General features: G+C 33.5%; 2 protein-coding genes across 3 annotated transcripts; one reads left to right on the top strand and one right to left on the bottom strand.

The window, feature by feature from the left end:
- Window positions 1-14,416: 14,416 nt before the first annotated feature.
- LOC110378425 (ecdysone oxidase) lies at window positions 14,417-18,382 on the top strand. 2 transcript variants are annotated; one of them, XM_064035641.1, is made up of 4 exons: window positions 14,417-14,507; window positions 15,836-15,953; window positions 16,357-16,490; window positions 16,799-18,382. In XM_064035641.1, the coding sequence occupies exons 2-4, from the start codon at window positions 15,842-15,844 to the stop codon at window positions 18,293-18,295; spliced, it is 1,743 nt and encodes a 580-aa protein (XP_063891711.1). In that variant the 5' UTR covers window positions 14,417-14,507; window positions 15,836-15,841; the 3' UTR covers window positions 18,296-18,382. The 2 variants fall into 2 exon arrangements, with proteins under 2 accessions (XP_063891711.1, XP_063891712.1); XM_064035642.1 differs by lacking the exon at window positions 14,417-14,507 and adding an exon at window positions 15,627-15,720.
- Window positions 18,383-22,578: 4,196 nt separating this feature from the next.
- Window positions 22,579-71,390, bottom strand: LOC110378428 (octopamine receptor). Its single transcript, XM_021337670.3, has 3 exons — window positions 71,082-71,390; window positions 24,896-24,965; window positions 22,579-24,791 (listed from the first exon to the last, which is right to left on the bottom strand). Exon 3 carries the CDS (start codon window positions 24,629-24,631, stop codon window positions 23,198-23,200), a length of 1,434 nt encoding a protein of 477 aa, XP_021193345.1. The 5' UTR covers window positions 24,632-24,791; window positions 24,896-24,965; window positions 71,082-71,390; the 3' UTR covers window positions 22,579-23,197.
- Between the last annotated feature and the right edge of the window lie 699 nt (window positions 71,391-72,089).

The raw sequence follows: 72,089 nt of genomic DNA, 5'->3' as shown, positions 1-72,089 counted from the left end.
TGAACCTGATAATTTTGGTACATCTCCAAATATACCAAAATTATAATCTCAAAGAAACAAAAAACAACCTTCATAATAAATTTAATTTAATTTTGCATTCCATCTATACCGTACTGATGAAAAAAGTTTCCACAGTCTAGCTCAGACGCTAACTATTAAAGTCTTCGTTTAACTAAAAGGTTTCTTGCAAAAATTCCACTGTTCTTCGTAACTGATCTAGCTCAATGGATTAAAGTCGTTAAAATTATCTGAAGAACAAACCAATTTCTTAGCAGCTTGATCAAGTAGAACTCTCCGTACATTGTTCACGCTCTGTTGGTTTTATGGTTTTGCTGTGAACATAAAAGTATTTCATGGGAGATACGTTGAATCTTTATCGCATAAAAATTCGATCGATTTGCAGGTATTTTACCTATTTTTGTTTTTTGTTGTATCCTTAGTTTAAAAATTCAAGTTTAATGATGTTAGAGAGTAAAAGAAGTCAGAAGTCACAACAATTAAAAATATTGCTAGTTCTCCGTTCTGCTCTATGATTATATTCTTTGTCCATGACCATAGTATTATCTAATCTTCTACCTCTGATTCGCTATATTCGAATACAATAAATGTTCGTTTTCACAGAATTATGTAGTTTTATTAAATGAGAAAGTGCATGTAGCCAATAATAGCCAGTAGTGCTTCTATTGTTATCAAAATCTTAAATATATGACCCAAGACGGTCCTTTTTATACGAAACCAAAAAGGGATCATTAAATAGGTAACTACTTGTAGATATTCAGTGTCGTTCATCATCCTCCTGCCCTTATATTCACTGTTGTACAAGGGTCAATAAAAAAACAGAAGAAAAGTATGTGAAAATATTTGTATTTACATTTCATTAAAAATATCAGTCGTCCTTATTTAGTCCATGTTCATTTCAAATTCATTATTTTCTTAATCTTATAATTTGAATACTTCACAATGTTCTTAAATACTAGATTATTCAGTACACAATTTTATACACAAGTTATACTTTATCAACAGTCAGAAATCAATCATAACAATTTTCAATTGTAAGTTCTTTCCATTACTTATGCAAATTATGCCAAGATTAAAAGAATGATAAGAGCCAAGAAATAAAATGCACATTATAAAGGTTTTTACCTAAAATGACTTCATCGACAATGATACCTCAAAAAACCTACAAAAACATTAATAAGCATTTTGAATTAGCAGATATACCTTTTAGGTACACCTCTGTACACAAAATTATATCATCAGAATAATATCCTAAGCCACATTAATTAATACTATCTAATATTTCGATCGTGCACCAATAGGTTTCGTCATTAGCACCACGTGTCACGCGATAAAGCACTTTAACATGATTATCTTAACTTCCATATTACGAGAGCACAAATTACCCTTAATAAGAAACGATTAGTTTGAACATTACATTAATTGATTTTGTATTATACTTTTTTATGTACATCAATATAAAACTGTGATAATCATATTGTTATTAACGGCAATTTGTGATATATAGGTAAAAATATGTGTCATTCCATGACAAAAGGTACCTTATCGACTTTGGTGCTTAAGCCCTTTAGAAATATAAATTGTACAAGTTTGCTTAGACTACAGAAACATAATGTCGTAAGTGCCAACACCCATAAGGTACGTTTTACTGTGGACTGTCACATAAAATACTTTTGTTTTCATTGGAACATGAACAATAATGTTCATTAATTACTTGGAATCTGTCAATTAATAAGGTATTACATTATTGCGTTTAAGATTTAAGACGTAAAAATAATAATATGAATTATCATAAAAAGACAAAGCCTCAATATTATTTATTATTCATATGTATCAGACTAAAGATTTAGCCTTTTTTTTCATTTGAAAATAACAAAAAGTTTTTTTTCCTTTATAACGAACAATTTACTTTAATTCAATTCAGCCAACTCGTTTGCAGCTTCACATTTTTACTAAAGGGCAATAACCCTTGAGTTTAAATATACATCAATATGTATATGTCCAAGCAACTGTGAGAATTTGATTTTAGCGACACTGTATTTTTTTAATTTAGGAGATATAATCCCGTTGCAAAACATACCTATGATACAAAAAAAAATACTTGAAGCATGCTTTGAAGAACTTTGTCTTAACTATATAGCAAAAATATACAGGTACCTAATACCTTCACATTGTTTTTAAACATCAAATGATGAAGCCTGATAACATCTTCAAATCACGACTAAAAACTCCAGTCATAATGAACATAATAATATTATGATTGTTCAAGAAACCCGTTCTAAACTGCTAAGTATTACAATACTTTAAGTGCAAACCCAAAACCAGTTTCGAACCTTGTTTGCGAGATCAATTTTAATGTTATTTCGCGGTAAAGTGTCAATGTCATTAACAGAACTCGGTATTTGGTGTTTAATACGTAACCATGGCAACGGTGATTTTTGTCCCAATTAATACAGGACAGTAAATGGTGTCCATACAGCATTGTACACAGATTTTTGTAAGCGTCCACATATTTTTAGTTATTTTGGTATCCAAACTCGACCTTTTTAAAACGACCACGCCACTCACGCGCATTTAAATTATGTACTAAACATTAAAGCCAATGTCTATGCTCACGGTCTTATCTCACTTTCGTATTTACATAATCAAGTAAATAGTTAAATCACTGATTTTCTATACGTCTTAATAAATAACTTACATTACTATTTATATAAATATTGAACCATCGTTTTATGGCACTCGCAAGAATCTTCAAGTCTTCATTTGTTTTCGAACACACACACTCGCACCTTCAATGTTTGTCATGATTATCTCACTGGTAACTTGTCAAATGTTTGAATCACTTTAAAAGTTATTTTCGTCATTTCAATCGTCCGGGAAGTAAAATCCCGAATCAACGTTTTCAGGAGGCTGCGTCGACGTCCCTTCGCCTTCACCAATTTCGCCGAATCTCACAAAGGTTGGGTCTAGAACATCTTCTTCAACTTCGTTTTCCGATGCCTTCCTTGTATCATAGTTTGTGGGACCCTCGAAGACGATTGCAGAAGGATCGTTAGGATTGGGGTAGTACAACTTCCTCGGCTGCACGAGATGTACTAGACACAGGAATACGAGCACAAACTTCGTTCGGCACATTGTCGATACGACCTTGCTTAGCGGCGCCGAGTAAACAAATGACTGACAACAGGTTGTAAGCGAATGCTTTAAACGCCGTCAGGTTTTGAGATTCGTACTTGAATGAAAATTGTGAGTTATTCTGCAATATATATAGTGGTTCATATCTTTGCGAACTTTCCTGTAGGTATACTACTACAGTAACTATTAGCTGATATAACGGGATTCTAAGCTAATTAAATTATGAAACAGGAAAATGAGTTTTCCTCCGGTAAGCAATAGTCATTTGCTCTTTATATTGATTAAAGATTTAAATAAAGTTACTAAACATGCATTGTTTGAAATTATTTTTTTAATCTCGGTATTGTAATTATCGTGAGCTAATTAATAACTAAATACAGTTACCTCTATGTTATTATTTTTATTATTCCAATCCTTTAAGTGCTCATGATACCATGAGGTAAGGTTATAAGTATTTCATTATTATAACCGTGTGTTTATAAAAATGATCTTGACTTGTTCTTGAATTAACAGATTGCAGAATACACGCGATCTCGGGAAAGTACCACGAACCGGTATCAAGTACCTACCTATCAGCCGTTGTAATACATTATACCATCATTCTATTTACATAAATACCATCGCAAAGAGTAACAGTTAGGTGCCTACTTTGACCTTACTTAAGTATATTTTAACCCACCCAAAACAATAATGTGAAAGACTGCCAAGTTCGATAATATGGGAATGCTTCGCCTATAAAATAAGTGAGATCTGAATAAGTACCAAGTTCCATAGTTACATATACCTCAGTTCAAAATAGTTACTTTTTAATGATGCTACTTGGCAAGTTTTCACACACCTTGTTATAAACCTACTAAACGCAATGAATCAAGTATTTAATTTTCTATTAAAACTTGCCAAGTAACATCATTAAAAAGTAACTATTTTGAACTGAGGTATATGTAACTATGGAACTTGGTACTTATTCAGATCTCACTTATTTTATAGGCGAAGCATTCCCATATTATCGAACTTGGCAGTCTTTCACATTATTGTTTTGGGTGGGATTTCATTTATTTTTGTAAGGTTGATTATTGTATTTTTTTCTTATGATTAAATTAGTTAAGGAAATGTCTAATTATACTATCTTTCAGATTTATGCTTCTTACAAAGAAATGAACTAGATTAACTAAATGGACTAGATTTACCAACTGACTGACATGACATGTTATCATATATTATGTTCGTGGATCAAAGTTACACATTCGTTATTTTCGAAACTGACGCACACTTGGTCGTTTTCAGATCAGATTTTTACTTTACTTTGACTTAATACAAACCTTTGTAACGAATTTCAGATCGGTACGACCATTCGAAGATATATTATATAAATATAGATAAATTTATTTCGTTTTAGTTCCTTAGGGGTATAAATTTACACCGGGTATAAAACACCTTCATTATTTTGAAACCGACTCACACTTGGCCATTTTCAGATTTTTCCCTTTACCTTGACATAAAGACCTACCTCCATGCCAAATTTTAAGTCAATACGACCACTGGAAGTGGTCTAGGTTTTTGATGAGTGAGTCAGTCAGTCAGTCAGTCAGTCAGTCAGTGAGTGTATAGTAAAAATAGCGATTTTCTGACGTCAATATCTCAAGACCTACAATAGGTATATTAATGAAATTTTGTATTTTAGATAAGTGAGGGGGTCTCAACAGATACTAGAAATTTGGTATGCGTAAATAAAATAGATTTTGAGTTACAGGGGGGTCGAATTTGGCCCGAAATGGTTCGTGTAATATAACCCACGGCCGGTGTGTCGCTTTTTTTGCTCGAACTTGGCGGACACGTTGCCGTGTGTCTAGATTTTCTATTTCATAATGGGATTATGAAATAGAAATACTATTATGATTTTTCGTCAATAATTGTTTTGAGAGTTTATTATAATTTGATGCAAAAACTGGTTATTACCTGCTATCGATCCTTATGCATGTTTTACGAGTAGGTACTTAGTCCTCAAAATATCTGTCCGGATCTAATCCTATTTTTTGTTAGTGCTTAGTTTTTGCGACAATATTTACGGATGTTATTACTGTACCTAGCATAAAAATTCATTTTTTACTGAGTTCCTAATAAGAAGGATGTTCTCAATTAGACAGGGAGATGACAGAGAAGCAAGGGAATTCCTGGTCCGTATGTAACAGCTACTATGTGTTTGAGCTTATTTCATTTTTATTGACGAGTCCTTTACATCGAATGTTATGACTGCCATATCAGGTGTAATAAGGAAGAAAAAAATATTTTTAAAATCCTTAACAGCGCTTTAACACCATATTATTCATTTTTATATCTTCAATGTCTTTTTTTTTACAACATTTACATTGGGGAGAAAGGGTAACACTAATGGTATGTCTGCGCCTTTCTCCTGACTGTTTATGTGTTGATGTGGGTTTTGATCCAAGCGAATGATATACTACAGCCATCAGACTCTAAGAGGTGATTGTGGACTTGTGTAGCAAAATGGTTCGAGCTAAAGGGATTTGCCAGTTCTGTAAGGGCGGACTTGCAGTCTGAGAGGACTGTGGCAGGAGATCTTCGGTCTATAAGCAGCTTAATCACGTGCCACGTTATCTCTAGAAGAGTCGTGAATATGAATTTATTCTGATTGCTCTCGTGTGTGACACAGTCTAGAACTTGCGACCTATTATTTACCTACCTACTCTGGCATGCAGTATTTCATGATTCTATAAAACATAGGTACATCGTTTTAGAAAATAATTAAATAGACGTGCACTTTTGCACACACCCGTCTCCTTTTCTTTCCAGTCGTATATATAGGTACCTTTACTAATAATATTTACCTACTTAGAGGTTTGCATTTTTAATAACCAATCACGTGAATCGAATTCAATAGGCGTGACTTTGCAAAGAATGACCATGATATTACTGTATTTTTATATTGGTAATCAAATCTGTATTTATAATAATAAGAAAAATATTTAAAACGTCTGAGAATGTTTATAGACTTCGAAAAATCAGGTTTTTGAAAAAAACATAAAGAATTTTTCCTGTTCACATTTTTAAAGTTCAATAACTAGTTGTATTCAAAAGAAAAATAATACCTTGATACCTTTCTCGAGGTCAACTTAGCTTTGGCTATATACGGCTACTATACGGTGTGATATTATAAAATACCGCGACATTATTTTGTGTAGTATTACTACTATTTAACAGTAAAACTGTGACTATTATGGTCGTGAACTTAAACTCTTATAATATTAAAATTTATTTATTAATCACGTAAGTTCTATTTTAATTTTGTGTGAAAATCTCACAGTAAATACGGTTTGTATTCTTTGTTTGTCGTTAGTAGTTTTTATATCTTATAAAATTTTACTCATTCATTTATTATTCAAAAAATTACTACCCACGAGAGACAAATTCATATACAGGATTAGGTACTGGTAATACGACGTACCTATATCCATGTCGGGTTAGGTGAATAGGTCGGGATAATTTTCGAATAACCAGTAACCCTTTATTCCAATAGAGCTACACTTTATTACGTCATACAACATAAGTGTGGCATCTGCAAATTACTCAAAGCTTTAAGTCCGACAGCTGGGTCTGCACTAAGTCTTAAACCGTCCACGTTGTATGCGTCCATGCATCTTAGTCCAGCGAGGAACAACACAAACACCCCCTAGAATGTCTTGCGCTAATCTTTTAAGAGTCTAAAGCGTCCAAATAACAGCTAAACGCTTAATAGTCTTGCGGTAGTCTGAGCTTAAACTTCGTTAACACAAAGTAAATTATAATGGTCTTACTACAAAAACTTGAACATGTGTCAAACACTTGTCTAAAAAAAGTGTGCCTGCAAAATGGACCTTACTTCAACGTCATAATTTGTCATTTTTTTAGACAAGTGTTAAACTGACATTTAAAAGTTTTTGCGGTACGAAGGTAATATTTAAAACCAACATGCAAAATATTGTGTAAGCTATTTTTTTATTAATTATGTTAAACTATAATTTGCGCGTAGTTTCACTAGGATTGTGTGGACTAAACAGACACACACTAAACAGTGGCGTATTGTTTTCCCCAATAAATGAGAAATTCCTGAAATCAGCGCGTTGAATTAAGCAAACTATCTACAGTTTTTCAATGCACGTGTAGATTTCAACGAAAAACTTATTTGAGCATGTAGGTAATGTATTTGTTTTGATTGTTATATTTATTTTAAATTAACAATATCAATGACACGCTTAAGCTTATTATAACCAATTCTTTTGTTTAATAGGTAAATTATTATGATGCAAAGTAATTAATCTACTACAGCTAAATTAAACAAATATATATAAAAGTAGGTAACCATTCCTATTTAACATGATGTTTTTCGTCGAATATTAGAGACGTCTACGAACTCTGCTGTAAGCCAATTTCAAAGAACTTCCATGCACTGCTATGAGCTTCTTCCTGGAAATTCGAGTTAAAAACATGCAAAGCTTGGGTGCATTTAGACGTATGTAATCTGTTTAGAGAAGCAAGATGTCTTGAATACGATTTCAGACCTGGATTTTGAAGCGTATTTTTCTTCCTTGGTAATCTATTATAGTATTTTTTGTGCAAAAATGTTTTAATTTTCCTATTTCCATTATTTTATATTTTTAGATTTAAACGTAAAGTATTTTTTTCCTAATACCCCATGATGTCAGAAATTATAAGTTTTCGTTTTGTTATAAAAAACACTCATTGAATAAGTCAATCAAATATTTTTCATCGTTACCTATTAGGACACGTTTTAGCTCCGTGACATCGTATATTATATCACCCAAGTAACAATGAATTTAACTGATCTTGTCTAATTCTAATTTATCATAAGTTGATTTCTAAACGGTCGTAAATCATTATTCAAATTCAAAATATGCTTTTGCAATTTTAATTAAATCGAAAGTATGCCAATGCCACATAATTATTCACTATTGGTGTCATTTCCATAATCATTTTTAATTCAATAACTAATATTATTATGTGCCTATTCTAAATGCAGCACTTAGGTATTTTTTGTCACTCAGATATGGAAATTGAATTAGGCCATTTTAAATACAATTTTCACACTGAGTGCATGCATTAGTTATTTAGTTACAAAATGAATAATCTAGATATAATATGGGACTAAAATATATCACTAAAATAACTAACGGTATCAGCTTAACGCTAAAACAAAAAACCGGCCAAGTGCGAGTCGGACTCGTACACAAAGGGTTCCGTACCATTATTTATAAAACGGACAAAAAAATCACGTTTGTTGTTTGGGAGCCTCCCAAAATATTTATTTAATTCTAGGGCCCCGTTTTACCTTTTGGGTGCGGAACCCTAAAAACTATTTCGTTATTGTGAATTATTGTAATTTAATATTTTTATTATATTTGCTATATATTTGCTTTGTGAATATAATTGTTATTTTATAGTAAAAAAATAGTTTTTTTTTTTTTAATTATGTGCAACTTGTGTGGACTGTGTCCGAAAGAAATGATTTATTATTCTTAACTTTTTTCTACAGCATGCGGCGGTTACACTCGACGGCGGCGATAACTCACGAAACACTGAGTGGACTGTATGGATTAGAGTTATACGCGAATGTATTGCCACAGGGACTTGTTTTAAATAATAAACGAATGCGACACTTTTACACGGCTTTTATTTATCACCACAATTGTTATCACTGGTTTACATTAAGTTTACTCTTTAGTTTACACGACTTTATTATATTACACACGATTGTAAACACTACGAGATTTATCACAGCAAAGTTATAACGATTTAAAACAATAGTTTGAACACAATAGAGTTTAAATAACACAATGAAGTTAGAGTTTTAAACACAAAGAAGTTAGGGTATAAGTTTTAACACTAAGTTAGGTCACAAGTTTAACACTATTAGGTCATAAGTTTACACAGTTTTATATTACAGTTTACACAGTTTTTATAGCACAATTTACACGATTTTATAGAACACAATTATTAGCACAGATTTAGAACAATTTTAAGGGTTTTAGGGCATAGGTTTTACCCTAGTACTTTCACTATTTTCACTGAGCACTGGTTATAACGAGCATTACTTGCTTACTGTGGGTCGACTACAATTTCTTTGAAAAATGACTCTATCTTTATACAATATTCTAAGGTCCCAAGTCGTAGGGGTACCGGACGGGTTGCAATTTACGTTGACCAATTAGCTATAATTTTACGACTTACGCCTGACCTTTTTTAGTCCCGCTACTCGACACGAGGGGGCTCTTTGATTAAACTAAGCATGCTCATTGGTGAAAGTTATGGAAAGTTACTGATGACCGTTATCCTTTTACGCACACATGTAAACTTTCTTATCTATTGCGCAATGATTAAAGCTATTGCATCAGCCAGATATTATTACTAAAAACCGTTACATTCAAAATCTTATTACGTAACAATCAAGTTAGTCACAATCATAAACACATATTAAACAAAGCTTATCTGGCTATCAACAGTATCAGTAATAGCATGTTTCAGCATGCATGTTATGCAGATTCATTTGGTTTAACAACAATCGATTACCTCATAACATTCCTAAATTAAGTACACATATTATATACATTTAGCCTATATCTACTGCAGGCTCGGCGTCCGCAACAAGCACGTGGACAGTATTTAATAAAGAAAAGAAGGAGGTTTTATGTTATCACGTTTTGAACGATAAGTAAAGGTTTAAACGGGTCGTAATAGTTTTATCGACATTACGTGAAAGTAAAACATAATGTTCGAAGCCGTTCAGTCGTCCAAGATTAAAAGCCTCTTCAAAATACTATTTGATTTTTCATTCGGAAAATTTTCTGATAGGTATGAAATATTTCTAGTTTAGTTCACGCGTATAAGATTACTAGGTACTCTAACTAAATGGATTTCCATAAAAATGGAAAGAAAGCTTTAATAATGTTTCACGAAGTTAAAGTAAAATCTAGAGAAGAGAAATCTTGTTTGCTTCAATGCGCCAATTTAAGGAACTACCGCATGATTTCAGGGTTAGATGGCCGATTTATCAAGGAAGAATAGGGTACTTTTTATCCAGCTTGGCGGAGTGGTTTCTATGTGACGTGGGTGAAACTGGTAGCGGACACTAGTTAAAAATTATAACATAAATCAGACTGCTAGGTATGGGATGTTGAAGGGGAGATACGTATTAATTATACCTATTATATTACACATAGTATACATGTGTTTCTTTACTTACTTTATTAACTAAGCCTAAAGCTTTCCAGCTACGATTATTTTCCTAAAATAAATAGTGACTGAGATTCCTATAAACGTGGTAATCTTAGACCCTTCGCGTAAACAGTGTTCAAAGCTTTTCTTAGCGAAACCATTAGATAGCGAGGAAAATCTAGGTCTGAAATAGTCTCTGCTAAGTGAGTAAGTGTACGATTTCACAGAGAATCTTATTTTGTAGAGAGAAAATATTCTGATTTTATGAGTTGTAAGCCTTTATAAAATGTGTTTAATGTATCGGGTGTGTCCTTCAATTTTAAATGCGTTAGTATACTGGATATAAGAGGAGTATATAAAAGTACTTTTGCTTTACTTGTTCCATGGTAATCAATATTACTTTTTCAGCTCTGTACTTGATGAAACTTTCCAACAGACAAGCATGTACACTGTCGTGCATAACCCCATTTCACTAGTCCAAATGCAACTTTTCTTATTAATACACCTTCCACTGATTATCAAGTAGTTATTATTACATTAAACACGTTCTAACTCCCTTAATACTAACAAATGACAGTAGCACTAATACAAGAAAATACTCAACATAAAAAATAAGCTTTCTATTGATGAGAGGAGAGGTAGCCCACAATTCTCATTCTCCTTTCATTCATAAAATTGGGTTACTTCTGAAATACTATACCTTACAATTACAAAAAAAAAAACAGCGCATATTAGCTATTTCCCGTCTACTGTAATTCCAATCGATTATTTACGTATTTAATGTCAACCTCCTGAAATATTGCACAGATGCAAATCAACAGCTTGTATAGGTGTGATCGACGTGTGAGTGATATTTACCTTAAGGTTCTGAATATAATCACAAAAAAAATACAGTTTACAGTTTGTTGTGTAACTATATTTACGCGAAAATAAGGTTGGATTATTACAGATACAAAAAATATATCGATACAAGTAGTGCCAGCTATCGGCCGATGTAATTATTAATTTGCAATTTTAATTTCCATCGGAAATTATAGATGGCGTTAGTTGTTGTGTTTGATACTTACCGAATCTCTTACCAACAAGTTATGGATATAATGACACATAATTATTGGTTTTAATTATAAAAAATCTAGTTTTCCGTTTAACCACCTAGAATAAAGAAAATACCATGTTTTAATCCAATTTGTCTTCTGCATAAATTACAGAATGGAACCCGTTTCAGTAGTGCATTCTCGGCCAGTTTTAATCCGCTTAGGCAATACCAAAGTATCATCATTTTACATAAAATGAAATGCGAGAACAAGTTCAAAAGTTTCAGTGAACTCTTTCAGTTCTCATTACTGCGAATGAAAACTGGATCACAACTTGAATCGGGACTCCTATTTCAGTTTTGGGATCAACTCAACTCAAATGTACGCGCAGTTGAATTTCTGGGGAACTTGATACCAATCCTGTTGTGGGTTTTCATTTCAATTTATGAGATAAGATTTTTTTTTGGATTTATTATATTGATTTAAAAGTGATATACATACTTAATGATAAAAACCGTTTTGCTTAGTTTTGTAAAACATGTATTTAACAAAATAAAACAATCTCTTCCTGATTAATATTATGGACATAAGTATTAAATATACTAGCCGTTTTCCAGCGATTTCACCCGTGTCCCGTGGGAGCTACTGCCCGCACCTGGATAAAATATAGCCTATGTTACTCGCAGATAATATAGCGGAATATAGCTGAAGAATATAGATTTTCACGTTGTATTCATCCCCCAAAAACTTCCTTATGACCTATTTTCTTAGCTGTTTCAGAGTCTTAAGCAAGAACTTACGCAGCTCAAAGTTTCTAAGTATATTTGAGAAACGAATTAGTGGTGGTTTTGCTCAGCTTGTTTTGTGAGAAAATTATTGTACTAAGACTAAAAGAAAACATAAGTCGCTGTTCTTCGCGGAAGTACCCGCGTCCCGGAGAAAATACTTCCCGTGTCTACCCGGCTAAAATCTAGTAGACCATGTGTTATTCAAATCAGTTCAGTGGTTTTAGCGTGAAACTACAAAAAGTATCTTTCGCATTTATAGTGGCGGCCAATGCCGATTTCGGCCACGGCAGCTCTTGTCTTACTAGAGTTGATCAGTTAGCTGCCCAGGACTTATTATATCTATAGTTCACGAGCACTTGTGCAGACACAGATGCACTCTCATAGCCAGATGGATCGGCAATCCTATACGACCGAGAAGGAAGGAAGAATAACCTTGAATGAGTTAACACACAAAACATACAGACTAAGGTGGGAACAAGTCTTGTGTGACTCACAATGTCACGGTATGATTTTATAATTTTACAGCTTATTTTCAGTAAGTACAAGTTCATATTTTATTGCGAAGGTCAGTTACATACCTAACCATTGTATGATAAATCTTTTTAACTGGAAAGGGAATATGGGCGAATTTGCTCTATATAAAACACTGGTACTCAGCTTCATACCGGTTTGCTTGGAATTGGAAGTTGTTTTCTCGGTAAAAACTAGGAGGATCGGGTGTCTCGTTTGGTATAGGGAACGACGGCTTTCTGGAATTGATTTAGCATTTTCTGCTTACTCCAGATTTTTTATTCTGTATCATAGAAGTTGCGTATTTTGTTGCTTATACCTACGAGCGAGTAAGATTGATTTTTAGGTTTGAATTCACACTGCCAAACAGATTTTTCCTATCATGCCGATAAATTGACAGCCTGCATTATTTAATAGGATTATATAAATCGCCAACATAATTCTCGTAGCCTTCATGTAGAACATTAAACCCATTTATACGCATTAAGTTTAATGGTACACACATTCTGGTTTTTAAACGCTAGGCCTTTGATTAACAACTGGCGTCATTTAAAAGCTTCATCTGATAAAACGTTTCATGTATTCCGTTTGGCCTATTTAAAGCAATTTTTCTTACATTAATCTAAGTTGGTTTTTAAACGTTTATAATATGCTCGCGGGTTACTTTTTTCTTCCAGTGCAAAATTCGTATATACACTTGAATACTTTGGCAGATATTCTTAACTGATAGTTATAACCAGCTTCTATCCATGGATGCAACAGCGTTCTGCGTAAACTCTTCAAGCACCCGAAGAGGCACTCATAAAGCAGTATTATATTATATGTTGGTACTTCCCGGTAAATGGCGACCATAGAAATATTCGAATAATTTTCGGTCCATATGAAATTAACGCATCCAAGCAATGAAACAAACTCTTCAGCTCGTAATATTTGTAAAAATATTTACCTTTTAGTAGGTACAAAAGAAAATTGCAATCTGTTTTCATCTAATGTTCTTAAAAATAGAATCCTAAACTGATCTGTTTAATCTTATTAAACATGTTTAGTATCATTTGAATAAAAATTAACATTTTTTGCAATAAATTAAGAATCCTGTAGAACTACTTCTGTTATGTTTTATATAAGTATCCTAATACTGATTATTTAAATAGGACATCTATATTGATTGAGTTTTAATATTCATAGTAATGGTGATATTATCTCGTTAACGATGTCTCTATTTGTAGTTGGTTAGTTATTTAAAAGAAATGAAAGGAACAAAGGACATTTTCAATTTTATACAAACTTATTCAAATTCCAATTCAATTATTTCCTTCCAATGCAATTTAAAAAAAAAACAATTCCAAGGAAAATTAAAAACAACGAAAGTAGAAAGGTGCAAATATGGTAGGCGTTCTTTTATTTAGGTACCACAGAATAAAGTAATTTATTCGAGTATTCGAGAATAAATTTTCCTAAGATTTTTTATGTAAATAGTGTGACTTTTATAATTAAAAAATATACATTACATATACTTATAAAGTCTTCTTGATGTGACATTATTAAATCAATTATTTTATTATAGTGGTAGTATACATTCTTAGAGAAGTTTTATGACTATACCTAATAACCCTACTCTCCTCTAAAAAAAGTTCAACTGGTACTCGTTTGATATTTTAAACATAATTAAATAATAATTCGCCAGTTTTTATTATTTCCCATAAGTATAAATTAAAAATGTTAATTTCCATTTGGTTATTATTGTATTTTAAGTGGTTGAAGTAAGACGTGGATACAAGTTCGTTGTGATTAAAATGTAAGTTAATAATATAGTTAAGTTATTATAGAATAATAGTTACGTTAAAATAGTTCAAAATGTAATAATTAAAAATAAATACAAAGAAGTAATAAGATGTTTAAACAGTATGTGTGTAGACAAAAACATGGTTATGTAAATTTCCAAAAAATTAAGCAAGCGTTATTAAACTTGCAATTAATTTTATCAGGATAACATATAGGTTATTTTAATCCTTCTGCTTTCTTCTAATAAGTTCTCTCGGGACGCAGGCAAATCACACACGGAAGATATTAGTGATTATGAATATTTATCCGCAACCTTTTCCAGATCGACACAACAACAAAACAGTGTATGCATAATATTAACATTTTCATAATTTATGCAGAGTTTTATCAGATTTGCAATGTTCGCAATTAAAACGTTTAGGTATTTTATATAAAAGACTTTTGTTTTTTTTTTGCTTCAATTAAACAAACAATTAAGATTTGCTGAAGCGTCCCGTTTCTTTTTTCGTTTGTTTGCTTGTAAACTAAACGACCGATTTGTACAATTCTTTCTCTGGGTAACTAGCCCATCCTTCAATAATATAGGCTATATTTTATTCTACCTCTACATCTAGTATGGGTAGTAGTACTTCCCACGGTAACCGGCGGGCGGCGTTTGCCACCGCGGGGAAACCGGCTCAAACACACTATTATATTCTCTACTAGTGTTTGTTTAGTAATTTTGGAGCGCTGGAAAGCATACATATACTATTAATGTATACAGCATAATTATATCGCTTCCAATCTAGTTTCTTAATAAGAATTAATGATTTTTTAATTGTTAGACGCATCAATACCTACGTGATGCAGTGTCTCATACATCAGCATATTACGTATTCTTCAAGGTCAAAATCAAAATAAATAATGCATATTATGTGTCAGTTTTATCACGTAATTATGTTTAGATAAATCAATTATTCTATCACGTACTGCCTACGTATATATCGCTTGAACAATTAAATAAGTATCCAGTTATATGTACATTGCTTGAGTCTTAAGTATTATGGAATTGTTCTCATACCAAACAGTGTTCAGTACCTATATAACGTCTCCTTCGCATAATATCACAATTAAAAGTAATTTAGTGTTTGTGCGGTTACAAACTCCCATGTGAAAATCTGTAAAAAATAACTAGTTTTGTCTCTCTGGTTTACTCGCGTCCTGGGAGAACCAATTGCCGAAACCAGGTAAAAAGAAGCCATCCTTTCTCATGCTCTCTAGGTTATCTTTGTCATTTAAATCAGTTCAGTAGTTTCGGATTTTTATTACTAAGTTTTAATTAACAGTTGTTTTTGTTTACAGAGAGCGATGGATGCTCTAGGGACATTTAAGACGGTGGAATTGCTGCAAGGAGCATTCAGGATTATTGCAGCGTTGCATCTCACACAATACTTGTGGCCACATCAAGCAAACGTGCATGGTAAGTGTTCAATTGTGCCAAGTAGATATTGTTCAGTAGTGTTCTTTTAAATAAATACCTCATCTACGATTTTATTCTGTGAAGGTCAGGTTTTCTGATGTTAGTTTTCGTTTTGGTTATAATAATGTTATTGAAATATAATTTATATGCTTATTTAAGTATACCTACAATACTGTAATTAATAAATAATTAATTAATAATTCTGTGCAGAAGGTAGGTAGGTATTGTTTGAGAATTGCACAATTGAGATTTTCTAAGAAATTTAAATGTCTACTATTTTTAAGTTGGTGTACTATTTATTTTGTTAGTTAATATAGTCAATAACTAGTAGCATTCAATTTCTCTATGTGGTAAATACTTACAATATTTTCTGTCAAGTGAGAAACTTACTATTTACTTACAGATGGACAAAGCTTCGACTTCATTGTGGTTGGTGCGGGAACAGCAGGCGCCTTGATCGCCAACAGATTGTCAGAGATCAAACATGTCAACGTGCTGCTAATCGAGGCTGGTGGCGATCCGCCGTTTGAGTCTGATGTAAGTAAAAAATATTTTGAGGCCCTTACCTTACTAAAACTTAAACAACTTTTTACATTATCTTAATAATAAAATTAAACGGCTATTATCTAACCTATTACCTATTATGTATACTTACTAAACTAATTACAATAGCGTCTTAATATTACCTGTGTATTTTTTCATCAAAACTACTTAAATCCGGAGTGAAGTCTCGTCTATCTTCAGACTTAATTGTGACACAAACATGATCATTAGATTTTAGCATTTATAATTTAGTTTCAAATTATATGCCATTAATTTTTTTTAAACACTTTTCATTTTTACAGCTTCCTGGTTTACCCCTCCTATTGAAGAGATCTCGCTACGATTGGAACTACACAGCAGAATATGATGGTTACAAAGACGTATGCCATCTCAAGTCTTACTATGAATTCACTCTTGGCAAAATGCTTGGAGGAACCAGCTCACTCAACTACATGATCTACCATAAAGGACAGCCTCGTGACTTTGATTCTTGGGCCGAAATAGTAAAAGATGAGTCATGGAAGTGGAAAAATGTCTTACCATACTTCCTCAAGTCTATAAAACTAGAAGACCCTGAAATACTTGCTTCAACTGATAGGCAATACTATGGAACTGATGGCAATATTGGAGTTACACGGGACAGTAGACCAGAAATTGGCAAATTCTTAGATGCATACCGGGAACTGGGAAATGATATTCTTTTAGATTTCAACGACCGTCACCCCTTAGGTTATGCAGCACAGACTGTTACTATATCTGGAAGATCACGACAGAGTTCAGCTTATGGATTCTTGTCTCAAGTTAAGGACCGCCATAACCTTCATGTTCTGAAGAAAACTTTGGTCACGAAAGTCATATTCAATGACAACAAAAGAGCTATAGGTGTAGAAGTTCTCACAGAAGACGGTAAAAAGCTGACTCTTAAGGCTAAGAAAGAAGTAGTTGTATCTGCTGGAACATTCAATACACCTAAACTGCTGATGTTATCTGGTGTGGGACCTAAAGAACATTTGAAGAGTAAAAATATTGAAGTAGTGTCCAATTTGCCTGTTGGAGAAAATCTGCAAGAGCACGTTTGTGTAGTCCTCATACATAATCTGGACAAGCTTAAAGAGCCTTTCCCTCAGCCAAGTCCCTATGAATTACCTGGATCCTCATTCACAGGTTTTGTGGCTCTTAACAAATCTTCTGACTATCCTGATTACCAAGTAATAACCTATCTAGGTTCAGCAGAAATCATGTTGTTTTACTGCACATTCGCTTTTAGATTTAGTGACGAAATCTGCAACAACATGTACAAACAAGGTGTGAACAGACTGCAAGCCTTCAACGAAATTCTAAACATAAATCCTAAGTCTCGAGGCAAGGTTTTACTAAGGAGTACCGATCCCGAAGATCCTCCTCTTGTTTTCAACGGCTTTTTCTCAAACAAGGAAGACGTTGAGAATCTCATCGATTACATTTTCGACTATCTTCCTATCATGAATACTACTTACTACAGAGAGGTTGATGCCATCATGTCTGATGCCTACCCTGCTTGCAGTGAATTTGGAAAAGACACCAGAGAATATTGGCGTTGTTATGTAATGTGTGTGTCTTCTGGTCTCAGTCACATGACCAGTACTTGTCCCATGGGTACTGTTCTTGATGGTCGGTTGCGAGTGCATGGTGTCAAAGCCCTCCGTGTAGCTGATGCCAGTGTGATGCCAACAATTACAAGAGGCAATCCTATAGGAACCATCTTTATGATTGGAGAAAAAGCTGCTGATATGATCAAGAAGGACCATAATTTGATTTAAGAGTTGAATATAGTGATTACATTATAAGTGATTTTTATAATAATGGTATTAGACTATTAGCTTTAAGATGCATCAGTGTTGTTTTTTTTTAAATAAAGATTGTCCTTGATAAAGACAGATAGAGGTTTTCATTTCACTGTCCCAATATTTATTGAAATAGTTATATTTGCCAATTCCAACGCTACCGCTGTTTGAATATACGACGTTGATTGCTTTATCGGATGCTAAAAGGATCAACATGAAACATTTCCTATTAAAGTCCGACAAACGAACAGAGCGCCAATTACAATAGTTCAAATGAGAATGCTATCGGGGATCAACAACTATTCTGCTCGGAGCAGGTTTTTGCGGATGGATTGATTGCCTAACCAATTAATTTTGAATTCCACTCCAAAACTATGGACATCGAATTTCTAGGTATTATTAATTGGATGATAAAAGCGACCAATTCCCAACCGTTATCACAGGGCACGGTTTGTCAATGTTATTTGATTGGTTGGTTTTGCACCTCTGACAAAAAATGTGTTGTAAGTTTCGCAATTGGAGGGCTGTGTCTATTTCAAGGCTCTCGTTAAGGTATGGATTATGGATTCTATTCACGGTGGCTGATCAGTTCTTGACAGTGATAAAATGGAGAGAGGTTTTCTTACTACTTTTTTTCTTTTTGGGTTTGTATTGCAGTATTGTCTTTTCATTCGCATTAATTAATTAATAATGTTACTATGTACCTTTTAATTCATTTGGAGGTATATTATATAGCCGCGTTTAATAAACTTTATAGCTACTATTCCACAATGCCTCAAGTGTAGCCGTTTAAACTTTTTCGGTTACAAGTTTGTAGTACAAGTAGTTTGAAGTAGGTACAAAATGGATCTCTGGTTTGTGAGACAACGAGGGAACATTTTAGCATTATGTAAAGTGCATTTTATTTGATATACTTTCTTTAAAATCTGATGAGAGCAAAATAAAATTATGCTGAACTGTTTATTATTTTACGTATATATTATAATGTTTAATCTTACGATAAGCATTATTTTACTTACACTGCAATAAACAAATGTTAAGCTAGTTCATATATTTCACGAATCGATCATATTAAAATGGCGCAACTATCTGATTTTATATCCTCCGAATAGTCATACAGGAATCCAAAAGCATTACCATACCACTACTTTAATAAAAAAATAAGCTTTGCTTTCACACCTTACTTAGCTAAAAACAGGATGCGTTACCCCCAAAAAGTTTTATACCATGGATCCTTTTCTTTTATTTTTTATCTTCCCAGCCACCCTTTATTGATGCCAGCCATTTCGCCATTACTGTTGTTGAGGTTTTGTGTTTCGCGACTTAATGGGATCTGTCGCTTGTTCTTTGTATTTTTTGCGAGTGATTCAACTATTTACTGGATAATGTTTCCATGTTTTTGTTGGTTTATTTCGTACTTAGCGGTGTGAAAGATGGATTTGTTAACGTAGTGGGGACTCAGTTCGTTTTTTGTGTATGGGATTTGGTGACGTCAGACAGGTACGTACCTACCTTATGGGATAATAGGAATACGTTTTTTTTATAAAAACATACAACTATTTTATGCCTTCCTGTATTTTCCGCATATCTATATCCTGCCAGTTTACTTTCAAATTGAAAATTGCTTATATGTGTGGAAAAGTTATCTTATTAAAATCTTCAATTCTATTTTTGAGACACACAACAAAAAGATGCAATCTCTCCAAAAATACAAACCTTTTTAAGTCTAGATTTATTTCTTACAAAACACATCTGCATACAAGTTTCTTCACGACGCTTTTAGCATAAAGTTTTCTGTTTCGCTTTGCGAAGCATTATCGTAACGCAGATATAAATTCCTGGAAGATATGGCTCTGTAGTCCGCGTGCATACTAACTAGGAAATAGACTATCTGATCTGAATGTATTCTGTAAGAAGCGGAATGGGGCGCACTTTGTTTGGTTAATGCGTTTCCATTTTGTTGTAGGTCTGTGTTGTTATTTCTGGTAGGATTATAATGTGAGTTATATGTAGAACTTTATGTTTACATAAGACTGTTTTTTTGAGTGAAAAAGATTTTTTATTTGGAAAGTAAATTGAATCGTCTTTATTTTGTTTCTGTTTAGTTATTTTAAGCTTTATAATATTCTTCCATTTCTTTTCCTTAACAACAAAACCTGGATAAAAACACATACCTTTTTTAAAATCCCTATAAAAGGTTAACATTTATTAGCCTTAATTAACATCCAACTCCTAATTTAATTTTCATTCAGACAAATTATTTTAATCATCTCAAATGAACTTCGATAAAAGCGACATCCTTTCCAAGAAATTGAAAATATTCGTTTTATTTCGTAACACTTAAAACAAATGAGTTTCAATTCTCACCTCGATTAGCATTCACTCCAAGCATTGTTTACTTCCCAGTTTTCGATTATAAAATACATCTCGTGAAAATCTGCGTTACGGAAGCTTGTCTTCCGGGTGACAAAAGGACGGGTATATTTTATACTATATTTATATTTCTGTATCCTAACGAGAGAATGAGATTATACAGTTGTTGGTCTCAGCTGCATTCAAAAAGAGAAAATTTCTTAATGAACAAGCGTGTTGGTTCATATCTTAGTAGAAGTTAACGGCTAGTTCCACAGACTATGTCAAGTTTTGCTTATCTATGCTTTGTAATCAACCCCAGATGTAAACTTTTATAAAATACTCTTTCTAGTTTTTTCTTGTTTTATCGTGGTATTTTCTCACTATTTTCCTTCGCTACTTTGTTGGAAGAAACTGTGTTTTTACTTGCAAACACTGTTTAGCACCGCAGGGCACGAATTCTTGGTTTTCCACACTTAATTAGTTGAAGTCTGAGTTAGTTTCTTTTTAGCTTTTCGTGCACGTAAGGTGGCAATCAGATAGTGTAACTTCGTGTAATTAACTGTTTGCAAGTTTTAAGTTAAACGTAATTTTGATGTTTGTAAAACTAAATACTTACGTAGTCTAATTAAAGTTCCATGGTCTATTAGAAATAGACTAGTGGTATGTATTATTATCTTAAGTGAACATACTTACATATAATGGGTGCATACAGTCAAAGTCAATGGACGAATGACAAGGCAGAATTCGTAGAGGTTTCAAGTATTTAACTTCAATTTTAACGATCAATTCCACAGCGAAACATACGCAAAAGCACATCACCATTCTCATAAAGTATTTCATTTGTCACTCAGCAAAAAACAGATATCAAACATTCGTTGTTCATTCATACATTATATTGCAGCATTATATAAAGTGCGAACAAAACAATAAAAAGCATTTTCTTCATCTCCCAGTAATCCACATACAAAATGTTCTTTATCAAAGGTACGGATAAACCGGTTACAATCGTAAACAAAAAGGGTGGAATTTAATAAAAACCGTATTAACGGTGCTGTAGCGAATCGTAAATAATTTTTGACAGATGTTGCCAGCATAAAGCAAAAGGTTGTTCTGTAGAAATGACGGTAATGTACTTTCGTATGTTGCGTTTCTTGTTTTTCTGTAGGTAATATGGTATGCTTTTATTTTATTGCCATTTTTATCCTATACGGCATGGCTACCAAGTACCTGATTCCGTTGCCATTTTTTCCTGCAGTATTCACTTATTTGTGATTGACTACCACCCACGGTTTGACTCGCGTCCCGAGGTAAGTATTTCTCGCTCCCGAATAAAAAGTATTCTTTGTTTTAACATGGACCTACTTCTAAATGTCCTCTGCTATTTTTTTTCATTCATTTGTGAATAGCTTTTTTCCGCGCTTTTACTTTCATCCTGAGGGAAGTATTTCTTGCACCGAATAAAAGATTTATAATATCCTACTATAGCTGGGACCTATTAATATTTCTCCTCAAATACCTATTGTAAAGCATTATTTTTCTACTTCTAACTTTGTGCCCCTGACGTAATATCACATATCAAGTTGGCGCAAAATGATCTCTCGGAATTGGTTTTCTCAATAAAATTCTGATACTTACGCTCGCGTACGTTCTGATTTCCCGATGTGAAGATAAAAAGAATAAAAATCACAGCTTCCGAAACATTCTCTGAAAGATTACTCTTATTTTTGTAAAAGTAAGGAAGTATTATAAGTACAAATTAGTTTTATGATAGGTACAAACTAGCTAATACCTCAATTTACTACAACAACGAAATTTTCCTAAAAAATCTTCTATTATTTTCATTCTTAAATTGAACTTTGTTCCTAGATTAAACTTGGTTGGCAGCAAGAAATGAAACACGAGAGTAAATTCAAATTTTATTACAATCCAGGAGAAAATGAAACAAATTGTTGCAAGTCTAATATCCCTTTTAAATAAGGGCTCAAATTATTTCAAAGGGATATACAATCGTGAAAACAATATTATCTAACGACTGAAATAACTTTCTTACGTTTAGTTCTATTAAAATAAGTAAGTATGAACAGTTACAGATATTGTAGATTACAAATATTTTCATTACTTATATACAAACGGACCAAGATATGTATGTACATAATTAGGATTATATATTTGAAAGTATTCGTTGGTTATCAATGATTCGTCCAAATTCGTTCAATTCACAAAATTTTATTTACACACATACTTACACAAATCTAAAGTGCTATGCACTATTCAACCTTGAAATATTTACATGACACTACTCTACAATATTGAAAGTATATTTAGCTATTTATTTAATATCATTACAACACTTTTGCATACAATAAATGTACATTGAGATTCGTAATCTTATATTCGAACTTTCAATATGTTACTTGATCATTGCTAGTACATCTACTTACGAATGAGTTAAAACTTTTGAGCAAATCAGCATCATTCATTATAAGCATAAACCACTACACAATTTTACAGTCTTTGGCACGTTCACGGTTTCATACATAGTAATTTTTTGAATGCTCTTCTGAAGTCCATATTAAATATGGTGTATATAAGAGGGTTAAGGGCGGAGTTGCAGTATCCAAGCCAAGTGATAAAGTTAATGAACTTGTTCGATAAGCAACAGCTCGCACAGAAGGGGATGACGAGGTAAATGACGAAGAAGGGCAACCAACAGACCACGAATACACCCATTATAATGCCGAGAGTCCTCGCCGCGCGGCGTTCGCGGGTTAGAGAAATTCGCTGTTTTTCCTCAATAAACTGGTAAACTGCACTTTGTTGGTTAGGTTTAGGCTTTTTATGATGAGTCTTCACTGGCACGGTCTCATTGACTTCGATCAAATCATCTTCATGAGTTTCTTTCGAGTTACTTTCCGACGACGTGTTCCTATTCTCCAAATTGTCGCCCATATCGGTAACAGAGTTCTCATTTGACAGAATTGGTATTATCAATTTGTTTTGTGATTTGTCATCTTTGCTCCAGTATTTACGCTTTGGTTTCTTTTTTGGTGTCAGTTTTCTAGTTCTTTTCTTCTTCTCATTATCTGAAACGAGACGTGTAACGCCTTGATGCTCGTTGTGATTTGCTTCAGAGCTCACTGAATCTTGATCATGGTGATCCTCTTTATTGCTGTATTTATTTTGGCCGCTAGAAATTGTGCTGATCTTAGTTGCCTTAGCGCGATCTCTTAGTCTTTTCTTAGTGGCCAAATATATCTCAAAATAAACTACAGTCATTATAACTAGCGGTATGTAAAAGGATCCTGATGAAGAGAAGATTACAAAGCCTGGTTGAGAGGTTAAGCGACAGGGTGTGTCAGGTTCGAAGACATCAGGCCAGTCATTCCAGCCGAGCAATGGGGGAGAGCTTATAATTAACGATAGAACCCACACCACACCAATCATCAGAAGCACTCTTTCTAAAGTTCTCTTCTGTGCATAATTTATTGGATCAGTAATCGCCCAATATCTGTCTAATGCAATTGCACACAAATTTAAAATGGACGAAGTGCAACACATTATGTCACATGTAAGCCACATCTTGCACACATATATCCCGAACACCCACTGCCCAAGAATGGAATACGCCACATTCAGTGGCAGCACCAATATTGCTACCGTCAAATCCGCTACGGCGAGTGATACTATGAAGAAATTCTGAACGATTCTGAGCGGCTTGTATGTGAATACACTGAGGATTACCAAAATATTTCCAACTATCGTAGAAATTATTATGAGAGTAAGGACAATGGCTGTACATATTGCCTCCCATTCTGGGACTGCTAGCGTTATTCCGAAGCTACTTGGATATTTAGGATCATCAGCGACAGCGCAAGCATCTCTGTCATCCTCGATGACCTCCTCTGTGTAATTTATTAAAGTGTAGTTTGCGTCCACGTGTGTAGCTGCTTGCCCCATTTTGATGTATTTGAATTCCTCCGCTACATTTCACGTAGTACTGTTCGGTAGGACCGTGAATTTCGAAATTCTTTCAAAGCATTTGGCTAACAGCCGCCGATAATTCTTCATCTGCGAGACGGGCGCGTTTCCTTCATTCATCCTTTCATACTCCAATTTTCTGTAACAATAAATAACCCTTTTAATACGTAATGGAAATGTATTGGCGATTTTCCTATCAAAGAGGGAGTAAGGCCTTGTGAGTCGAGGAACGTGCTATATTACCTTCTGCTAGAAATCTTTACTAGGAAGTCCCATTTGTGTGACCTGTTCATTTTTTGATGCATAAACGAATCTGTAACAAAAGAGAACATTTTTCAGAATCAGTCAGGTGTGAATAGAAAATATCGTTTGCGAGGCAGGAATTTCATCGCGCTATGCGACCGTGGGGAGCTTTTACCAGATAGATGTATAATCTCACGATGCTAAACGTAATGTCAATATAATAACGATGATAGGTAGAATTTTGACTGATATTTTTACAATAAAATGGATCTATAGGTACAGCATTAGTGCTAATATAAAAAATAATAGAAGACTTGGAACACGAACTGAAATATAAGTAATAGAGTGGAATGCCTTTCAAATTCAGTTTGATTTCTATAATAACATTGTTTTTCTAAGGGCGTAATGTCGGCTCTTTTAATAAAATATAAATCCCAGCGTGGCTTTGACATAATAATAATCGTAGCAAGAGCAAAACGAAATAAATATGTCTGACTAAATTCGATCACATTTCTAGATTTTTAGAAAGAAATTCTAGCGATGTGTTCGGGGAATTGTGTACAGAACACACTTTTATAAAAAGGGTATCTTTATTATCACTTTTGAGATGAAATTTTGCTTTTAATAAAATATTATATATATTTTTTTTTCAATTATAAAATTTGAGCGACAATTCCATTTACATTAATTTGACACATCTAAGGGATCCATTATCCAAAAAAAGTTAATGAATTAGGCCACAAAACCGAATAACGTAAATGTTTTTCAATGTGACCGTTAAAGAAACAAAAAAAAAACAAAAGCAACTGATCCGAAGCAATTTGTTCAGCTCCCATTTAATCGAATCCTTTCCAATTGCGAATTAAATTGGAGTCTAGACTTTTTTACTGCTGAACATCTATCAATTAGATAAAACACTAGAGCTTTTAGTACAAGCTGTCCTGACAGTTGCCATACATTGATTACGTATTTGAGATCTGAAAGCTTTTCAACAAAGAAGTGAAAATATAGAGCTTTCATCAGTAGAAAAAAAACTCTAAATATTTTCTTGTAATAATCATTATCATCATAGTAAAATCCTAGGACGGTCTTTGCCAGCCTTAAAATATCTACATAAGCTTTTCAACATTCATATCAGCAAATGTAGTCATTTATCCAAGTAAACTGAAGTTTTTTTCTAATCTTTTTGATCCCATCAATATAAAGTTAAACTATCCGAACAAGGCACTTAAAACTAATGTGCCGGATCACTTTTAGGACCAGATTCTTAAAAGTTTAGTTTTAAAACTTGTTTTGTTACCTCTAAAATTCGTGAGAAAGGTGAAAGCACTTACTGAAGCGTGAAGTGGCGGTCACGGGGTTAAAACTACTTCAGGCCTTAACCATACTCCAAAACAAAGACCTCTTTACACGAAAAATTTAAAATTGTTGCTTAAGATTTTTTATGTGAACCTCCATGGCTATTTTTCGGAAAAGTCGATTGAAAATGTAATTGTAAAGCCCTCGTGATTTAAACAAGACAAAAGTATTGTTCAGTGAAATCAAACGAAAGGTCAGAGCCGATTTTAATAATTTCGTAAAAACTTGTTATCATATATTTTTCATCTTATTCCTTCAGACTGTCACACTATCAACACATATTTTAGGCAACTCATGTCTCTAAACTATCTAATTCCCAAAAACTATCCTTCAAGGAAAAAAAAATCCCCGACCAGAATCAAAGTTACGACTCCTAAGAATCCGATCGGCCGCTTATTCGAATATTCGGTTCCCAGAGATTTCTATATAACACTTACAGGAACAGATCGTTCGGATAGCTCGCCTGTCTGATGCAGCTGCTGGCGTATAGAAATATTTCACTCGATATTACGTACCTATTGTAGTCTGCCGAATATTTTATTGTATTTCTGTGGGGTCTTTTCTCGGTTTGAATCGATTATTCGAATGGAAGTGTTGTAAAGGCTCATTTGGTACGGTATGTGGTATAATCAAAATGTAAATAGTTTAATGCAATGAGAAATACGGTTAATGACATTCTTGTTAGTAAGTTATGCTAATTCTATTAGTGTCATTTAAGTTTAGATAGAAGGAATCTGACCATATCGTTTAGGGTAAACTTTGTCAATTTAGTTGAGGTATATAAGAAAATATTTCAGATTTTATGATATGAGTGATTTCCGCAGATGGTGCAAACATCTAATAAATTATTTCACCCCATTTTTTCCAGGGAAAGGCTATCGATATTTCGATAAAATGTGTAAAATCGCAACGTTGCGTTTTGGCTGGGACAAAGGCAGAGTTTCTGAGTATTGGCATGCCAAGGCAAAATTCTACAAAAATGTACATAAAACATTTACCCCTCTAGAATATGCTTGAGTTTTTACCTAACATGCAAAGTAACATGCGACACTGGCCGCGGGGACGTGCGTGGGGTTAAGTATAAAAAATAGTCGAAATCTCAACCAATACTAAGAACCTCTAAAGTTATTTATTATAGTCATAGCAAAAATAGGCCAATTCAGAAATCGGCTAGTCTGTCATTCTCTAAAAACGCCTAACTTATGTTTCTTAATGAATCACTTATTTCATAACAAACCATTTATTGATTAATACGAATCATTTACCTTAAAATACCTTAATTAGTCTTCTGCAAAAATATTTGCACTATTAATAAAGTAAACAAACAGAGAATAAGACAAACTAGCAATAAACTGAAAGTTCTAATTGATTTCGACTCGAGAAGACGGATCGCCGTCACACTACTCACTACTCGTTTATTTTTCATTAAAGCTTTCAAATATTTACGTACAAAATATTCTATTTCAAGAAAAACTATTTATAGGCACCAAAAGGTTGCTAGAATCAGTCTTTTTTAAATTAGGCTACATTTGCACTTTTTCACCCTTTGCCACTTCCTAGCACATTTGTTTAAGTATGATAGTAAAAAAAACGATCATTCTGTCTGTTATCAACAGTAACTAAAAGGAAAATGATGACCCTATTAATATTACAAAGACTTATCTTCTTTTCTCAAATGAAAATAATATTTCGTTTTCTTCGCTGAATTTAAATTCTGGCCCATTAACGCGAGACGGGAGGCTGCTTATTGTAAGTCTAATCCTTTTATAATATGCAGACCAGAAGAAATTTGAAGAAAGAAAGAAAGAAAGTGTAATAAAAGCATCGTTTATTTCTTCATAATGAACATTATAGTAAACTTAACAATCTCGTTTATACAAACTAAGTTCGATATTTACCTACATTAAAGCTACTGGCTGGTTTGCTTTTTAAATAATGTTGATAGTTTTGTTTAAATAGTAAAGTAATGGGATGGAGAAAAATATGTGTTTTCCAAGAAGCTTTTGATGCATCTGTGACGAGTCAATACATTACAATTTTCAGTGCAAATAGTTAATGCAGTATTATAGTGCTTTAAACAGGTATTTATATCCATTAAAATGATAGGACAAATAACACAGCATTTAAGAAGTCTAAACATAAATGTCTAGTAAGTAAGACGTTTAGTCAGTGTATTTTCATTTAAAGCACTGCCTTAATAAGGAAGTTATATAGTGGTAAGTATTTAATAACACTTCTACAAAAGTATACTCAGATTTATTAAAAAAAAACTCACTTGAGCGTCTCAAAACTACTTTACCAAGTTACAAGTACGTTGGAAACAAAACCGGGAGTCATCGTCTAATGCAGTCTTAACCCCACTCCGCTGGGGTTGTGGTGAACTCATGAGAGCTCTAAGTAGAAGCTCTCCAGCAGTCTTGTAAACACTCCAGCGATATGCGTACGTTGTCAGGTTTTGAGGGTTAGAATAAAAAAACTTGCCTTTTAAGATGACAATGTATTCTTGAACAGTTAACAGTTCCTGTGGTTAGTTTTAATATGAAAACTAACAGATAAAAAACAATGTATTAATTCATCACTGCGAGCGTTTATCTATATGTTTATAATTAACTTTTCCGAGGATTTTCATGTTTTTCATTTATATCAAAATAGTATATGAATAAATACCAATATTCATATTTAGAATATCTAATTAACCACAAAACCTTACAACAATCCGATGTCTATGGTACGTGGTCTAAAGTTCATGGTCTATGAAATTATCTAGCATATTACACATTATACAACTATACATAGGTCCACAAGGAGGTAGGTAATAACACGTTAGTCAATAGCAATGTACGGTAACCGCAAAACGTGGTCACGCCTGCCTGTGACGTCACGTACCTTAATGACCTCCAGAGTCCAATGGATGGAGTGTCTCATTTTGACCTTGTCTTCCACCAATACTAGAAACACGCGATAGTCTTCAGGACAGGGAAATACGTTAAAAAGTTAGAGCAGAATTGTATATTTACAGATCACTCCGATCTTGTACCTAATCAGTTTACGTTTAGTGACTCCTAGTTCAGTTAAATTATTTCTGTTAATTCTTTAACACAACCACTTTAAAGATAAAATGGTAAATAGTATCCTAAAAAACATATCATTGTTTGCATGTAAAACAGGATTTTTAAAAGTTTGTACATAAGTAGTTCTAGAGTAGGTACTATTTGTTCAGGTGAACTGATTAATTCCAATAGAGGACCCTATAGAGATAACCCTACGTTTACTAAGTTCATATTTTTAAAGCTGATGAATTTGACATGTTTTTGGGCTGTCGGTAATGCTTTTAGTTGTGTAAGTATCATTAAAACGCTAATTACCTTTTTTGTTGACAAAAACTGAAAATGTTCTCTCTTTGTTATCTTCTTTAATATTAAAGTATTCATCGGGATTACTTAAAATTCTGTTACTTTTCCTTGTTTTCCTTGAAGAAATGAAATATTTATTTCAAAATGTAAAACGTGAGCACGGCTTACTTTGGCTTTATGCACTTTAAAAACATTGAAATCAATACAGGGCTGCTCTGACTTTCTTTTTCATTTATTTATAGGGCAGATGTTGCTATATAGAATCCGGCACCCTAAGAATAAAACGGTTACGAGACCTCATTCTAAGACTTTGCCGTCCGTCTATCCGTCCGTCTTTCACCAAAACAACTGAATAGATAGACAGGATTTTTTACAGATGATCTAACAACAAATACTAAAACTTATGATAAAATTAGTATTTTACGAGGTACCCATATCACAAACGTGATTTTATTTAGGTACAGATCACCTTGGCCGGCTCATTACTCTTATTGCCCTGTTCTTATTTATACAAAAATTCTCTTGTAACAAACCTGATAAACCCAAGTTCTATATTTATGAGAGACGGCCTTTGCGTTACGTTGGTCATTATATAGGCCAGTAATAATGTAGAACACGTGTGGGAAAGTACAGTTTGTTGCCAAAATGTCCCACTTGCCTTATGTAAGTTTAAATCGTTTCGAGGGTTACAAGGAAATAAGAGAGTTCCTTCATATGCATGCCTTTTTTATACTTACACGTACAATGCATTAATGAACTTACAGTACCATATGATCATGGCATCAGAACTACATGCAGCTGCCAATGTTTCTGAAGCTACGATCCTTGGAAGACGGGTACATTAGTTATTTAGATTCCATTTCATTGTTACATACAGGCTGACCGAATAAAAACGTGCTAAAAATGTTCGAATGTCTTGCTTCGATTTTATTCTAACAAGACTATTTCAATTTTAAAGAACTATTCTTCAACATTCGAAGTAACAGTGCTCCTAATTTGATCTTAATTAAAATTATATTAAAATAAAAAGCAAAAGTACTGCTAAGCGAAGTCTTAAGATTTTAATATTAAAAGAAAAGAATCTTCAGTATCTTTTGCCGAGTTTGAAAAGGCAAGCGAGGCGACCCTATTCTTAATTTTCTTTTGACATCACACCTTTTATAAAAATTGAAGTGTATTTAAATAAAAACTTTTAAGCAGATTGAAATAATATTGTACTTACTCATTTTTAAGAAGCAATATTGCATCATTAAATAATTATACAGAACTCAGTTTCATTAACTTCAAATATTGAGTTAATGAAGTTTAATTCTAGAGTCAAAATAAAAGTGAATAATGCAGGTAAATATGTGTATGGATTGTCATATTCGTAATTAAAATGGTAAAGGGTGTATTGAATGATTTCTTAATATCGATTTAAGTTTAGTTTAGACCGCTATTTGAGTTAATTTTGTAAAAAATGTGTGTAAATAATTCATTAATTAACACATTATTTTTTATATCAGTGATGATCACATCACTGTCATTCGGTCGATAATGAAATTCACACGTTTTATATAAAATAACGCGATCCGCGTCACGGCTCAGTGATTCAATTAAATCGCGGCGTGTGTTTAATTATAGAAATATCATTTTATGGACGATTTTAGCGTTGCAACTACATAGATTTATGGGTTGTTACTTTTATACCGTTATTGTATACCTTTTTTGTAAAGTTTGAGGTTAGAAACAATGTAAAACGTGTAGGCGTAGTGGTTAAAGCGCCGGACTCACAAGAGTGACTGTAAGGGTTCGAGTCCAGGTCAGATAAGTACCAATAAAATTATTCCAAGTGTGTATGCACTTTCTAAGTATTACCTAGACACTGACTGATTAAAGGTAGAGAAAAAATCTCGAGGAAACTTAGACTGTAGTCCAAGTCTGAAATTACCAAACCGCATCGAGAAAGCGTGGTGATAATCTAGCTAGAACCAGTCATCATGTCCATAATATTTAACGGTACATATAAACTTTTATCAACTCTAATACATTAAATGTACTGCTTTCTGCAGCTTCCTAATCGCTGTGTTCTCTAACCATTGTTGTTTTTGGCTGGAATTAAATGCGGAAATGCTGGAATTTGTAATCACATTAACATTTGTTTGAGTTATTATTACGCGCATGCGTGTTCGTATGTAAGTTAGTGTGTTCGTGCCAAATGGCTTTTGAGTGAGCCTTTACGGTAATTAGTCACGGTAATATTTTACTGTTGAAAGGAGATTTGGTATTTCATGTGTGTTAAAGCTGAATTGTGATATTTAGCTGCCCTGAATTAAACGGTAATAACATTAATGTGGGTATTCTCAGTACATACCAGTCTTTTGTGACCACAGGATATGGTGTATGATAAATCCAAACTAATATTATAAATGCGAAAGTAACTCTGTCTGTCTGTCTGTCTGTCTGTCTTTTCTTCACGCCTAAACTACTGAACCGATTTGTGTGAAATTTGGTACAGACATAGTTTGAAACTTGAGAAAGGACATAGGATAGTTTTTATTACAAAAAAAAAAAAAATTATTCCGGACATATAGCGCCATCTATTGGTCAAATCAAAAATCTGCTGGTAGTCACTATTCCACGCGAACGAAGTTGCGGGCAAAAGCTAGTTCTCTTATATTTTCACAATTTTATTTAAAAAAACATACATTCAATACTTTATTTTTTACTACAGATTTATTATAAGTATAGATCAAATATCCAAGCAAGTCAAAATCCTATGCAAATATTCATACAGATACCACACAATCTCATACACAAACAAACAAACAGCACTAGTTACCTCGTATCATAACAAGAATTGTTAGAAACATGATATGTATGCTACGCCGGATGCATGACATTACACGGTCAGCCCGGGTAATGAGCACATTCGTAGCGGTGCTACGGCGTAGCGCGTAGCTTTAATCAAGTGTAGTGCCGTGGGCTGTGTTAGATGAAATTGAAATGATTAATATGCGTTTACACACACGTGTTGATAAGCAGATTGGATTGTGTTGTAATGGAATTGTTTTTTGATGAAATGAAAAGGAGATTTTACTATGAATTTTCAAGGCATCTAGATGAGAATGTTAAGAGGAATGTGTGGTGTTACGAGAATGGATAAAATAAGGAATAAGTACGTAAGAGGCATTTTGAAAGTGACATCGATAACCAAAGGAAGCCGGCTGTCATTTTATGGACATGTAATGCAGAGGAATGAGGATCATGTTGTGAGGATGGTGATGAACATGAATGTGGATGGATACCTATAGAGGGAGAAGATGACCAAAGAAACGATAGATAGTTTGTGTGAAAGTCGACATGGCTAGAAAGAATGTACTTGTGAGATGACGGCAGACGGCAAAAAGAAAACATGCTCTGCCGACCAGAAATAAAATTGAGATAAGTCAAAATACACGAACAAAACAAACCATAAAATACAAGTGTCATAATAATAAAAAGCACACTGTCTGATGTTTATCACCGAACATTTTTTTCCGATACACTTTCATATACTCGTAAACAAGTCAGCAGTACTTTTACTAAAATTTAATATCGAATTGACATTTCCATACAGTATGTTTTAACAAGTTTTAAACGTAGAACTCGTTGTGCGTTCTGTTTTTGAAATGACAAAACATGTTCGATTTTTGAACTAGTTGTGTCATGAGATTTATGAATTAATTAGTAGAAACAAAAAAATCTGTTATTTTATTTTATGACATTTTTTTTTAAATTTTGTTTTGAAATGATCTTTCTAAGATACTTTATTTTCCTAAGCGTTTGCTATAAATAAGGAAGAATTATGTGAAAATTGACAAAAAGGTAAATATTAGTAACATTTCAAATCACAAGCTGATAGAATTTTGTTCTATGTAAAAGCATTGTATCGTCAAACATACACAAAGCATATTACCTAACACAAGTGTATAAAATTCTTAAAGACTTGCCCACACAATACCAATGTATACTAGATTAGTCTAAACGTCACTCAGTTTAAAACTAATAAACAAAGTTCTAAACTTAGTAGGTACTAAGAAGTTCTATAAGAATTTACGGGACATGTGTTAGGGTTAATTTACTTCAGCATAGTTTTCGAACACTTGAATGAAAAATGTCTACTATACTTAATTAATTAATGCATAAAAATTATTAAGGGCTTATACCTCGAAATACTGAAATGTTACCTAACTTAAAGTCTAACTCGATAATCATTAAAATACCGATGTTCTAAACACAAATTATTTTCCAAGTATAAACACAAAAAAAAACATCAACATTTCAAACAAGTAATTAAGTCCTCTACGCATTCTTTTCTTTCAAAACAACATTACCGAAGGGTTAACCCTAAAATCTTCACATAACCCTCTTCTAATCTTTTAACCCTTAACTGCCGACCTTTTTGCGTTGAAATTAATCATGGCCACCTCTTGTTTCCCGCATCACGTTGATACTCAGCAGCATAGGGTTACACTGCATATGTCAACGTCAGCACGAAAGGGAACAGTTACAAAGTGTTCCGACGGTGCAGGTTAATTATTTTTATTAATGGCTCGAATTTGCTGGCCGCTAGTGTATTCGTGTGATGTGGTAAGGTTATTGTTTCGTAATTTTTGTTGTGGTAAAGATTTCTTGTCATACAGACGAGGTCATAAAGATGGTTTTGTAAGTGATAAGCTATTGTTTTTTGTCTAGCTGAAAACTTTAGTTATGAAATGATTTTGATAATTTAACAATATGCAGAACTATAATAATTCCTTGATTCAATATCTTTATACAATTTTAAGATTCGCAGATTCAGAAAAAATGGTCAAATAAAATTGCAGCGTGATGTCATTGATATATTAGCACATGACCCACACCATTATTAGAGGAGATCCACTTCCATTATTAAATCTTTATAACACAATAGGACGCAGACGCACCGACGTATATAATTACAGCTTGTCTGCACCAACATAATAGAAATGTACTTCCAAAGCGCGGTTTAGAAGTGACGTCACGGATATTGAATGGAACGAACGAACGAACGAATGAATGAACGAACAATGAGTTTATTTGTACGCGCGAATGGGATGGTAAATAGATGTAATGAAGCCTGCTTTGTTTGAGTGGTGACAAGGGGATTGTCACATCTTATTTGCATGGATGCGTTGAGCTGGATTCCATGTGGCAATCAGCGGTGAACGCCATTGTTTGCGAGATGAGACTTGCTGTGGAATAAAACAGATGCTTCCTCTCCCATGTAGTACATTGTTGTGGATTATTGTGGAATAGTCATGAGCTCCGTCAATTAAACCTACAATCTTACCACACGCATACTTAGCAAATAAGCCTGTTTAAGGCTCGAGCAGACCGGATGCGTATGCGTAACCACGCGCGTAGTCACGCGCGTAGTTACGGCGTAACCATGAGTTGTAATGTATGGAAATGTATGAGACAGGCCACACTGCTTGCGTAACGTAGACACGCGCGTCGTTACGCAAGCGGTGTGGCCTGTCTCATACATTTCCATACATTACAACTCATGGTTACGCCGTAACTACGCGCGTGACTACGCGCGTGGTTACGCATACGCATCCGGTCTGCTCGAGCCTTTAAAGTATTTTGTGGAAAATGTCGTCGGTAACACATTTGTTCATAATTGCTTGTATTTATATCATGTCAAAATGTAATGTGTCACTGTTTTTTCCCAAATAAATAAAATAAAAATAAAATAAATACTTACTACTACACTTTAATATGCCTGATAGATTAGCTAACTAGCCAAAAAAAATATTAGTTATTAAGTAAAAGCTATATTATTGGATAAAGAAGTTAGCTTCAAACTATCAAAAATCTAACTAGATAAGCTGAATTGCAATTATTTGTAGCTGGAAAATGGAATTAGAATATCTTTAAAACTAAGCTGAAATTAAATTTAATGGAATTTCATTTAGAGAGAATGCTTTCCTAAAAGTTTGCATTCAATGCCAAATATGGCGGCCGAAAATAACGCTAGCACCCGTTTTAATGAACTTAACATAAGGTAGAAATTAAAAAACCTGACTGAAAATCTCTAATTTGGATGAGGTAGACAAAATTTGACACCCCAAAAGGTTTTGTTGGATTGATAAATCGAAGGTTATCCTTTTTTCACGTAAAGAATATAAATATATGGACATCATAATTAACATTATGATTATTGAGGCTTTTGGCTATTAAGATAAACAATAGCTGCGGAATCCACATGCCAAATGTAAACAACCCCGCAAGCTAAATCAAGATTATAAGTTCTTTTTCAATAGGAATATTAAAATAAATACATAATAATTAGTATAAAGATAAATATATAACCGGTGTCTATCTATATTTAGCTAACTCATTACGTACATAATGTAAGCAGTTAACCAATCAATTTGTTTTGCCCTTACCCGTAATTGGTGTCCCAATAGACGCGACCCTTTAATCAATCACTATTGGACCTCTACGTCACTCACTTTGTAATTGATTTCAATTAATTAAGTAATTATACCTTCATTTCGTTTTGAACGTGGGTTTGCGTACCTGTTGTGAGTTGATTGGCTTTTAAATTGGCATATCAACACCCACGTAAGAACTTCATATGTATTTATAAAAATAATGTGAAGATTAAGAACATAAAAACTAAAAATCAGATAATCAGAAATAATGTAGCTATACAATTCGGTATTGTAAGACAATCACTGATATTAATATACTCATAATAAACACTGCAGTTTAATGATCCATTTGAATAGTATTGTTCTAACCGCAAAACGTAGCGATTCACATTACAATTCTCTTTGTTACAACTGAAATCAAAAATATTGATTTACTAAAACACATCATAATGAAATTGTTTGTATGTCATAGAACATTTGATACGTTTAATTAATGGTTTCAGAATACTGCGAACAAAATTTTAACGTTCCTAATGAAACAACACATTTACAATTTTATTAGTATAATTGAATTGACAAAATAATAGGTCTGTTCTTCTACTGAAAACAGACTGAAAACCACCAGTCAGTCACTAAAGCGACCACGAGCGGGTGAGGTTGGTAATTGGTGCAAAACGATGTTAGTTTGCTCCCTTACACCAAAACCATCTTACTAATATTACCAAAATTAAAATGCAGAATACTTAAAAAGCTAGATAATAGCCCTTTGTGTATGACCAACTGCTCTTAGAAAATATGCCAAATGCAATCGAAATGAAAATGTTCCGTAAATAAATTTCCCGAATCATGTGGCTCCAAACTAAACATGCCATCAAGATAACATTAATTATTCGTTCAGCTTACTAATGCTTTTCAACTGTAAACACATACGATGCTCATAAAATATTAGGCTTTAGGCAGCAAGTCATTAATCATACTTTGAATATTAGAGATCCGTGACCGTGTTACGGTCTAGTGGGATGTTTCGTTTTTGTACGTACATGTTTTGTTATTTCACGCTAAGTGAATATTTTGTAAAAACATTTTGTATGTAAGTAATAATGTAAATACAAAAATGTCCTAAGAAGTTCTTTAAGTTTGTTAAGTTGTAATTGCTCCATGCAACTGTAAGCGACTGTCGAACTTATCTCATTGTTTTACAAAAAGGCATTTTTTGCGTTAAATATTTACCAAAAAGTTTCAATTTTATCAATTACTGAACTGTCAACGAACGGAATGTAAATGTAAAAAACCGAACATCTTATTAAAATAATGGAGTGTCAAAACTTGAAAAGGTCACATAATTATGTAACCCGAGGCCAAAAGTAAAAGACTGACTTTTTCAATTTATACTTTTCCCTAATTATTTTCTTTAACGCAGCTGTCAGGCTAAGCCAAAGAATCATTTTTGATCTGACAGTGACAACTTACTTTATTTGCAAAGAAATAAATAAAAAAGTTATCTACTCCTAGGAGTTCAAAGGCTAGCTTTTCGTTAAATGTTTAGCCTGCGATAATGACCCTTTAACAATTTTTTTTACTTCAACTTCTTTTAACTTGTTTGTGACTGTGTCCCTTAAATAATATGTAGAAAACAAAAGAGAAATATTGCAATTTTTAACGCTAATGCAAACAAAACCCAAACTATTAACAATGTCGACGTCACATTTTATAAGACACAAGTGCACTAACTAAACTATCATTATGTAGAACCTTGTCATTATGCCTTAATTAGAGACCTGCCAGTAAAAGAAAGACTAACTACAGAATGTCTAAGGCTTTCTCACACTCATAACCACAGTGGTAGCAAGAACTTTCCATGTTACAGCTGTCGGACATAAGGACACTCTCAAAAGAAAGAAAGATTTTTTCTTTCACACTATTATGAAAGCGCGTTCTTAAAACAAAAGAAACATACGAAGAAACCAGTGAAAAATACACTCTTGGAATAGGCGTGACGACAGGGTTGGTAATAGTGTTTCTAATTAGTCCACATTTTAGATACACAATGTTTTTTTTTTTAATTTTATCAAAACAATTTAGGTACATTTAGTAAGATATAACGCAACAACGAATAAGAGTGGAGGCTCATGACGTCACGTCTGTGTAAAATTTGTGCTTAAAAGTGACGTAACACAAAAAATTCAATCGTGCTGTATCTTAGTTGTTATTGGTTTATCGGAGTCCATTATTTTAGAGTTAACTTAAAGACAGACAATTTTTATTTTTCATTCGCCATTGCTATAAAAAGCAAGTTGAGAAATGCATTTACAAGCAATTTTTATATCGATTTCTCATTAGGTGAAGAAGTTCTCACTTATTAGCATGCTAACAGTGCCCTCTAGCTTCGTTATACAAGCAATGAGTTTGAATATTTATGAACAGAGGCAAAAGGGCAATGCTCTTAAATTTTGGTTGCAATAATTACAGCTGGTGTAAACTATTTTGAGCTGGCCCAGAGTTTACTGAGCCCGTTTTTCAAGTATAGAATAGATAGATAAGGATTAAATAGAAATAGATAAAAGCCGTCAAGTGTTGGCGACAGGATATAATAATAGAGATAAGCATTGGAATATCTTTTTTTCGGCTTAAGCACTATACAGAAAATAAAAATTTTAATAGACGTCCGGGAAAATTGTTATCAATACATATTTAATAGTGTAAATTACATAGATACTTGATTTAATGAAGGCAGGGTAAAATACATAAAATGTTGTAAATCAACAGGTTTTATTTACCTTTTAATTAAAATCCTCTTCATTATTCAAGATTTTCAACATTGCTGAAAATACAACTGACTGATTGCCGTCAGTTCAAAAGTCTTTCAAGTCAAAATGAAAGCCTTTAAATGGGCAGATAAACATCGTTTTCATTATTTTAGCAGTTAATTATTACGAACTATTTCGAGCTAAGATAGCTTAACCAAATGGACAAGCCGTTGTGGCTTTTTACCGTGACAAAGGTACTAGAGCACTCATACTCGTATGTACTGCGAAGTTTATACATGTATATCAATTTGGTTGCGTACGTGTTTAATAATCGAAAATTCATTAATGAACGATCATTTGTGTTGCATTGCACCAGTTTAAATTACCTCACCGCCGCGTTTAGTAAGTGGCAAAATTTACACATATAAAGCACCTACTCTCTGTAAGAGATCGCTTTTAGCGATAAGACCGCCCATTGTGTCACCGACTTCAAATTTTTTGTTTGATCTTGTTGATTTTTAATTGGTGTGCATAATTAAGAATATATCTATCTATCTATCTATCAACTCACTCATGGTGATTCCAGTTGTTTCAACGATCTTCAGTTTCAATTGAAAACTGAGACGTTTTGTTTATTTATTAGTCGTTGGGTCACTAATGGAGTGTCGTCTCGTTGCCTAATTCATAGTTAATTCACTGTACTTGATGAAGCTTTGGGCCTTTAATTAACATTCCTCGGCTTTAGTTGACAAAATAGCTTTAGTCGTTGATTAATTGATTCCCACGTTGTGAAGTTTGTTTTGGGATTATTTTTTGTAGTAAGCTGTTATAGTTTGATTTGTTGGTTTTCTATTGGATGACTACACAATTTTTGTGTGTTTTGAAGTCAAGTTTTTTCGTACGAAACGGAAGGATTTATTGGTCGTAGGTTGTTTTAAGTGTTGAAGAAAAAGAAAGAATGCTGAATTACATAACAGATTTGATTTTGACACAAAATTAACATACATATGTGTACATTGTTAAATAAATGTGTATAAGTAAATAATCATGATAATGGATGACGATGAAGTATATAATTTTACTACAATAATTAAACTCGCTAATTTAAATACCAAATAAACGCTAACAATAATTTAATAATTAATTAATAAATTTTATCGCGATACACGCGAGCACCATCTCATTAACGCGTACGAGATTCAAACCGGATTATGTTCGGGAAAATAAATTGAATGGATTAACGTCATTCGATCCTATGGGAACAGGGATCGGGGAGTATCAATTTGTCAACAGTGAAAGTTTAGAAAGAATTAACCTCTGTTTGATGAGGCTTGTGGGCTTTAAGTCAAATATGGGATTTGAGGATTTCGACAGGCAATTTGATATAAGAGAAGATATTTAAAAACATAAGTGTTTTTGAAATTCAATTGTTTATGTGATGGTTATTGGGATATTGTTCTATGTCTCTCTGCCTGTATATGTATATTCTACAAAAATACGCATGAATCTTAGACCATTCGAGCAAACTAATTAAAACATATGGTACTTTCTACAGAATAAAAAATAATAAATCATACATTTTTCTGAGTAACTTAAGTATACGCAGAATAAACTTCGTACTTAGCCCAAAAAATTCAAAAGCAACAAAGAAATCAATTTCATTTCCACTTTTCACTATCTCATCACAAACCCAAATAAACTGAAAGTAGCTTTACCCCTAGGTATCATTATAAGTTAGCTGTAGAACAAGTAACTAAGTTGAAACTCAAATATTGCTCATTAGCAAGTTCTGAACCGCGTGCAGACGGTTGCCACCGACTTTAAGCTGACACAAACGGCTGCACTCTTGCACAAATCGCTGCAGAATGAGGTTAATGATCCGAGCTCGGTGATGTATTGAATGAGTTTAGTCGATACAATTAGTTGGGGTGTCGGTAATGAGCTAGTTTTAACTAGTTCTGGTTATAATGCGTTGAGGATTAATGGTTAGTTTTAATTAAGATCGATTCAGGAACTGCAGAAATTACCTATAATTATCGATGAATAGAAACTGTAATCTAATTTTAGATTACAGTGACATGCCTTATGTGGGCATGATAGGTTTTAGGCATGATGAGAGCGACTCCATGGGAGTAAATAACGTATTTCTCTCATGTGGCTTCTCGTCGTGAATTTAAACCTGTTCTAGTGACCTTATTTAAGCAAGGATCTGTCCTATATCTTGTGAATATGAATACTAGATATGAACATTTGGAATACCATCTAAATGATACAGTGGTCTAAGGCCTTAGTTCAAACTGCACTTATCTGAGGTTGAGGAAGCCGGTCATAACTACTACGAACGTGACTGCAAATCGGGCCAATTGGCAGTCGGGATTTGTCCCTGGCTATAAGGCTCACTCTATTTCATAGGTCTTAAAGATAACTAGGCGAAATGAGAGCTAATATTTACAGAAGTAGAGTTACAAAAGCCCTTCAGGCAATAAGAACAGCCATAACGTGTTAGGTATATCTATCTACACATAAAAGCTGAAGCATGCTAATTTCAAGATGGTCCAATATGAAACATTTTTCAGTATTAAGTAGCTTATTTATCGAAGGCGTAGAAAATGCCGGAAAACTGCTGGCGAAAGCTAGTTGTATCTATAAACTAAGTATTATTAGTATCATAAAACCAGCATCTTCATAGCGTGACTAAAACAATGAAGACACTATCGTAGATAAGTTTTCTTCTTAGCGTGTCGATAACAATTTAATGCGTTATAAAATATTAAAACAAGATTAATGAAGATGAGAAAACGGGTGTTATTGAGCCGCTTTTCTGAAACTCGACCTATTTTTACGAAGTAATTTGAACGAAACAAAACTGAAAGCCTTTAATGGCTCCCAGATAAAGGGTTTCTTAAACTTTTATGAGTATCGTATATTTCTTAGAAATATTCCGATTTATTATACGAAAGTTTTGTTATTGAGAACAATAGTTTAGGAAAAAATACTTAAATCGGAGATTGATGACATACCAAGGTTTCTTTGAAATCAATTTGAAAACCATTCAAACATATATTCAGTAGGTAAGATTGTTGACAAAATTCAATCAGATTGTTCGAAAGTTGAAACCTTTGACATTAAATACGGACAAATTGAGAATTTTCGAGACGCTCTTGAGTAGGTACATTGGGATTGTTTTCAGCCGTGTCTTGTTAGAATTCTTTTGAATTCAAGCGTGTTTTTGTTTACAGGGTTTATTGTTGCCGAAATCATTATTTACAAAGATACTTTGAGCAGGACTGATCGTGTTTTGTTTTGGAACTCATTTGAATTATTTTATATTTTATCAAAACATGCTTTATTTTGTTGGCATTTAGATTTATTATAAGGCTCTTTATAATGACATGGCAACAATCTATTAGCATATCTTAAAAACTGGACGCAATCGAGCAAATTAGTACCAACTTTCATGCTTATTTCGCAGCCTTTTTTCAATAGAACTGAAGTGGTAAGGTTTTCACTGAAAACTTCGCAAGTGGACTCGGACGATAAGTATAAAAAATGCAAGCCATGCTAATGTGGGTATTGATTTGTTCGCAGCTGTTTTTGTCTCATCAGTTTTTTTGCTCGATGCACTTTTTATTTATTTAGTTTTATGAAGAGCTTTATATGCAGTGTTTACACAAACATAATTTTCAATTCAGCATACACATGCTGAATTGAAAATTATGTGGTTTACTTCTACTTTTTTATTGCATCTATGCATGCTGCTCTTTACTGGGATTCCAAATTAAAATGTTCCATTTGCTGTAATATTGCGATAATCAAAATTTGAATAGAAAATTGCTACGTTATAGTAAATTAATTTAAGTTCACTCGAAATTCGATATAACCATATCGAATTTCACATACTTTATACTTTTTCTTTTTTAATTAGAATTTAATATTCTTTAACGTAGAATTTTAAACTTTCATGTCTTCGCTTCACAAAATTCCGATAAAGCATCAGAGCTACGGTCAGCGGCAGCTTTAAATAATCAAATAGCTTCCCACCACCCCTTTAATTTAAAATAGACTTTACGCCATGATCATAAAGTACATCTTGCTCTAACAAATAATTGTGAAAAGCGTTAACATAAATAATTTTATCTACGCGGTAACTGTTGTTATTAAAACGACGATATAAAAGGAGGCTATTGTGTCAAGGGGATATATGGTCAGTTTTCGTTATCTTGGCCCAGGGACCAATTGCGAGCCCTTTGGCATTAAGTGCAAATTACAACACTGTCATAAGTTATTCAATATTGGGCATCTAACTGGTTTGGGCGAATTGGGCTAAGGCTATTGAAAGTAATGATGACATAAAAATTTAGTTTTCTCATAAGGAAATATAAGAAAGAATGTTTTTTTGGATTGCAGCTGAAATGGTCCACCATTTTCCTTCAGGTTGTAATGGTAATAAAAGGTCAGTAGGTACCTGCAATATATAGTGGGTCCCCCTTTTCGACTCAATATATGGACGGTATGGGTTTCAATAAATACACGAAAAACTTAACCATACTTCTTCAAAATTGGCTCAATATTATTTTTTGGTGTAAATTAAATTATTCTTGATGGAATAGTGTTTAGGAGAGCACGATAACCTATAGGTTTCGGCTGTCACTGAACATTTTTGGCAGTAGTTATGGGTAGTTAGAAGCCAGTGAGTCTGATAACCAGTCTTACCTAAGGGCATTGAGTTGCCCGGTGGTTGTACTGGGTTGAGGAGGTCAGACAGGCAGTCGCTCCTTGTAAAACACTGGTGCCCAGGTGCATCCAGTTAGACTTGAGGCCGACCCCACCATAGTTGGGAAAAGGCTAGGCAGATGATTAGTTACTCTTGATGTAGAAAAAAAGAAAGAAGAACACACAATTCTTGTAATTGGAAAAACAATTGACGTGTGTTGTCTGTTATGACTTTTGTTTTTCCTTGTAACATGTGTAAGAGGCCTTATCCACAGAAATGCCGCAATAAACTGGTATGTCACACTAATGGTTTTATAGCCGACAATATTTTTTCTGGTACATTAATCTTTTTGGTTAGACAAAAGACAAATAGTGTGTCGTCTACTCATGGTAGATTACATGTCGTATCCATCCTTCGTGGTCTGGAATTAATTTAGAAAAGAAAATGAAAGGAACTTTGAATAATAGGTATTATATTTTTGGAGAACGTTTTTAGTTTTTTAAATTTACTCGATACGGTTTTACACCTCCAGAACTCCAATTATAGCTCCTAGTTTTAAATCAGTATGATATTGATTTTTGGTTACTCAAAAAAAGAATGTATGTATTTATTTTAAGTTACATTATTGAGATCCAGCTGTTTTATCGATAAGTAATTTATGTATGAATACGTTAGCAAATTCTATTTTAATTACATTCACACAAAATATCTGCGTATACAACATTATTAAAATCTGGGATTTCTATCAAAATCTTCTGATAGCTTACAGCCTACTCGCCACGCACCATTGCGCAAATGGTCACCAAATCGTTCGGAAATCAAACGTCTACCGTCATTGTCGACCTATGTCAACATTTGACAGCTACTAAAGAGGGTGGATTAAGCTTAGATTGTTTTTTTTTTTACTCTAATGGCTTTTTATTTTAATTAACATGCCAGTATATAAAATGCTTAGAGTATACTGTAATGGTCGATTCATTATAAAAACTAGGCTGATTATGTGGCCAGATTCACTTGACCCGTTTTCTATTAGAAGAGCATAAATGTGGTTAAGTGGCAGGTAATATTAATAAAATCAATCTATTAATAAAAAAGTTTGAATGTTTAATTCTACGAACTTAATATTATTTGGGTTGCATGTTCATTTTTTTTTATTATTTAAATATTTAAATGGGGAACTAGCGTCTGTTCCCAATTTAAATAATGTATCTTTTCCACTTCACAACATGATTTATGCTTAAAATAATTACCATTCAAGTACTTCATAGTAGCCAATTTGTAAGCTCGACAAGCCTTTTTTCATAGTCAAAAAGTACTCCTATTAGGTACACACCTAGCAATAAAAATAACGCCTCGTTTGCGTGATAGTACCGAAAACTATCCATTTTAACCTGACACGCGGTGTAATTGCAAAATAAATAAAATATACATCATGCCGTAGTGTCCTTGGTCAGTTTATAGGCCAAAAGTATCAAGATATAATAGCCGCGGTAAAGTAATAAAAAAGACATGAACTTTGCTATCTTCATTCTACATCGCACGGGGAAATTTCCGAATTAACCTGTCATATCATCCAACTCAAGTTTCTGCATAGCACTTAAATAACAATTTTAACCTAACTATTTTTAACCTTCACCTGGCATAAATAATAAAAAACGCTAATATTTCGCCGTGTTAGACATGCCTATTGAAGGTGCTTTGCTCTTTATAAATAAAAGAGTACTTATTTTACTTATTTATTTATTTATTGCTTAGAAGGTACATTTTATATTATAAAAAGTATAAAATGTCCAACAAAACTTGGTAATTTATCATTTAGTTACTCATCATCCTCCGAGCCTTTTTCCCAACTATGTTGGCTGGCTGTAGCTGGGTACTAGGGCTTTACAAGGAGCCTTAAGTTACTATGCGTACTTATTTTATGCGTACGTATGTATACATACAGTTTTTTTTTTTTTAACTTGGAACTAATCAGTCTTTTTAATATTTTTGTTACCAGATAAAATGCCTTTCTCATTCTCATATCGAATTTCCAGCTTAATCAATTTTGAGGATTTTTTTCGTGTGAAAGCAGAACTTTTAGTGCTAAATATGTATCCACAATATTTTATAAACATATTAGATTTTTTAAATAGACGTATTACGAATTTAAACAAAGTTTTGAATTTTCTTCGTAATCAACCATTTTAATTGTTATTGGTAAAGTTTCTTAAAGCGTAACTAGAGTTTAAAAACAATGAATGCACGTGCTTGTGAAAGTTGAGACTTTATAAACTGATAGGTAATTTAACCTTTGAATATCTTTTTAATCAATTTCATTATTTACAATTAAAACTAATTCACTAACTTGTAAGTGAATGAGAAATTCAAATTCTAAATATCTATTTACATTACAAATAGTTTCTGAAAACTTAAATAAGCTTATAGGTACATAATGTTTGTGAAGAATTATCTAAAACCCAGTTATAATATTAACCTAATAATCTCTTAAAAAACCTAAGCAATAATTAAACTTTAATGAATTACTTTCAAAAAGAAACAACATCGTACGTTAAACTAAACGCAACTTTCCTAATGATGAAACCAACCTAACCCTACGTGGTGCTAAGATAATAAATCTAGAACTTTCCAACTTCTAGACTTCACGCCCTCGAAACTTCAGAATACTCGCGTAATGATGAATTATTGTTCTAGATCATTCTACGCATGCATAAAATATGACGACAGGTTATATGGGGCAAGAAAAAATGCTTCAAAAAATAACTTGTATAAGACAAAGGGTTTTTTCCCATTAATCTTTTGTTATCCTCGCGACCTTTTTGAAGGAAGGGTGGGCAGTAAGGAAGGCTTATGAATTTTGTATGAGTATGTCCTGTGTGTATAACTAATGTGTGTTTGTAAGTGGGAGTGTTCTGCCTGATTATGTTTTACAAGATTTGTGACCGTGGCCCTTCTTAGATAATAACACAAATCTCCCATATAAAGCAATATTTGTCTTTAGACGAATCTAAGTTCACAACTCCGTGATTATAGATGTATGGTAAAAAAACTGCTTAATATTTTTTATTATATAGGTATACAATTTTAGTTTTAATCACATAAAAATATAGTTTGCATATGGCAAAAATAAATATTTTATTACTTAGGTGAATTCATTTTCTTTCCATCTCTCCATAAACCAAGGTGAAAACCAACCTTGAAACTCATAAGTAATGTTTTAATTACGAGCTAGTTTTGAAGCCATAGCGAGCGCCGCGGTTTCCCCTTTGGCATTAAACATTAATTTTAGCATAATTTTGACATATTTATATACCTACTACTCTAGATTCTTGACTTGATTTGTTTGTTTTAGTTTAAATTTATTTGCAGATGGTTGTTTCTCATATGTAATTTTATCTAGATACCTATAGCTTAATTTACTCAAAACCCAAATATAACTTCATTAAAACATTGACATGGACTTTCATGTATAGAGATAAGAAATTCTGAAGTAAGTAATAGCTCTAGGGACATAAAATATTTAACATTACGTTTTTTTAAATTCTTTAAGTGGTGTAGTTTCTACCTTTCAATTACATTTTAAATTATTCGCGACAGACGTCATTGTAATGTCTGCCCTTCAAAGCAAATTAAATAGAATTTTCAACTTTACCTTTATTTACTCAAAGCTAACAATTCAACATAAAATTACGCAAAAAGCCATTATTATATTCCATTTCAACATCAACAGTCCTCAAAATAAGGTTGACTCAAAAAAAAGGGAAACATAAGTAAATAATAAACATAATTTTGAAGAAAGTCTCTCTAATTACAATTTAAATAATCTGCCTCCAGGGACGTTATGGCTGCACAAAAAATTAATTAAGTTGTGGAAAACGCCCAAAGGTGCTACGGCGAGCTAAAAATTTTGCATAATTACAGCTAAGTAAAAAACTCGGGACGTACATTTAAGGCTACCACGTGAAAGACCTCAATTTTAATTCGTCTCATTTACTTTCCAGTGTTTTGTGGCTGTAATATAATGCGCTTGTTATAAAAACATTATATTTCCATTTCGGTTTAAATGGGGGTAAAATGTTGGGGTTGGTTATCTTCATGGCTAACAGAGTTATGGTGACTTTGAATCGCAAAGGCATTATGGTCTTCTGTGAACACAACAGGCGGATCTCACACGACAACACGCTACAATTTTGACAACAGCTGATAACATGCCTACACACGCATTATACAACATCACGACTGACAAAAAACGTTACTCCGTGTTTGTATCGAGCTCGTGGTCGTATGTGACCGGCCTTAGAGAGCTATTCTCAGTAATAGCCACACACAGCGATCGATCAAGGTAAAGTGACTCTAGTTGAAGTCTGTATGTGATGAATGGGTAACCATCCATTTTATACCGATCACACGGTGCTTAAAAATACCGTATACTACTGACCTAGGTATTGCTCATCAATTTTAGATTTTCGTTGCGGTTTCAATGGTTATGGAATGTATAAGACTGAAATGAATTTAAACTGTCAACACTTTTACATATTTTGAAAAAAGTATCTATGGAGTTTCTTGAAGATTCTTTTCCATAATACCTACTCCTTGGAACTGTGCCCCTAGGTATTGACGTTTCTTAAGTGACCCGTGTTGTAGGTCCTAACCTTTGGCTTTGATAGCTACTCGGTACCTATTATTATGACTGTATGTTTTGGAATTAATTATGGAAGTCAAATCCAAATTGGCTGATAAAATTATCAAAAATTATCTCTACACTTAATTAAGAAGACATTTATATTAGTAAACACGTTCCTCAAATTGTATGTAAATAGAAATCACATTCCTAACTCGTTCAAAATAATTTTCTTTCCCAAGAGAAAAGGTTTTCACTTCAAACTCGTACCAATTCAGAAAGCTGAACAATCTTATAATTTAATTACATGTTACGGCAACAATGTATGAGCATTCGCTAAACATTCATATTTACTTAATTATAATATCCTATGTAATTAATTTAACAAATATTGGGTTTCGTTATTTAAATTTGAACACGTGTATTACAGGTGATTAATTAAAACCGTTATTATTTGCATTGCTAAGGGTATAATCATGGGTCTGTTTACATAAGAGATTATTTTGCCAGTTTTCAGTTTCTTTAGGTTATTTTAGAAGTTACACAATTTGCATTATAATACACCATAAAATGTAATGGAGAATAGCTGTAATATAAAAAGTGGTTCAAAATATACTTTCACATAGTTTTGGATTATTTTTTAAGTAGTTTGTACAAAACGATGCTTAACTTTGTGTCTACAAATGTCAAGTGCAAATAGTCTGTTTTACTATCTTTTTCCAAGATTGCATAAACATAGGCTAAGTATAAATAGACTGACTTTAATATTTCACAAATCAACATCACTTTTGCAGTTACAAAAATATGTGTAGGATATTATTCAGTGTTTTACTAGATATACATATAAAACAATTACTAGAATTGTCAATAAGACAGGTACTCCGACTAACCAAATTCAGTTCCGCAGAAATTGAATCACCGATGTTCCGAGCTAGCAAGAATAGAACGCGACTCGAGAGCTCAGCAGTCCACAATTATTGCAAGTAAATAAAGCTGGCTGCTGCAGTACAATACAATATTTGCAAGACAGATTTTGCATCAGTATGGAAGTACGAATGTACTAAAAATGTACTATAAATTACAAGCTTCTGTAAACTAAACGATATGTACCTACTATGTGACTGCATATGAAGTGGTTCGTCTATTAAATCATTTGAATGAAGGTCAATATTATAATTCCTCTAATTTTAATCTAAGAGTTTACTAGTTCATTTTCTAAGTTCTTAGCTGTGTGTATTTTTATCTTTCTTAGAAAATGTATAGGTAGTCAGTGCAAAGTTCCTCGTTGAAAATTCTCAGAATTTTGTACAATACAAATCTGTACTAATATTATAAAGCTGAAAAGTTTGTCTGTTTGAACGCGCTTATCTTAGAAACTGGCCCAATTTCGAAAACTGTTTCACTCTTAGATAGCACATTACCCATGCTTTCCCAAGAAGTAGTTCCCAAACGACGTGGGTGAAAAAGCTAGAATAAGCTAGATCTATAATAAAACCTGCAAACTCTAATGCAGGCAATCAATCAAACCCTTATAGAAAGGTGATGACGCTTAAAAAGAAATACGAGGTCGATAGGGTAAGGTAAGGTTGCAAGTGAGAGAAAACTGCTGGCCAGCGATCCATGGGCTCCATTAACCCTTCTCATCCCCTGCCCTTGTATGACATGGCAAATTTTCCCCTATCAATTTTTGATTTGGCGTTCGCTATAAAAAGGTAGTGCAAGATCGTGGATTAAATGTTTGAAGGCTTCTTGCTGCCTAATTGGATCAAAATATTTTATGATTTGTAAATACTGAGATGCAGTTGCGTGAAATTAGTTCGAGGGATTCAGAATTGATATAAAAGTAACTTTTTTGCTCTTGTCTTGATAATTTAGTGGAGGCATAATGTGCTTGTAACTACATTTAATAGCGTCAAAACTAATAAAGCGTATGAGTTCTTACGCTAATCATTTCTTTTTTAATAAATAACTCCACATTATTTAGGTACATTACATTATATCACAAACCTGTACCAACATCAAAAAAACATAACAAACAATATATATTTCCACAAAACATTACTCTTTTTACAACAAAAGGGCGATCTATAGAGGCTTACGTCAAAGCAGTCGATAATTGCGATTCCTTTCAAACGAACAAACACGTTCGAAGAATAGGCCCTCGGTAGGAAAGATCGTTGCGTCGGAACCAGACTGTTTACTTCAATGATTGTTAGAACTAGTGTATTAAGTTTCAGAGTGTTGAACGAAATGGGAGCTGGGCTTAGGGCGCTTTTTTACTGAATGAGATCACGCGTTGGGGTATTTTAAACCACATCATGAGTGAGGAAAATCGGAAATTAGAAGGCCTAGCCATAAATTTAATTATCTTAGAGACCCGTATTTTTGTAAATTGCACATTATCTTTGGATGCTTAAGTTCGGAAGCAATCAGTAATGGTCGAGTCGCAGATTCTCGTCAATCAACGATCTCATTGTCGGCTGCCTCATCATTATGTAAAAAAAACATTGTGAGTACAATTAAGGATAACAATCACCATGAAAATACAAAAGAGGAAGAGAAATTTTTTTTTTTACATAAATTGAAAATAGCAGCCGGCATAGGACAATGCAACATAAATATAAATTTACGTCTGACGCATTATTTTCCAAGCAAAATGTACCCAGTAAGCAACCATCTTTACTTTCCAAGACGCGGAAGCTTCCTCAATGTTGTTTGAACTAAGGTGACAAAGCTTTTCCTTGAAATTTGAACTGTAATGAACGTGTACAGATTCTAAACAGATTCAAGCTTTATTGCTTTTGCAACTCAAATACAGTTTCAGTAATATTGTTTAGTGAGTAGGTATTTGTTTGATACGAATATTCAATACTATGAAGAGACAGTCTGATATTTAGTGAATACGTTTATTGAACTTTGTTGAAATAATGATATTTACAAAAATGTGTTTTTGCTATACCAAAAAAATTACACTTGGTAAAAAGCCAACACTAAAAGCATTTATGTTTAATGTTTGCTGTTAAATAAATAGACATTAAATAAATATTTGGTCGCATTTACTCTTGAGGTTTTGGCACTGTATCTAATCGCCTGACGATACATCTAACATGATTAAATAAATTAACGACCATGTAACCTGAAGTGAAACTAAACAAAACCTAAATTAATAAATAACTACCAAAGAACGAACCCCATTCTGCCCAAATAAACCTTATCTATTACCAAATAACTCAAATACGTAAAATTCTGCCGACGCCAGAATGCTCGCAAGCTAGCCTAAACTCCGACCCCTTTACGAAGATATTCATAATATTTTAGCTGGGAATATAATAGCTAGTAAAACTAGGCTTAGATAGGATAAGGCCGTATCTTGGCTAAACATTGTATGTAGGAAGACCAGCGCTCAATATTGACAGAGTGTTCATAATATTAAATTTATGACCGCCAAGCTTGGCTGGCCGTCTATCAGGCCTTAGGAAGCCTGAGTAATATTTCCTCATTTCATGGCAATATTAGTCTGACCGTTTTGAAGCTTCGTGATTTTTTTTGTGACAGAAATGTTTAATGATCCTGGCATGTAATGTTTTGTATGAAGACAGAAATATTCTTAGCACATTACTGCCAGAAATAAAAATTAAAATAAAAAAAACAGGACATTTTTTGACAAGCAACAAAGGAATTGTTTGTAAGCTTAGCTTCAAACTGTACTTAAGCTTTAAGCCGCGGACAAAGTTGTAAGAAACCTTCTAGTGTAACATTATTTTACAACAAACCTATTCTCAGGCCGACTATACAATACCACTTTATTTCCACCAGAAACTAGCGGCTAAAACACTACAAATTCCCAGAAATTATGACTGCAACGTTCAAACTTCATCCTGATAATTTTCAAAATTCTTGGATAGTGTAAACAATGTTTACCTTCAGCAACACAAACACCTGATATCCTTTTTTGCAAACTTTTTAAACTGTGCTATCACCTTACTATCTTCAGACAAAACTTCATAATTCTAATTTAATTCAACTCTATTACCAAAGAGTTTTTAATAAATAAAATGGCAATTTGTCTAAAGGAATTTGTTTACTGGAAGAGCTATGAAGAATGTGTGTCATGTTAATAGGTTTTCTTGCTCGTCCCATTTCTAGCCAACCATCGTTTATTACTTTTTTGTACTATATTTTAATACCCCTCGCTTGTAAAGAAATACCACGAAGTTATTTTATATTAAGCTTCATATTAATATTGAGTAGCTTTCCATTCTAAATTGCCCACATATTTATTTGCTAGAAGCTTACATAGAATAAAGTTCACTTCAACTTAGCCGGTAAAGTGTAAAAATCTCACAATAAACTGACGTATACATTTGTGATGTCAAATGAATACCCCATTTTCTCCACCACAGAGAAAGTTTTTAACCAAAATGCAATCTAACTTCTGGCAACGACATACACCTAAATATCACTAAACTATTCACGGAAAAGTTTCTGTATTTTACGAGCTCCACCATCGACACTATATCGTAACCGCTGGGATGTAAAATATAACAAAATCCGCATTTAAATAGGTTAAACACATAAGTCTGGAAGCAGACGTTTTGTTAAAGTGCTGCGGCACCACATTATGAAAATGGCGATGCGGTAGAATTGTTTAACAACAGCTATTTAGGTCTTAGTCTCGCAGATGTGGAAAATTTCTGAGTACTATAATCTCTTACATTTAGTTGTTATGAGGCTACTTTTAGGGACAACCTAGAATGTTCTTTTGTCAGCCTTGGAATGTACGCGATGTAATGTTTTGTTGACATGAAAATTACTTGTCTGTCTTGTGCTTTGTTCATAATGTTTGGGTTTGATTGTCTTACTTTCCGTTCTCGGTCGAAGATTCATAGGCCGCCTCAAAACGAGTTGGAGGTATGTAGTGGTGAAGAATATGAAGGAGTGCTAGGTATCCGCGACATAGAAGATATAGCAAAGTGGAGAATTAAAATAAGGAAAGCTGTATCACTACGTCAGATACGTAGCAAGAAAAGAGAGGTTTCACCGGGAAAGTCTCAATCTAAGTTAGTGCCAAGAATAATGCTGATCAGGTAATGAGGTCGGGTTTAATATTAAAGATAACTCGTTGAAATCATATTAAAGTTCAACCTTATTTAAGTTCAAAGCAAAGTAGGCAAGCAAAACCATATTGAAGGCGTGAGCTGCCTACCAAAAACTTCAATTTCCCTGCCACAAAAACAACCATGACCTTATTACCTATATAAAAACAAATTCCCACAAAAGCACCTTCAAAAAGTAATTTCCATATCCAAAAATAGCCAAATAGAAGCCTTAAATATTCATACAATCATCAAAGAATTCATTTTAACGGTTAAAACACATCGTACATAATAGACTGGGGAAATAAACGAGAATTTCTCAATTTGAAGGAACGAAAAAGCTGGTAATACAATTTACATGGTACGTGTAAAGTAACATTATCATATGGAGACAGACGACATTGCCTCGGCTTAAGCATTGTGCTGTGTGTACACAAGATGAGCTCTTTGAATATGCGAACGCTGTGACGAATATTCATCTTCTTGTGTCGACTTGTTGGACACTCGCTTGCACAACATTTTGTGTTGCAAAAAGATTGCTTTAAAGCTAGTGTGAAAAGTTTTTGATGAGAACTATTTAATTAGAACCTTTTTCGAGGTTGTTATAATTTTGGTGGGAATGAGGCTCAGAGGTGCAGTTCTCAAGAGAGAAACGTGTTGTTTTAATAAGGTTTCCTGTCTGCGAATTCATAGTGACAAAATATACATCTAGTAAAAAAAAAGTCTTAAATTATTGAACAACATAATTAAAGGCTTACGTTAAATGTGTGTAGGCATCTGTAATTATTTTTGTTTCCAAAAATATGTTAAATTGCAAAACCACTTTTATACTTATAAATATGGATAATTTATTATTTTGGTAATCCTGATTATCGAATATAATAGGAGGTAATTTATAATTAACAACATTAATTACTGTCCACCGCACACTGGTTTAACATATAATTAGCACAAAAATAATTAGTATTTTACGTCCTAGATAAAATATGAAAATAAAATTATGTATTTTATGGAACTGAATGATAAAACACATCTCAAAATGTCACATTCTTATTGCGGTTAGTAATCATATAACTCTTCTACTATATTGCACCTATATTATTATTTTAGTTTATTGCTCTGCACCTATATTTATGTACCTACCTATATCTTAAAATAGAGCGTCCATTTCTAAACAGCGAAACCTCTAAAACAATTCCTTTCTACAACTAGATGAATCCAGTTCGACATTCATCCGGCCTCCGGTCCAATATGTTGGTACTTTGTATCCGGATTTCCACTTAGTGTTGCAAATCCTTTACAGTCTTTGACGCAGATCTAGATTCTGGCAAGAAGTTCACTTGGCTAGAAGCCTGTGAGACACTAATAGACATGCCTTGGCTTGCTGGCCAAGCCGAAATGTGATTTTTGTTTATGTGTATTTATTGGTTTCGATAGTTTACGGTTGTGGTTTTGGTCGTTTATAATGTTGTGTATATTTGTTTTTAGAACAAAATGCAGTTTAAATGTGATCTACTTTTGAGGTTAGAAATCTTTTGTCCGGTGTAAACAAGAAACAATATTTCTTGCTTGCGTAGATTTTTGAACTAGGCTACAGCGCATATGCCTTACAGAATACCAGTCCAAAAGCCAACTGCAAGCAAATCGAATCGTTTCCAGAACCTTGCATTGGTAACTTTCCATTCATTGCGTTGACTCAAAAGGCTGTCAGTGCTTCCAGGCCCAATTTCATCAATCGTTTTGGCCAATGGTTATTGAGGCCTATCCCAAATTTTCACTTGGTCAAAGGCTCATTTCGCCCTCAGTTTTGCCGATTAATTGCATCTCAGTAACTGCATACGAGTTTCTGGCATTCGTTCAAAAGTTCTATCTTCTAACTTCGAAGGTGCAGTAGGGAACTTTATAAAGAACTTAAGAATTTCTCGATAAATTGCAGACGTTCAGAACGTGATGATAATTTCAAGTTCTTTCTAGTTTTCAGCTTTATTGAAATACTAGCTTCCACTCGCAGTTTTACCCTCGTTCTTATAGGGAACGACTTTTCTTAAAGCAGCCTATACATTATGGTATTCTAATGTGTATATAACCTGTCAAGTTTTTGAGACAAAGAGGTAAAAATACAAACAAGCTTTCGCGTTTATATTTTTAGCTGGATAAATTTTTCCAGTTGATACAAGAATAATGAAATCACAATATTAACTTTACTTTTTCGATTAACATTACCATGCATGGAACATATTCCGCGAAAATACCATTACGGGGAAACTTTAACCCGACAAAATTGAGTTATCATCGACATTGCGCATTATCCACGAATTCTGTTCAATAATGGTGTTCTCCCCTCATCTGCCGGTTAATAGGGCGGTCGTCAGCGTGTTACAAATCGGGCAATCGGGGCAATCATGACAGGCACATAAGGACGCATCCATATAGGTGAGTCAAAATGGATGCGTTTACATTTACTGGGCTTCGGGAACAAATTGCTGCATTTGTGACTTCTAACTCTTTTCTATCCTTATGAATTGGTGTCACTTAGTTCTTTCTCTTTGGATATTTTGTAAGTTTACCAGTTTTTTTTTTATATATGTAGCATAAAAAACACAATGGCACTTTTAACAGCGGCAGCAATATTTTTCAGATTGCATCACATATATTTAACGTTGATAAATATATAATCAGGTCATCACTTGTAAGTACTTAAATTAAAGAACATTAGAACATCTTTTTCGTAAAAGTTTCTCGCAAGCTATTTTGCGAATGACTTACCGCTTAAACTCATAAAACTTTTTCTTGATCTTTCGTTAGCCTTAAACGGAATATTTATCCAAAAAAGTTTCGACTTCACATTATTACGTTTACCTTCGCGAATCTTACTCGTAATAACGAGTTTTTACGATGAAAATTCAGGTATTTAGATATAAAAAATAAGATTGCCCAAGCTACCTTTACAAAACATCAAAAATTACTTGATACTTTCTACTGTTGTCTTTGTAAAGTCTGGCAATGAAAATGGACATGTATGCACGAGTCTTTATGAACCTATCAATTTGTATAACGCCCCTGCGGTAAAAGCGTTGAGTGTAAAATTATTATCTAGCGTTGACCACAGATTTATGAATGGGATTTGATTTTAATATATACATATTATTACACTATTTTTTTACTTGGGGTTTATCCGGGTGACTAGGTTGAGAAGGTTAGATAGGCAGTTGCTCCTTGTAAAACACTTGTCATCAGCTGTCGGTTAGACTGGAAGCCGAATCCAACATAGTTGGGAAAAGGCTAGGCAGATGATTAAAATATATTCTCTTTTAAGTTCTTTCTTTCAAAGACTCCATAAATTAAGTTATTTTAAAAAAACTTCTAACTATAACGTACTCAAGATCTCAATAACGTCCAATGCACCCCACCCACACTGAATTCCCAGTTCTTTCTCAAGCATTTATTTACACTCATAATATTTATTTCTGATTTTAATTTCAAGCGGATCAGTGAACTGATTTCTTTGAGTCTGTTTCAATAATTGTTGCTTCTGTTGATCAAAGGGCAAATGGCATCAACCGTGAAATTACTACGACCCACGTCTCTGAGACTGTTTGTCCATATTTTAAAGTTATTTTTCTAGGTTTCTGTAAAGTTCTCGAAGAGTTTTAAAATGGTTTGGCTTTTTGAAATCTAATTTTATGTTACGAAGAGTTCGTAGTTAGTTATTAGCCTATGTAATGATAGTCAACTTCTGACAAATGACAAATGGTCCTAATTATCGTCTTTTGTTTCATTGCCATGTTATCTGAAGTTAAGCTTATTTGTTATACATAGTTAGCGATTCATGTCTGAATATAAATTGACACACACTTGAAATGCTACACACACAAGTATGTACGTATGACATAAACTCATCTTAGTTTAGGTCCTTTGTCACCAACTTGTGAAACAGAATAATTACATCAAAAGTTTAATCCCTAACACAGCGGTAATAAGCAATTCAAACTTAAAATAGATATTCCTACAATAATAGCCTATTCCCTTATTTAAAGTTCTATTCCAAGTTGTAAAACTATTTCAATTCACTCGAAGAACATAATTTAGGGACAGTGACGGTAATAAACGTGAATTACATGAGAAAATGTCGATTGAGAGAGTAACTTATTACTTAGGGACATAATCAAGTTTTGAGTCCATTGTAAAATGTTCGTGTTAAGTTGCAAACCTATTAATTAAGTTGCGAATTGTATTGCCGTATTTAGAGCCTCGCTAACTTATAATATTCGAGTATTACTGTTCTTTCCCGTAAACAAGGATCGAATTGCTCCTACTTCTAAACTAATTATTAGCTTTTTTGAAACTACTGAAGCGATTTTAAAATTCTTCCAGAGTTAGGAAAATATACGAAAAGTAGGTCCCAATATAAAAATACAACAATTCTAAAATCAAAACTCTCAAAAAAGATTTTGTACTTATAAGGTAATATGTGGTTTTCGTAAGTTATTTACAAAAATAAATCCCGTTGCCTTGTTGAGCTTTTTGACAAATAAGTACAGTTTTAGCAAAACAAAAGAGAACTACAAAGTGAGCTAAGTTTTTTTTTGATCTTGAAAACACAATGTAGTAAATTGAGGTTTCTTTTATCTAAAATGCTTATCAGTAGAACAAATGACAATATTATTCAGGCTTTACATAGAACTTGCTGTCGGCTCTCCGACTATTTGACTGAGATATTTATGTTTGTCTGAAACTTTCAGTAATGTGAGTGTAAGATTTTTATTACTATATCTATGCATATTTAGTTTATATTTTTGTTGCAGTAGTATTTTTTTCAACTGAATTTCAATATTTTAGCACTAATTTATATCCTTACAGAACACAAAATTGTCCACATAAAATACTAAAACAAAACTAAACATATTTTGATAATCAAATAAATTACCTACGTGTCTAATCTCAATCTTTCACGCTATTTACCTGTTACATTTCGGTAATATAATGAAGATTGACATAATTTCATATCAAAAAACGATGAAACGTTAAATTGACAGGTGAAACGGTAAAAGTAAGCCAAAGTTGGTTTTATTTCAGAGATAATTATTATTGATTTTGACAGCTCATAAACTTTAGTACTCAAAACTTGGGAATAGAGGCACACCTTTCAGTTACCTTTAGTTGTCAATTTAAAGGTTGGAAAGGAAACTGAACTTTAACCTATTACGTTTAAAGTTCAATATTACACAATAAAGAAATGCATCTAAAGTTCAATATTATACAGCTAAAACATGCATCTAGAAGGGAACATATATATATATCGGACTCAATGACACCGTGCCAGGAATGAATTTACAAACCAAAAGTCAGGAAAATAACAAAACATTCTAAGCAGAAAAAATACAAATTCCTACCAATTTAATTAGCTACTAAAATACACACCTACACATGTAAATACAATTTCCCTACCTTAATTACATGGAAGATAATTAATTTACGTCCTACGTTACATAATGAGCTCGTTCGTTAAGGATTGAATACATTGAATGGCTTCTATCCGAAGGGTATTAAATCTCTCGGGTGAATCCGATACCCTATCGTATAGAAATTGTTAATTGATTGGTAATCGAATACTGATAACACATTCTATATATTATCGGAATTTTAGAGGTTTTCGTTTTCCAGTTCAAAGATTTTAATGAAATTTGAATTTCGGGTACTAATACTAATTGAATGGTCGCATTAGTTAATTGAGTAGATAACTGTTGGGGCGTAAAGTTTTGGGTCCCTTGGTACCTAATTAAGTTGTTATGGGGCAGTTTTTTTTTTCAATTGGTACTCTTTTACTTTATTTTAATACTATGATAGCTATTTCACCCGCGCCCCGAGGTATGTACTCACCACACCCGGATTTATTTGCTCCTCTATTTGTGTCCCTTTCATTGCAATCGGTTCAGTAGTTTTGGCATGAAAGCTCAAAAGACAGACAGATTTATTTTCGCATATTATAACATTTGTAGGATGTAAAGGTGTCTGTGACTTTTCCTAACTATTTTCATCCAGCACTACGTCAGCAATTACCTAAAAATCGGCAATGATTCTTCTCGTTCATTGTCCGCGACTGCCGGAAAAGACCTCGAAGCCTCCTAATGGTGGCTTAATGGGCGCACATACTCCCCATGTTCATTATATTCTCGCTTCAATAAATCGATCGCAATTGTAAGGGAAATATATCATTCATACGCACTTTGTTAAATTGTAATGGCTTAGCTCAGTTCATATAAATTGTGTAAAATTAAATGGTACTAAAAGGTACAAATCCTACCTTATATGTGCCTAACTTTATAATAAAACAAACAAGTATGAAATAAAGCTCTTTAACATGAAAGTACTCGCCGTAAATAATAAAGTACCTGCCTCGAAAGTGAGTTCCATAATACATCATGAGCTATTGTTTTAATACAGAACGAAATAGAATATTACTTGAATAAGTTTCAGATCTCACGGGAATGAGAAAGATAAGCATAGTAAGACATTTCCTTTAGCCTAACTTGCTTGAAAGGTCCAAAGTATCGCAAGAATGGACAAAAGAAATATAGAACCAAGTTCTTAAGAACTTAACTCGCAAAGAACTCAATAGAATACGACAAAAGATATTTTCAAGTGTTTGAGAACTTAGGGGAAGTTTGCAGCTGTCGGCAATCCAGTTGCATGGATTGGTAATATTCAGAATTCGTTTGGAATTTTGTGCATTCTAATGCTATAGAAGTTTCCTGGCTGATATGAATTTGGAATATGTAGTCTATTGAATTGATGTAAGATGCAAATAAAGATTAACTTTTACATTACCTATATTCTGAACAAACTTACATATATGCAGCACTTTGCTTGCGTTATTGATCAATCAAATTCAGTTCCCATAAAAACTTAAGTCACAAAATATGACCCAAATAGTGAGTTCTTTTATAATGCTACAGTGCTTTAGGAGAAACCTTATGACATTTAGCACACTAGAAAAAGTTAACTACGTAAATATTGACATGATTGAATATAACTATGTACCTAAACAATTGGCTTATAGCCGGGATTATCAAAATAATGAAAATGAATACAAAAATATTCTGAATTTGGGCCTTTGTTGATTTCATTCTTTATTTTTGTTACAGTTTCGATAAAAATAAGTAAGTACAATAAGAAGGGATAAGAAATAACAATAGCATAAGACAACATGTCAACAGCCAGATGTCTTCCTTGTATGTCAAGAAATATATTGACAAACAAGAGGGCTATTTTGACCGAGTTTTCTCCTAAGGGTACAAATGATAAGCTTATAGCGACAATAAACTTGTGCCTTTTTTGTAACTAGCATCTGCCGAGGGAATCTGTCCATTGTGACTTATAATTCGATATAATGTTTGAGTCATTTTCGCTATTACCACATTTTGTAGTTATTTTCATCGAATTAAATGCAATGCAACTTTCTCTCAAAGTACTGACAATAACAAAAGAGATTTCTCATAATCGTCTAAGGATTTATAAATCATGAAACATCTAGAGACGTCTATAGAACATTCTAAGAGTCTGTAATATTTAGTAAATTATAATGTTTAATGGACTCCAACTACATCAATGAACATAACAAGTCATATAAATGCTCTGATATCTCGATTGGATCTTATGCCTTGTACCACAGGGTAAGAGTTCATTGTGTGACCGCTCCATCGTTTGTCTCAGGACTAATTTCCTTGAGGGCCTCAAGGACCAAGGATCGATGCTTCCTTGTTTTATGCCGACGAATATTTGTGGAATAATGTCCCGAATAATCTCCTCCCTTAAGTAATTCGGTAAGGAAATACGGACCTTATGGGCAAAAGGTCATGTTTTGTTTAATTTTATGAAGTGAAAAATGTTCACAAGTATCGTGTGACATTGTTTTTTAATGCCTTCTGTGTCGTTTTCCTTATATAGTTAAAAGTGATCAGTTAATACTTTCTAGATCATATTTTTTTATTAAAATTCATATTGTAAAAAAAAACTTTCCACATAACACGAATGAAACTGTAATATAGAACGTAAAATCAAGCTTTCACATTCATTATCAGCAAGGACATTTTCTGAATACAAAAAAGGAAATATCATACAAAAATAACAACAGCTAACGTATAACAACATTTTCCTGATCATTTGTTACAAAGCAAAGCCCAAACAACAAAATACGGGTAGCTTTTGAACTCCACTCGGACGAAAATTCAGCTCGTCACTGATTAATTAATCATATTTCTTTGATGAAATATTGAATTGTTTATTTTCAATATTAGTATTCAACTTTTGTTTTTCGCTGTCAAATTGGAAGTGGTTAGGAAAAACAATACGGCGGATCGAATGTGTTTGATGGATTAGCAAATGTCGAACTTATTTTTAGCCCTTTGTTGAAAGTAACATAAATCAGCTTGTTTAGAACTGCCATAAAGTATAACCCATTATTTATTCATCCTTGTCTAAGTTCAGTTAAATTTAGACGATGGAAACTTAGGCATTAGTTGGACACTAATGGCAAACTAATGTCTTACTAATGTTTGAAATTATTTTCAGTGTAATAAATCTATTTTTACGATAGCAGTATTTCATATTTTCAACGATGGATAGATTGTGTGGACGATAAAAGACACATTGGATGGATAGTGTGAAAGTCGATATGGTAAGAAAGAATAAATGTTACTTGTAAGATGACGGCAGATAGAAGAGTACGGAAGGAGAAAACATGCTGCGCCGACCCCAAAAGAAATTGGGATAATGGTAGGATTATAATGGGCAATTTTTTATATATAGATAGCCCAACTCCTAGTAACTTAATGCTGGACGAACTTACTCAAATATGTGGTAGTAACATATGTATATTTGAAGCCACTACCGTTGCTCATCTAAACGCTGAACTAATTGCGTAGTTATTAGAGTTAGGACAGTAATCTGTGGTAGCTCTAACGTTAATTTAACACCTAGAGGGCTTCAGTATATATGCTGTGTAGATTAGAAATCTTAGCTTTTAAGGTTAACTATGTATATTCTAAGTTCATGATTTATTTATTAAAATAGCAGAGGTATGGAGATCATGTTTTTTCTTAATGGCGTTATGGATTATTTTTTAACTGCGCTTTCTAAATAACTTCATTTATTTTCTGCAATTATTTGAAAAAAGAAGTTAATAGATTTACGTAAATGGGGACAGAGCGGTAATTTAGAGATTTATAGGTACAAAACAAACGTACTTTTTATCTGTAAGAACATCTTAATCAAAAATCAAACGTAGCTAGTTGAAAAAAAAGTAGTTAACAGACACCCAACAGCCTAAACCTACCTCGACTTTTACCGCCAATAACTTTGGAGCCTACGTCGGCCCAATAAAATATTTTCCACACACAGTCGAAAAGCAATAAAGTTGATCAACTTGTTGCACCGATGCACCACCTGTGTGCAAGCTCTTTGACTCACAAATACCTTGCCATGCCTCAGTTTCCAATCAAGTATAAATATCTTTGACGTGGTCTTGGCTAATCGATGGGAAAACTGTTCTGAATATTCATGTGTTTCTCAGTACATTTTGAAGTCAATAAACCTAAAGGCTTATATGTTTTGTTATCATTGTGCTGTATGCATTTCTAAACCATGGTGATAAACGAGTCTTCTTCTTAAATTTAAGAGCCCAGCTCTTGTCGGTGCAGCTCCTTCCATTTACGCCTATCTAGCGCCAACTCCAGAACTTCCTTATACGTCACAACATTCACCTTCTCTTTAATTTGTTTCATGTAGCTGTACCTTGGACGACCCCTTCCCCTCTTCCCTTCGACTTTCCCTTCCACGATGTTTTTTATAAAATCGTCGTGACGTATAAGGTGTCCTATCATTTTTCCTCTCCTGTTCTCTATGCTATGTAATAGTTGTCTTCTACTCCCTATTCTACTTAATACTTCTTCATTGCTAATTCTTTCCGTCCAACTAATTCTCTCCATCCTCCTCCAGCACCACATCTCAAAAGATAAACGAGTATTGTACATAATTTTCCTCTATGTTATCCAAGCCATGGTGATAAACGAGTTCTCTTTTAATTTGCAGGTGCCTCGCGTTCTCTGCAAGTTGGTCTAGAGTAAGTACAGTACATAGGTAAGTTTTTTTTCTTCTTATCAACTTTTTCTGAAATCTATGCTTCACAAAATACATTCCACACAATATTCTTATAGCTTCTAAGTATACACCTAACTCTTCAAAAGTCATAAGAGATCGATTATATTACGGTCTGCTTAAAACCTCAAATAGTCCCTTCACGCGTGAATAGGCACACAGCAAACACATTAAAAAAAGTAATAAAATAAACTTGCAAAGTAAAAGTTTACTTATTTATACAAAATGAATTCCAATAAAAATGATTTACAATTCGTTGCGGTCACTTTACAAAAAGTAATGTATCAATATATTTTACCAATGCCTAATGATCCTTAGTAAAATACTATTGAAAGAAACCGCAAATAAACAAGAAAGTAATTTTATTTATTTCTTCGCATTGAAGTTAAGCTAGCTTTTGTTAGGAGCTTTAAATATCGATCTTAAGCTAAAGTCATATTGCGGCACCTTATTTCTGCAATCGCAAAAGTATTTTTTTATTAAATGGTCCTTAGAGACATTGTTAATTTTAGATAGAAGAAGGAATTGTTAACTCTTACCATTGCCTGAATACTTTATGTATGATTGGTATTTAGACTTTTCTATAAAGCCTGTCAATCAGGTACATTTTTGTAATAACTCTGTTAGTTACTGTTACAGCCTTTTTATCGTCCCACTGCTGGGCACAGGCCTCCTCTCACACGGAGAAGGATTGAGCATTAATCACCAATCGCTCGCTCAATGCGGGTTAGTGATTTCAGACTTTATAGTCCAAGTTTCCTCAAAGTGTTTTCCTTCACATTTTTATCAGCCATTGGTGTCTAAGATATAGTTAGAAAATACATTTAAACTTATAAAAGTTGCATTGGTTCAGGCAAGTATCAATGCAACCTGGAATCGAATACACACCCTCATACTCGAGAGGTTGGTTCTCTACCCACTAGGCCACCACGACTTTTTCAAAAATGTTAGTGGTCCTTGGTAATATAGGCTTATAGCTAGTAAATCAATCAGTCAAAACCAATAAATTGCACGACACTTTAACCTTTACCTAAGCCTTCGTTATTGGACCATCGGCAGCCATTAAATCACTGAGCTAAAGACGCTCCGACACCGAAGCACCAATACGCCGAGATTTCGACAGTTCCCGTCACGTCGACTTACGTCAGTGTGCTTTAAGCCTTAGAGTAACCGCACACTGCAGATTAAACAGTCGGCCGACAGTTGATCCCAATGGTAGACAAATATTTTTTTTTCAGATTAATTTCAATCAAAGTTTTCAGTCGGTGTGATACCGAACAAATACTTGACCTTTGTCATGTGCGTACTACCATTCATCTTCATACTGTTTTATGAGCCCAATTGACTCGTTGCAAGATCAGCTGCTGAGCATAAGGTCTCGATTCCTGGGTCGGCCCAAAATCGCTTTGTGGGTTTTAGAAACTCTCACAAAACAGCCCGGAGCCTGGAAGTTTGTGATTGGTACACCCGTGCATTGGAGAGCACGTAAATGATGGTAAAACAGCCGCCATGGCCTAAAACTGGATAGGAGGATATCATCATGAGCCCAAACAAACTATCGGCCGACTAAAAGTTTGCAGTGCGCGTAGTCTAAGCCTTAGTTTAATCGCACAGAAAGTGTTTGTAGTGCTTCAAACTTTAAAATCGACTTTTGATCGCTCGCTCCGGAGCCGTTGCCTGATTTATCAATGTTTGTTCAGTAAACTCTGACTGCTTAGAGATGTAAGCAGTATTCGCTATTCAGGCTTTTAGAATTTTGAACTCAGTGTGAATTTACACAACAATAACATCTGTGTTCTGTTCATTCATACCACTATATGGGAAAGGATCTTCTCTTTTATAGTATGAGGTCGTATGCTCTCTTCCACAAGACATAAGTACCTAAGCATTGATCACCACGCTTACTTGGTCAAAGATGGCGGTTTGAAATTATCTCAAAATTCAATTCCTGACAATAGGCAGTGTCGCTCATGACTATTATTTTTAAATCTGATAAAAGTTAGTTCGAATAAAAAGAGCACTTATTCTTTTGCTAAGTTTACTCCAGTTATCCGTTTATTCAATTCATTCAGAAAAACAACCACGAATATCTGTCATTGTTCGTAAGTTACACCTACAAATAGAATTTTTCAACAAACACTGTTATTTTGAACACAAAACCGACCGTGTTCCTACTTTACTCCACTTTCCTCTAAAAATACGCGCATGAATGGCGGAGGAAAAAGCCCTTTATTCTGTAAGTCGGTTAAACAAAACGTGCCGTCTCCATCCCTTTATTTATTCGAATAAAAAGAAAAAAAAAGTTAGAAAGGCTCGAAAGATTTATCTTCATTTTGTGAAGGTTTTTAACGTTTTGGCTCCCTTAGGAATTGAGGTCGGTAAGTCAATTATTAATTGCTTGGTTTTTGTGATATTTTTGGCGCGTAGAATTTAATTGACTGGCTAATATCGTTATTTGCACCAAATTGAATTGGGTTTTATCATAGCATCTGATATTTATCTAGAATCTCACTGATAAGCGATATGCTAAAGTTTCCTAAGGCTCAAGTTCCGTATACTATTTTTCCTACATAGTACAATATTCAGAAAGGTTTTTCATATTGGAACCAAAGCAAGCTAAACAAAAAGTTCTATTAATTAGCATTCCTTAATCAAAAGAGTAATAAACTGAATTGCTCTAATCTAATCAATTTGCAAATCACAAGTCACTAACAGTTTGCCACAAAAACACCAAAATATTCTATTGCGAACGCCACTGTCATCATTAAGTCGGTTGCGTTATATTGAACCCGTTCTGTCCCCAACATTTGTCACTGCCATAGTTCGGCCTACCAATTTTCAACGCCAATAATTTAACCTTTTACATCAGGGACTTAGATCAGTTAACTTATGGAAACGCTTTTGATTTGCCTTTCTTTATGCCAAAGGTGCGAAACCTTTGGTTATGCCTTCTTTTAGTAGATAGACATGTAAGAAAGAAAGAAGAAAATAAATGCGTCATTGCGTGCCTGGAAGCATACATTTGCACGTGAAATAACAATGAAATGAAAATGACATAAGAGTTCGTCCAATTTATGCTTGTGTTTGGCTATAATTTCATGAGCTTGCGAAACGTTGTAATCGAAAATAAAAGAGTGAGCTCTTGCAAAGCAAAAAAAGAAAGCTAAAAAGCTGTTGCCCTTTGCGAAAATTAGAAAACTTTATCATATACCTAGAGGTTTTATCTCATAGTGGTTCCCGTTGGTTAGCACTCTAAGATCAGGGGTGGTCATGACGTCACGGACTGGGTATACCCGTGAGGTTGTCCCATGTTTTTTGTTTTGCGGAAAAAAGTGTACAGATGTTGTTTTGTTGGTAAAAGGATGAAAAGGGGTAAGGGATTGTTTGAAAGAGTTACTGCCTTCGAATTAAAAAGCCAATTTTAGAACCCGCATGGATTTAACTCAATTTACTTGTACTTTAACTCCTGTCAGATTGAGTCAAAGTTTGACAAACGATTGTTAATTTTCTTTACAGAAACTTGTAGATGAAAATATTTGTGTCAAAACAGAACTGAGTATTCCAAAACCATTTTTTTACAAATATCATGACATTATCCAAGTTGTTTTTTTTCGACAAAAACTTAATTAAGATCTAATTAAATACGTTTGATATACGAGTAGAAAATACAAGTCTTCATTAAGAGGGTGCGAGGTTATATTCTTAAATTCTAAGAATGCAGGCTCCAAGCACATTTTAATTAAGTCTGGTTTTAATTACACGAATTGTACTATTTTTGTATGGTAATACTGTGTTATTTTTTGTTTTAATTAGTTTAAATACATATAATACCTTTGAATATCTTTGAAAATTTGTTCTTAAAATATTTTTAACTGGACCTAAATATGTGCCTATGTTACAAAACTTTTGCGGTTTCATCCGCATCTCATGGAAACTATTTCACAAAGCCAGATTAAAAGCTCTTTCTCGATAAATGAGCTATCTAATATCATCATCTGCCTAGCCTTTTCCCAACTATGTTGGGGTCGGCTTCCAGTCTAACCGGATGCAGCTGAGTACCAGGGTTTTACAAGGAGCGACTGCCTATCTGACCTCCTCAACCCAGTTACCTGGGCAACCCGATACCCCTTGGTAAGACTGGTTGTCAGACTTTCTGGCTTCTGACTACCCGTAACGACTACCAAAGATGTTTAAATGGCAGCCGGGACCTACAGTTTATCGTGCCATCCGAAACACGGAAGAACTCATTATGACAAGATGGTCACCCATCCACGGACCGACCGCGCCAAGCGTTGCTTAACCTTATGATCGATCGAGAGTTCCTTAGATAACCGCGCACGAATTAACAAGCAAACAAACTCTTCAGCTTTATAATATAGACAGATCTAAAAATCTATGTTGTCTAAAACATTTTCCACCTAACTGACGCGACTCTAGAAACTAAATATATAGGTTTAAAATACTCGTGACCCATTTCGTCGGACGACGCAGATTAGTTAATGGCAGAACCACATAACTGCTTAATTATGTAAATCGATGTGTACGCGCCTACATAAGTGTGTACTTAGCTTTACAAATTGTTCTGCGAAACATTTCTATTATGTTTATAAGGTTTTTATAGACGTTTTTTAGAGTGAAAATGAATTGGTGGGAGTAATGAAGGGTTAAAAAGTTTTAGAATTGCTAAAGAGATTTTGTATTTTATGTAATTATAGTGTTGATATATCATTATATTATCCTATTTTTATATAAGTTTTTATAGCAGGGCAATCGTAACTTTACTTTTTTAACTATAGAGCTCAGTTTAAAAAAAAAAACTCTAACGTATGAAAGTTTTTATCATGTTAGAAGATTAAATGATAGGCAACAAACCATTGTACGATTTGTGGCATAGATTGATAAAAACATTCAGCAACATCCTAGTCTCATTTTTTTGATAATGCAGGGCAGACATTTTCTCTGCCACAATAATTTGATTGAATATAATGAAACACACTTCATTATTGAAAATCAAAAGCGAAGCTTGATTAAGTGTTATTATTTGCTTCATAATACCTATTATTATAATGAGCTTTAAAATTGCAGGTCAAATTATATAATTAAAATCAGATTTTATATTAAAATCAGACGTAAAATAAATAAGTTTAATACCAAGAATATTATACCAGCGTAAATATTTACATTATATTGCAGTGAAATTAATTTCAATCTTTATTGACGGAGCTTTTCAGTTTTACTTTCTGTAAAGGATTTCTTTCATAAGAGTGTTAATGAATTTGACCAGCGTTGAATCAAGTGAGTTATGCTTTTATATTATTTTCTTGTAACGTTTTGCCAGCAATATTCCCGAGGTCCTGCAGTTATTTCCCCACTAACTTGATTTTTTCCAAGCAATTTCCTTCTAAAATAGATTATTCCCTCGATTTTATAGAAGTAGGTGAAAGTAGTAAATGGATTTCTCGGCTATTGGCTGGACGGTGTTTATAATCGATTTGAGTTTAAAAGGGGTTAATCTTTGGTATAGACTTGAGATGTAATTTTAAACTTAACGAAACCTGGTTTGCAGTTTTGTAAAATATATATATATATATATATATATATATATATATATATATATATATATTTCACTACGATACTTGCACAATTTTTGAAAGCCTTCTTCTTCTTCCTGCCCTATTCCCAAGTCATTTGGGATCAGGTTGAAAAAGGTTTTGAAAGCTTACTGAACCCATAAAAACTTATAAAAACAACATACACAAATAACCTACAAACTACAAACATTGGTCCTTTTCCACTCTTCATTGCTCCTATCCGAATTTTACGCGGTCCTAAAAAAACCTCAAAACCATTTACCGCGAATTCCCAAAGATTCGCGAAGCAAGGAGAAGGAACGCTTTCGGCGTTTACACCAGCCATTCGTTCGTCAGTTAGTGAGTGACGACCGTAATACATCTTTATGGATGCCTAATAAACTGAGACTGGCATTTTTATTGGCAGCTCCATAATTTAAGTGTAGTTGTGTTGGCAGTAAAATCCGGACTCGTTTTTTGTAGTTAATTTATTTATTTACTTGCTTTCACCTGCGGTTTTACACGAGGGAAAATTGTTTCCCGAAAATAAATAAAATGCGTACCTACCTGCTTAAACACTCTATGATATGATAGCTTTATCACTATCAACTTTAATTAAAATCCATCCAGTAGGTTTCGCGTAAAAACTAAGTACAAGTATCCATTAATACATACATACAAATTTTCTTTAAAAAACTGCACATTTTCTTTAAATATTGGCGTTGTCTGTTTACCAAGACAGTTACCTCATTATTTATAATATCAAAACAGTCTTTGAATGTGGTCTTATTGAGAGAAAGAATAAAATCTTTAATAACATTGTGAACTGGAAATGCACTCAGAATCATGTTGTTATAACGAGAAAAGAGCAATGTAGCTTGTTAGTTCTGCTCTAGAAATACAAAAACTATAAAGTAAATAATAAGAACTTCTGTGGTTATTTGAAGGAAAACATACTTTTCACATTTTTAAAGTCATGTTACAAAATAATTAAGCTTGTATAGTCTTTACTATAGTTTGGTTCCTTGCCAGTTAACTGAAAAATTATTTAAATGGCCCCATTGCGCAAAGATTTCCTATAACAACTTTGCAATTTAATTTGGCATTCTTAATTGTAATTGGGTTAATTTGTTTCCGTCTTTTTACAGATGCTTATCAATTTGTAATGTTTAGCAAAATTCATTCATTTGAATACATTGCGAAAATAAGGACCATTTTACTCAGAAAACATTTTTACTTCAAACTTCTTTTTTTAAGCAATAAGACCACGCAGGCTAAATTGATGACTAAAACAATTGTATGCTTGAAGAAACTTGATAGATCTACAAGAATAAAGAATGTTAAATTAAATTCGACGCCCGACAGCCTCCTTCTTCTGAAACGAGCATTTTACACAGTAATTCACACTTAATTTAATACTTTCATTTATAAACTTAATACCGAACTTTTTCTCATCTTTAAAAAGTATTTTACCTACCGTATATTAAACGCCTAATATACTCGTTATAACAATAACAGTCATGCGTGTCCAATACAATACTTAAACTAATGAAATAAAAATAATTACCACGTATTCGTATAAGTAGGTCATTACGCGTATCAAAGGACCAGAACAAACGTATTGCCTACAATTATTTGCTCACGAGTGTAATATAACTTCCCACAATCTCACGTCTCCTAAGTGTAAAATATTCGAGTCGAATCACCAAAGAGTTGAACCGTGAACCTCGAATAATTCTCTCGTGCGCCTAAAACACGGCCGAAGTTCAGCCAGCTTGAGTAAAATTACTCAGAAAATACCTTCGAATATTTTTTTACGTTTAAGACGTTTCGTAAATGCGCTCCCACGAATGTAATCTGGAATGTTCAGTGACTGTGTGATTTCTAGAATCGCGAGGTGTTGCGGAAAAATATTTTCTATTCGGCAAAGTGATTTGAAAGCTGTAATGAAAAATGAGAAATATTCTCAATGTATTTTGTGAGAAAATTATTTGTTGGTGTGATATTTCATTAAAATTACTCATTGGTTATTTACATACCATTACATTTAAATGTTATTAATTCCACAGCAATGTATTGTTTTTTTTTATGTGTCGTAAATAAGTTTAATCCAAGTCTTATAAAAAAAAAATAAGTTGACGTTACTCACCTATTTAATATTCGGTTCTGTTAAAAATGTGCTCATCTTACAGTAGTCTTCTTAACTATACACAAATACCACTATCATACTAAGTTTTACAACAATCGTTAAATATATTATAAGTTCGACATTACATCAGAGTTATTGCTCTCACTTTTAATAATAATTCTATAGTTTAAAATATTGCTGTCACAATCACTTCTATACAACTTAGTTCAAAGTTTTATATGTATACTTTCGTAGCACTCGCGTAGTACATTCGTAGGCGGCCGGCGTGGCGGGCGTACTCCGTAGCGACCGACTATCAACTGCCGCTACGAGCTGTCTACGCCGTAGTAGACTTGGGCGGGAGCGACGGCGAGTATTATCTTTCTTGAAAATAAGACGTATTATTTCGTAGTGATATGGACATTACAATTAATTGTTATTTTGGTAATAATAAAACGTATTTAGGCAGCGAGGTTCGCGCCTTTGATGATGATGTGGGGTCACGCCAGTATACTTCGGATATACGGTAGACTCCTGCGTTATCCCTCGGAACAAATCAAATCCAGTAGTTTCTGAGATTTAAGCGCGTTTTACAAATTAGTTATCTATTATTTATTAAAATTGCCTACAATAGCTTCCGCGCACCGATTTCTCAGGGAACTCCTTCCCGCTCATGGATAAAATATAGCCTATAATGATACGGGAATAGTGTCGCTATTAAATTATTTTAATAATCAGTTCAGTTGTTTCGGAGCCTTCAGGGTAACAAACTAAAAAAAAACCTCTTTATTATATCAGTAGGTATAGATTAGAATAGATAACGAACATAATCAATGTCGAAATTTAGAAATATATGTATGTTAGAAATAGGAAAACTTATGAATACAGATAAGATAAGGATTATTTAAGATAACCATAATCACTGTTCAAATGAAGAAATATAGGAAATATCGTATTAATGCAGATAAGATAAGGAATATTTAATACTAGCTTCCGCCCGCGGCTTCGCCCGCGTAGAGTTCGGATATA

Source organism: Helicoverpa armigera, chromosome 7 (assembly GCF_030705265.1).
Source record: "Helicoverpa armigera isolate CAAS_96S chromosome 7, ASM3070526v1, whole genome shotgun sequence".
Lineage (NCBI taxonomy): Eukaryota > Metazoa > Arthropoda > Insecta > Lepidoptera > Noctuidae > Helicoverpa > Helicoverpa armigera.
Note: the sequence above shows the minus strand (reverse complement) of the source record. Positions and strands in the feature narration are given on the sequence as shown.

Bases quoted from the DNA above. Each gene is read 5' to 3' on its own strand.
- LOC110378425 (XM_064035641.1), top strand. From the start codon at position 15,842: ATGGATGCTCTAGGGACATTTAAGACGGTGGAATTGCTGCAAGGAGCA. The intron at 15,954-16,356 runs GTAAGTGTTCAA...ATTTACTTACAG, and splicing joins ACATCAAGCAAACGTGCATG to ATGGACAAAGCTTCGACTTC. The intron at 16,491-16,798 runs GTAAGTAAAAAA...TCATTTTTACAG, and splicing joins ATCCGCCGTTTGAGTCTGAT to CTTCCTGGTTTACCCCTCCT.
- LOC110378428 (XM_021337670.3), bottom strand. From the start codon at position 24,631: ATGGGGCAAGCAGCTACACACGTGGACGCAAACTACACTTTAATAAAT.